Raw genomic sequence first — 72,089 nt, forward strand, 5'->3', positions numbered from 1 at the left:
CTATTTCTTCCTGGCTGAGTCTAGGGAGAGGGTGTGATTCCAAATATTGATCCATCTCTTTCACATTGTCAAATTTCTGGGCATAGAGTTTCTGGTAGTATTCAGAGATGATCTCTTGTATCTCTGTGGGATCAGTTGTTATTTCCCCTTTATCATTTCTGATTGAGGTTACTAGAGATTTGACTTTTCTATTCCTCGTTAGTCTGGCCAATGGTTTATCTATTTTATTTATTTTTTCAAAAAACCAACTCCTTGTTTCATTAATTTTCTGAATGATTCTTTTGTTTTCAATTTCATTGATCTCTGATTTGATTTTGGATATTTCTTTTCTTCTACTGAGTTTAGGCTTAGATTGTTCTTCTTTTTCCAATTCCATAAGATCTCTTGTGAGATTGTTGATGTGCTCTCTTTCTGTTTTTCGAATGTAGGCATCTAAAGCCATGAATTTTCCTCTCAAAACTGCTTTTGCAGTATCCCACAGGTTTTGGTAGCTTGTGTCTTCATTGTTGTTATGCTCAAGGAAGTTAATGATTTCCTGTTTTATTTCTTCCTGCACCCATCTGTTATTCAACAGAAGATTGTTTACTTTCCATGCCTTTGGGTGGGGTCGAACATTTTTGTTAGAGTTGAGATCCACCTTTAGTGCCTTATGGTCTGAGAAGATACAAGGTAAAATTTCAATTGTTTTGATTCTGTTGATATTTGTTTTGTGTCCCAGGATATGATCAATTTTGGAGAATGTTCCATGGGGTGATGAGAAGAATGTATATTCTTTATCTTTGGGATGGAGTGTTCTATATGTGTCTATCAAGCACAGTTGTTCTAGGGTCTCATTTAAGTCTCTTATATCCTTGTTTAATTTCTGTTTAGAGGATCTGTCCAGCTCTGTAAGAGGAGTGTTAAGGTCCCCTGTTATTATGGTATTATCAGATATCATATTGCTCAGACTGAGTAAGGTCTGTTTCAAGAATCTGGGAGCATTTAAATTGGGTGCATAAATATTTAGAATTGAAATGTCTTCTTTTTGTATTTTTCCCTTGACCAATATAAAGTGACCATCTTTGTCTTTTTTGACTTTAGTTGCTTTAAATCCACATGTATCTGAAAATAAGATTGCAACTCCTCTTTTCTTCTGAATTCCATTTGCCTGAAAAATTGTCTTCCAACCCTTGACTCGGAGCTTTAATTTGTCTTTTGAAGCTAGGTGTGTTTCTTGCAGACAGCAAATGGATGGCTTGTGTTTTTTAATCCAGTCAGCCAATCTATGTCTCTTCAGTGGGGAATTCAAGCCATTAACATTTATTGAGATAATTGATAAGTGTGGTAGTATTCTATTCGTCTTATTTGGTGAGAATCCATTGCTTAGTTTTATCTTTTGCATCAGTGTGGAGGTTAGGTTCTGTCCGTTGATTTCTGAGTTCTTACTTTGCTGCTGATCCATTGTGGTTGTCAGTGTGCAGAACAGATTGAAGTATTTCCTGTAGAGCCGGTCTTGTTGTGGCGAATTTCCTCAATGTTTGTATATCCGTAAATGATTTGATTTCTCCGTCAATTTTGAAGCTTAGCTTAGCAGGGTACAGAATTCTGGGCTGAAAATTGTTCTGCTTAAGTAGATTAAAGGTAGATGACCATTGTCTTCTTGCTTGGAAAGTTTCATTAGAGAAGTCTGCAGTCACTCTGATGGATTTGCCCCTGTACGTCAACTGGCGCTTACTCCTGGCAGCTTGCAGAATCTTTTCTTTTGTCTTGACTTTGGACAGGTTCATCACAATGTGTCTTGGAGAAGCTCGGTTAGAGTTGAGGCAACCTGGGGTCCGATAGCCCTCTGAAAGCAGTGTGTCAGAATCTTTGGTGATATTTGGGAAATTTTCTTTTATAATATTCTCTAGTATGGCTTCCATTTCTCTGGGGCATTCTTCTTCCCCTTCTGGAATTCCTATAACTCGTATGTTGGAACGCTTCATAAAGTCCCATAATTCTGACAATGAACGTTCTGCTTTCTCTCTCTTCTTTTTTGCCTCTTTTACTATCTGAGTTATCTCAAAAACTTTGTCTTCTACCTCTGAAATTCTTTCTTCTGCGTGGTCTAACCTGTTGCTGATACTTTCCATTGCATCTTTAAACATTCAGTTAGACCCTAATTGACTGTTTCAGTTCCTTCAGCTCTGCTATATCCTTTTTATATTCTTCATATCATTCATCTCTTATTTGATTCTGTTTTTGAATTTCCTTTTGGTTATTTTCCACTTTATTAGCAGTTTCCTTCATTGTTTCCATCATTTCTTTCATTGTTTTCAACATGTGTATTCTAAATTCCCTTTCTGTCATTCCTAACATTTCTTTATACGTGGAATCCTCTGCAGCAGCTATCTCATGGTTCCTTGGTGGGGTTGTTCTGGACTGGTTCTTCATGTTGCCTGGAGTTTTCTGCTGATTCTTCCTCATGGGTGATTTCTTTTATCTGTTTCCTTGCCCTAATTTTCCTTTCACTTCCTCTTGCTCTCGTGCCTGTGGACTAAGGGTTACAGGACCAGAAGGGTGAGAAAGTTGAAGAGCAAAAAAGGAATGAAAGAAAGGAGGACCGTGTATTAAGAGAAAAAAGAAAAATAGAGAAAGGAGAGGGGGTGGGTAAAAGGAATATTGACAAAAAGAAGAGAGGCACAGAAAGAGGGAGACAGGGCAATATAGGTGTACAGTAGGGTACTTTGACACAACCTTAAAAAAAAAACCACCTTCTGGGGGTGCCCAGTTGGGTGGTTCCCTTGAGGTCAGCAGCTCTTTGCTAACCTGATCAGACACAGTACCCCACCTCCACCAAGTAGAGAGGAAAGACAAAAACGCTATAAATCAAACCAAAACAAGCAAACAGAAAACTTTATGGGATAAAATTGGGTGGAAAACCAAATAATAGCGGTAGAAACACTAACAAAAATGAAGTTCTAATTATTGAAATAGGCAGCAATGGGAAATTATAATTAAACTAGAAAAATTGAGAAAGAAAAAGGATCTGTATGGAAAAGGTTGAACTTAAAAAACAAAACAACAATCCACAACATCAAAATAAACAAAAAAAAAAACAAACCAAAAAAAAAAAAAAACACAACCGAAAACAAAGCAGTATGTATATGTTATTGAATATTGTCTGGGCAACACGTGGTCTTCTGGGGTATGAGATGTTAATCACAGTTCCGATATGACTGGAGGCTGCTAGTTTCTCAAACCCCAGCAGGTAGACACCCTAAATCTCTCTTCAGCCCACTTAAAAGGCACTTTGAACTTGTTCACTTGCTGAGCAGAAGCTTTCCCAGGGAAGTGCTTGTCGCTGGAATCACTGCTGAAGTGGCTATCCACTTACCCAGTGTGCCAAAACTGGTCTCCCTCTGCCCCCGAGGGTTAGGGCTGCAAGGCGGCTCAGACCCCGCCCTTAGGCTACTTGGTCTCTAGGTTACCAGCTCCCACCCAATTCTAGCTCTGCGACCCTGAGGGCGGAGCTTGCCGGGGCAGATCGCTCACAATGGCTGCCTGTGACCCAGAGCCAAACACTATTAGCTCCGTCTGGCTCAGCGGCTCAGACTGGGGCCCTAGACAAAGGCCAAAGTTCTCCGCACTCCTGCTCAGGCTCTCCCCAAGGCAGTTCAGCTGAGTGCCAAGTCCAAAGACACCAAAACAGTTCACAGGTAAGGCCTTTCTGGTTTGCAGTCTCGCTGCTACTGAACTTACAGTTGCGGGTGGGTTTAGACGGATTGAACACACGTGACCACTTGCCGGTTTTCCACTGTTTTAGTCCTCCTCTTGGGGTCCAGAAGTCTCTCGCTGACTCCCTGTATCCTCTCAGGGGTGATGATAGGCAGATCCCACCATCCAGAGATGCCTGGAGTCCTATCTCCCCAGACTCATGGTGCCCAGATGCAAGGAAGCTGTTACTCGGCTGCCATCTTGCTCCGCCTCGCAAGGGTACATTTCAAAACAACTAAGAGTACATTATAAATGTCTTACCACAAAAATAATTAAGTGAGGTGATAATTACATTAATTAGTTTAAGCATTCCACATTGTATATCAAATCATCATATTGTACCCCATAAATGTATAAAGTTATGATTTAATAAAAATTAAGTTAAAAAATGATTGAAAGGGAAATATGACATCTCAAAGAATGAGTGTGCCAATTGTTTTTATTTTTTTGGAGAAAAATTATTCTTCATTGAAAAATACCAATAATACTGGCAGACTTCTAAAGCAATTCATGCTTCCAGAATACAAAGTACTTAATATATTTTTTAAACCTGTTTGCATCTCAAGGTTAGAATTTTTGTAAATCAAATTTGATAACCTGACTAAAAATATTTTCCAGCTTTATTATTTAAGGAGCTGCACAACCTTTAAGGTGGAGACCATGAGGCAGGCAGGAGCAGAGGGACAGAATGCACCTGGGACTGCACAGTAGTCTATAGCAACATTTCCCACTACTTTGGTGCTGGAAACAAAAATACTGCACAAGATAGCTTCCCTCCAGTGTCAGAATCTTGTGAAACAGCATATAAAAAGATAGCCAGTTTTTAAAATTTATACACTTTCATTTAAGATTGCTTTTTTGAAAAAAATCATTAAGAATGCCACTGTAATTTAATATCATCCAATAACTCTGACTTTAAAGAAACTATAATGAAAGAAATGAACTGTTACCATCAAAATGGTCTTTGCTGAGCTGTGATTTTTTTTTTGGATGCAAAAACATTAATACATATGCATGTTTAATTTGAAACCACACAAATTATGTATGTAGGCTCAGATAGTAGCAATGTTCATTTTTATTACTAATAGCTTAACTAAAACAGCCATCTATTCATTCCACCAGCAGGAACAGCAGCACCAAGGTCTTCTAAAATTCTTTATGTATAAAGCTTAAGTCATTACCCAAGTCCCATTATTTGCATGCTCCAATTCTTGTTATCTTATTTAACATAAAAGCAATAGGATTTGGAGAACTACTATTTGGTGTATTAAAACAATTACACAGCATCTTGTACTGTCAAAAAGGAAAATACTGTGAATGCAGCCCATCTTCACAGCTCTAAACTGGAAGCTGCCAAACATTCGCTGCTCCTGCCAGAGTAACATTGCAGAAACTGAATCATGGCACAATGGATTTCTGAATTCTTTTATCTACTATTGATTCTGGGGCTTAGTGCCTTCCCCTTGCAGACTATATGCGCTGATCATTCCAGAATGGTCTTTAATGAAGGAAAGGCATCAGGTCATATAGCGGGTAATGGCTCTCACAGCATAAAGGAATTCTGCTTGCATCCTAGCTTCTATAAGAAGCAGATTAACATGAACCGTCTCAGAATGCTTGAACTGCCTCCAGAAGCTATCATACATTCTTTTGGTAACTTTTTCAGGAGTGCAAACAACAGTTTTGATATAAGCTTTAAAGGTATGATCCAATAGCTGGTTAATTTCACCATAATTATAGTCATGATATCTTATTCCAAACATGCAGTGAATATAGATCCAAATAGCCCATCTAAGCATTGAGGTATCAACATCTTTGTGCATTGCCATTGTAGCAAAGTAAGATTATAAGAATATGAAATTTTTCGGGCAGCACCTGTGGCTCAAAGGGGTTGGGCACCGGCCCCATATGCCGGAGGTGGCAGGTTCAAACCCAGTCCTGGCTAAAAACTGCAAAAAAAAAAAAAAAAAATCAAGAAATATGAAATTTTTCATCAATCAACTGTCCCAAATCCAGATAAAAGCAATTTGCCAAAGAATACAGATGGTCTTCCCAGCAATAATCCTGGACACGAAATGTTGGAACGTGCATCCCATGTCTGCAGAAATCTTTATAGCCGTAACTAGTATCCCCAAAGTGACAAGTTACATCTCTTGCTTGTGTAACTTCTTCATCATCTGAAGAGAAGACAAACATTCTCTGTTCTATTTCAAAAGGTGAAGCCATTTCTTCCTGACTCGCCTCTTCTTCATCTCTACCAGATTCCTGTAACTGTCTCCTTTTTTGCATGAGGGCCTCAACCTCAAAGAAGGAATCACTTACACCAACATTTCCTGCATCTCATCCACCCTGTGATTGCCATTGCAATGTCACAGATGCAGTAGTTACTAACAGAAGGAGGTCTGAATGTGTGGCCACCATCACAATGAATTTCTGGACTGATTCCATAGCCAAATGTGAATGAGGCAAGAGAATGATAGAGAGCGAGTAAAACTACTGAATGTACCAATTCTGCAAGGGACCAGCTGTGCTCTTCAGCTTTTAAAAGTCCCTCAATGTGTTCTTTGGTAATAAGCCAAGGTCTGTGTGCTAACACTTTATTGAGTTCTCCTAATCTGTACTTTTTGAGGGGCATTCTCTAAACCATTGAGCCACTTGGAGTCCCCACCAACAGTAAGGAAATCATTTACATGCAAGTTTACTAAATAGGAGCATTGATGTCATGTTGCAGCCATTATTCCAATGTAGTGTGGATAATGTAGGGGTAATGGCCCATCGATTTGCAGTAAATAGTGTTGAGTTTTTGTTTTTGTTTTTGTTTTTTGAGACAGAGTCTCATTATGTCGCCCTTGGTCGCATGCCCTGTCGTCAGTAGAGTGCTGTGGCATCGCAGCTCACAACAACCTCCAACTCTTGGGCTTACGTGATTCTCTTGCCTCAGCCTCCCAAGTAGCTGAGACTACAGGCACCTGCCACAATGCCCAGCTTTTTTATTTTTATTTATTTATTTTGCAGTTTCTGGCCAGGGCTGGGTTTGAATCTGCCACCTCCGGGGGCCGGTGCCCTACTCCTTTGAGCCACAGGTGCCGCCCTATTTTTGTTGTTGTTGTTGTTGTTACAGTTATCATTGCTGTTTAACAGGCCGGGCTGGATTCGAACCTGCCAGCTTCAGTATATGTGGCCAAAGTCCTACCCACTGAGCTATGGGTGCCGCCAATAGTGTTGAGTTTTTTTAAAAACTTTATAAATATTGTGGATGGAAAACCAGCACTAACGTAATGTTATCCAAAGGACCCAAAGCAGCAAAAGAATCTGCAAATAAAGCATGCTTGGACAATCTCCTTCTCTGCGATGAATCTTCTCGGTCCGTGTCCTAGTGATTGAGGAATTCTAATTCCAAGATCCTCGTCGGGGCCACGGGGCCACAGTCCCCGCTGCACTGCTTGCAGCCCAGCAGCTCAGAGATCGCCAGCAAAGCCGTGTGTGGGTGGTTGGTGGCGGTGGCCAGTCGCACATCCGGCGTCGGAGGTGCAGTGGAGGCGAGGGCGGGGCAGTGCCTAGTGTGCCAAATGTATTGACTTACATATTTGTGAACATTCAGCTTGTATCCTAACACCCTATCTGCATGATTTATCTGTGTACGATAAATTCTTATGAGTGGCATTTCTTTTCTTTCTTTTCTTTCATTCTTTTTTCTTCCTTTCTTTCCTTCCTTCCCTTTTTTTTTAAGATAGAGTCTCACTCAGTCACCCTGGAGTTAAGTGTTGTGATGTCCTAGCTCACAGCAACTTCAAACTCTGGAGCTGAAGTGATCTCCTTGCCTCAGCCTCCAGAGTAGCTGGGCCTACAGGGGCCCATCACAACGCTTGGCTAGTTTTTCTACTTTTAGTAGAGAAGGGGTTTTGCTCTTGCTCAGGCTGGTCTGGAACTCCTGAGGCTCAAGTTATCCACCCATCTCAGCCACGTGCTAGGATTACAGGCATGAGCCACCATGCCTAGCCTGAGCGGCATTTCTTTTCCCTTTTCTTTCCTTCCTTCCTTCTTTTTTTTTTTTTTGAGACAAAGTTTCACCTCGCCATCCTTGGTAGAATGCCATAGCATCATAGCTCACAGTAACCTCAAAATCTTGTGCTCATCTTGCCCAAGTAGCTACCCTGTTTCCCCGAAAATAAGATATCCTCCGAAAGTAAGACCTACTTACAGGAAAGATAAGACGTCCCCTGAAAACAAGACATAGCGCATCTTTGGGAGCACACCTTAAAATAAGACACTGTCTTATTTTCGGGGAAACAGGGTAGGACTACAGGCATCTGCCACAATGCCCAGCTATCTTTAGAGACTGGCTTAGGCTAGTCTCCAACCTGTGAGCTCAGGCATGCCACCTGCCTCAGCTTCCCAGAGTGCTAGGATTACAGGCATGAGCTACCACACCATATGAGTGGCATTTCTTGTACAAAGATTTCTGATGAAAACAAGCCATTGAGGCTCAGTGCCCATAGCACAGTGGTTATGGCGCCAGCCACATACACCGAGGGTGGTGGGTTCGAACCCAGCCATGGCCAGCTAAACAACAATAACAGCTGCAACAAAAAATAGCCGGGTGTTGTGGCAAGCACCTGTAGTCCCACCTACTTGGGAGGCTAAGGCAAGAGACTCACTTAAGCCCAAGAGTTTGAGGTTGCTGTGAGCTGTGACTCCATGACAATCTACCCTGGGCAACATAGTGAGACTCTGTCTCAAAGAAAGAAAGAAAAGAGAGGAAAGAAAAGAAGCCATTGAGTTGTAAATCACTTTTCTCGATCTTTAAAAATAGAATAATCATTATTATTCATTTCTCAATTGTTGCCTTTCCAGCTGCCAATACCAATCTCATGTTTATTTCCTCCTCATTTACTGTCATAGAGGAATGAACACCAATCTCCCATCTATGTATCTTCTACCATTTGGGTCAATATCCAAGTGGCTGATCTGTGGCATTAACTGACCTCTTTCTGTTCCATGACTCTACAGTAGCTCCCAGCTATACCACAGACTACACAAACTTTCCACCAATTGATGTTTCATGTCAAATTCCCAGTCTTCCAGTTGTTTCTTTTTCCTTGCAAATACTATTGAACACAGTAGGCTGTGCATCCAGATTCACATGCTGGTGAAAATGTATGCTAGAGGTGACATTTCAACACAGTAGGGGAAAAGTGGAGTACCCAATTAACGGTAATGGACAACTGGGTAGCCATTAGTGGAACAAGATATGGATTCTGTCAGTATGCACACCTAAATCAATTCCAGGCAGACTGAATGCTTAGATGTAAATAAGTAATAACTTTTATAGGAAAAGCTAAGTGAATACTTTTGTGGATTATGAATGAACTGAAATAAGCCTCTCTAAGAATGCTTACTGAACCTAAAAGCCACAGGGAAAAGATAGATACATTTATAGTATATGAAAATTAAAGATTATACACAATACAACAAAATCAAAAGTCAGTATTGTGGAAATAACTATGAAACTCTTATATACTAATTTTCCTAATATAATTTTAATTTTCCTAACATACAAATAGCTATAATGTCCCTAATACATAAATAGCTCTAAGAAAATAAAAGTTGCTATAGTTTCATTAAGACTTAAGAAAATTCCAAATAAAATTATCTTCACTTCTAAAATGAACAAAGATCTCACAATGATCACATTCCCATCCTTGCCAATACTGGCAAATAGGCAGTTTTACAGCCTGCTGCTGAGAGTAACAGGTAGTAAAATATAGCTAGAGGATAATTTGATAATACCCATCAAAATGGCAAATATCTGGACTGTGGTGATGTTTACATTACTCTGTAAATCTACCAAGAAGTTATCGAATTATACTATTAAAATGGGAAAACTTTATGGTATGTAAATTATACTTCAATAAAGCTAGTTTTTAAAGTTTAAAATGCACATTGTTTGAGATAGCAATTCTACATATATGAATGTATATACAGAAAGTATTTTGTTAACTTGAAAAAAGGAAGTTGTAGGATTATATAGAGTCCAATAATTGTTGCTCTTAACTGTACTGTTTAAATACAAGGGGAACAGACAGGCAATTTTTACTCTTTTTTTTTAGACAGTCTCACTCTATTGCTGGGGGTAGAGTGCCGTGGCATCATAGCTCACAGCAACCTCCAACTCTTAAGCTGAAGCAATTCTCTTGCCTCAGCCTCTTGAGTAGCTGGGACTGGGACAGATATCTGCCACAAAACCCAGCTAGTTTTAGAGACCAGGTCTCTCTCTTGTCTAGGCTGGTCTGAAACTCCTGAGCTCAAGCAATCCACTTGCCTCAGCCTCCCATAGGGCTAGGACTACAAGCAGGAGCCACTGCACCCGGCCAAGACTTTTTACTCTTGAAAACACAAATCATTACAAAAATTAGAACAAAACAACATGCACAGTCAGGGGGATAGGACTTCAAATTCTATGTCACATCTACTCTGCATCAGAAAAGCTGGATTAATAGAAGAAATGCAAAACTTAAAGCCCCCTAGGATAAGACACTGTCCCCAAACTCATGCTAATCTTACTTAGATTGCTTTCAATCCATGAGATGGTTTACCTTCTTCCACAACCACAGGAACTTTTTGTGCAACCTTCAGAGACACATTGGCAGCCAGAAGATCACAACTGAAGTAGATCAACTCATTAATCAAGGCATAATCACTACAGAAGCTTGTCACAATTCTCTGTACAGTTTTCAATTTGGTGTTATCTATGGAATTGATAAACAACAGATTACATTAATTAATATTTTTTATGAGGTAGAGTCTTATTCTATTGCCCTGGGGTTGAGTGCTGTGGCATCATCATAGCTCACAGCAAATGCAAACTCTTGTGCTTAAGCAATCCTTTTGCCTCAGCCTCCTGAGTAGCTGGGACTACAGGTGCATGCCACATTGCCTGGCTAATTTTTCTATTTTTAGTAGAGATGGGTTCAGCTCTTGCTCAAGCTGGTCTCAAAGTCCTGAGATCAAGCAATCCACCCTCCTTGGCCTCTCAGAGGGCTAGGATTACAGGCATGACCCACTGCACCCAGCCTACATTAGTTAATCTTAAAAACAAACAAGGAGGGGGAGAAGGAGACAAGATGGCTGACTGAAGCCAGCTTTCCACAGAGGCTCCCACCCAGTAGGAGAGTTAAAGGACAAAAATTCAGCAAGTAACCTGGTGGATTTGAGCTGCACTAAGAGAGAAGGTTGAAGAACGCACGTCAACCCCGCTGAGGCAAGCTGCAACCACAAGGATACAAACAAAAGGTACAAAATCCATCACCAAGCGGATGGGAGTCCCTCCCTCATGAGAATGGCTCAGAGTGCCCCACAAACAACCAGGCAGAGTTCAAAGGTCCTCCCACTACACTCCACGGGAGAGACCCTCTAAAAACTGGACCTACCTCCCCTACTAGGGTGCCACAGCATCCTCTTGCCAGGCATAAAACTGTATAAACTGTATATAGTCTCTACCTGGAATTCTGAGCTCCCAGCGCTCCCCTTCACTCACACTGAGGTCTGGAGGCCAGTCCCGGTCAGTGGAGAGGGGACCGCACCGGAGTGGCAATTCCCTGAGGCACAGTATGACAGCCGTATTTTGGTGACAATACGGCCAGGCATAAAACTGTGTAAAGCTGTGTGTGTTCTCTGCCCGCAACCCCAGGCTCCCAGTGCTCCCCACGCTCCCCTCTGCTCTCGCTCCAAGGTCTGGAGGCCTGTCCCACAGGGGTCCAGACTCTTGGGCGATTGCTCGAGGGGTGTAGACAGTGCTGGGCTACAGCCAGTCGGTGCAGACTCTGGGGTATGGGAGCGGAGAGAGGACGGTTAGCCGGAAGGAAGCTACACCGGAGCAGCAGTTGCCTGAGCCACAAAACAGCAGCCCTCTTTTGCTAGCAATACGGCTCACTACCGAATATTCTGAAGCCACACCCCCTGTCTCCCTGGGCAACCAGAGACTCTGAGTATAGGATTTGCCTGAGGCAACTCCAACTTGCAAACCAGGGAAACTCCCAGGGCGGGGCTGACCCAGAGGTCCACTTTACTAAACCTAAGACGCACCTGGCCCTCAGGGGATCGTCAGCCTATAGACAATACAAGAGCAAAGACAAGCTGATTTGGAGCTCAATTCAGCTTCTCTTCTGCAGGGGAACTGCAGAGTTGTTCTGTTCTGTTCTGTCAGTAACATTAATCAGGGGTGAGACTGGACCTGAGTGAAAACCCCCCAACCTTCATCAAGCACCCGAGGTTTTCAGGCCTCACCTCCTCCTGCTAGAGAGAGGCAGAGCGCAGCGGCCTGGCAGACTTCCTTGTGATTCAGGCAGGTACAAACTCCTGGAGTACCGATTCACTACAGGCAACTGGGTCAGCCAACTGCAGGGCTATCAGTGACTGGGTGTGACAGTGGTGCAAGGTGGGGAAGGAGGCAGCAACCTTCCCAGACTGATCTATTGGCTGGATGGCTCCTCCTGACTCCACGCAGCACTGGAGCAAGCCACACCAGAGTAGACACCAGACCCCTGTGATCCAGTTCCCAGAGACCTCTTAAACTCTCTCACCCGAGACAGGTGCAGACTGAGACAATTGATTTGGACTTTTTGAACTGAAGCAATCGCCTGAGGACAAATCAGGTGGTGCCCTGGGTGCACGGTGGTAGGAAGGTTTGATTTTTCTTTTCCAATTGTTCACCAGTGGGGGGTGGGGTGACTTAATTGCTAATATTTCTCCACAGCTGAGACTTCAATCCAGAGTATCTGTTTCACTAGGGTAGAACAGAAACCAGCTGAAAACAAGACAGAACCACTTAGCCCCACCACACCAGACAGGGCCCCAATTTCTCAGGCCACAACACTGTACAGGCCCTCGACAAAGCCCCAGGGGAAAAAATCAAAGGGAGCAAAACAACCATGGGGCAGAATCAGCAGAAAAACCCTGGTAACATGAATAACCAGAATAGATCAACCCCCCCCCAAGGAAAGATATGGCAGATGTAATTGAAGATCCTATTCATAAACAACTGGCTGAGATTTCAGAAATCAAATTCAGAATTTGGATTGCAGACAAGATTAACAAAGTGGAATTAGGAATTTGAGGAGAAATTCAAAAGTTGTCTCAAGAATTTAACGAATTTAAAGACAAAACCACCAAAGACTTAGACACACTGAAGCAAGAATTTGCAGCCCTCAAAGATATGAAAAATACAGTAGAATCCCTCAGCAACACAATGGAGCAAGCAGAAGAAATATTTTCTGACATTGAAAATAAAGCCTTTGAACGCTCCCAAACTCTCAAAGAGGAAGAGAAATGGAGAGAAAAATGGATCATTCTCTCTGAGAGCTCTGGGATAATTTGAAGAAGGTGAATATCTGAATCATAGGAGTTCCAGAAACAGATGAAGTGGCCTCGCTGGGCACAGAGGCCCTTCTGCATGAAATTATGAAAGAGAATTTTCCAGACATGCCTAGAGATTCCGAAATTCAGATAGCAGACAGCTTCAGAACCCCAGCATGACTCAACCCCAATAAGACATCCCCCTGGCATATCATAATTAACTTCACTAAAGTTAATATGAAGGAGAAAAATCCTCAAAGCTGCCAGGAGAAAGAAAACCATTACCTTCAAAGGCAAGAATATTAGAATGACTGCAGATCTCTCTGCTGAAACTTTTCAAGCCAGAAGAGGGTGGTCACTGACTTTTAATCTCCTAAAGCAAATACAACTTTCAACCCCAGATCTTGTATCCAGCTAAACTGAGTTTCATTTATGATGAAGAAATTAAATACTTTAATGACATTCATATGTTGAAGAAATTTGCCATAACCATACAAGCTCTTCAGGATATTCTCAGACCTATCCTCCATAATGACCAACCCAATTCTATACCACAAAAGTAAACTCACTCAGAAACTTCGGATCAAACTCCAATTTCCACACTGGCGAAAGGATTAAAAATGCCCACTGGACTTTTGAAAAACTCAATACCCAAAACTTCACCAGACTTATCAATATTCTCCATTAATGTGAACGGCTTAAACTGTCCTCTAAAGAGGCATAGGTTAGCTGACTGTATACAAAAACTCAGGCCAGATATTTGTTGCATACAAGAGTCACATCTTAACTTAAAAGACAAATACAGACTCAGGGTGAAAGGATGGTCATCCATATTTCAGGCAAATGGTAATCAGAAAAAAAAAGCAGGTGTTGCTATTCTAGTTGCAGATACAATAGGCTTTAAACCAACAAAAGTAAGGAAGGACAAGAATGGTCACTTCATATTTGTTAAGGGTAATACTCAATATGATGAGATCTCAATTATTAATATCTATGCACCCAACCAGAATGCACCGCAATTTATAAGAGAAACTCTAACAGACATGAGCAACTTGATTTCCTCCAGCTCCGTAATAGTCGGAGATTTCAACACTCCTTTGGATCGATCCTCCAACAAGAAGCTGAGCAAAGAAATCTTAGATTTAAACCTAACCATCCAACATTTGCATTTAGCAGACATCTACAGAACATTTCATCCCAACAAAACTTCTCATCAGCCCATGGAACTTACTCCAAAATCGACCACATCTTAGGTCACAAGTATAACCTCAGACCACCATGGAATAAAACTTGAGCTGAGTAACAACAGGAATCTGCATACTCATACAAAAACATGGAAGTTAAATAACCTTGTGCTGAATGATAGCTGGGTCAGAGATGAGATTAAGAAAGAAATCGCCAACTTTTTGGAACAAAACAACAATGAAGACACGAACTATCAGAACCTCTGGGACACCGCAAAGGCAGTTCTAAGAGGGAAATTTATAGCACTGCAAGCCTTCCTCAAGAGAACGGAAAGAAAGGAAGTTAACAACTTAATGGGACATCTCAAGCAACTGGAAATGGAAGAACATTCCAACACCAAACCCAGTAGAAGAAAAGAAATAACCAAAATTAGAGCAGAATTAAATGAAATTGAAAACAAAAGAATAATACAACAGATCAATAAATCAAAAAGCTGGTTTTTCGAAAAGGTCAATAAAATAGATAAACCTTTGGCCAACCTAATCAGGAAAAAAAGAGTAAAATCTCTAATCTTATCAATCAGAAACAACAACGACAAAATAACAACAGACTCCTCAGAAATCGAAAAAATCCTTAATGAATATTACAAGAAACTGTATTCTCAGAAATATGAAAATCTGAAGGAAATTGACCGATACTTGGAAGCACGTCACCTTCCAAGACTTAGCCAGAATCAAGTGGAAATGTTGAACAGGCCCATATCAAGTTCGGAAATAGCATCAACCATACAAAACCTCCCTAAAAAGAAAAGCCCGGTACCAGATGGTTTCACGTCAGAATTCTACCAAACTTTTAAAGAGGAATTAGTACCTATATTACTCAACCTGTTCCAAAAGGTAGAAAAAGAAGGAAGACTACCTAACACGTACTATGAAGCAAACATCACCCTGATCCCCAAACCAGGAAAAGACCCAACAAGAAAAGAAAATTATAGACCAATATCACTAATGAATATAGATGCAAAAATATTCAACAAGGTCCTAACAAACAGAATCCAGCAACACATCAAACAAATTATACATCATGACCAAGTCGGTTTTATCCCAGGGTCTCAAGGCTGGTTCAATATATGTAAATCTATAAATGTAATCCATCACATAAACAAATTAAAAAACAAAGACCATATGATTCTCTCAATCGATGCAGAAAAAGCTTTTGATAATATCCAGCATCCCTCCATGATCAGAACACTTAAGAAAATCGGTATAGAAGGGACATTTCTTAAACTGATAGAGACCATCTACAGCAAACCCACAGCCAATATCATATTGAATGGAGTTAAATTGGAATCATTTCCACTCAGATCAGCCAGACAAGACTGCCCATTGTCTCCATTGCTTTTTAAGATTGTAATGGAAGTTTTAGCCACCACAATTAGGGAAGAAAAGGCAATCAAGGGTATCCATATAGGGTCAGAAGAGATCAAACTTTCGCTCTTCACAGATGATATGATAGTATATCTGGAAAACACTAGGGACTCTACTACAAAACTCTTAGAAGTGATCAAGGAATACAGCAGCGTCTCAGGTTACAAAATCAACATTCATAAATCAGTAGCCTTTATGTATACCAACAATAGTCAAGTTGAAAAAACAGTTAAGGACTCTATCCCATTCACAGTAGTGCCAAAGAAGATGAAATATTTGGGAATTTATCTAACAAAGGACGTGAAAGATCTCTTTAAAGAGAACTATGAAACTCTAAGAAAAGAAATAGCTGAAAATATTAACAAATGGAAAAACATACCATGCTCATGGCTGGGAAGAATCAACATTGTTAAAATGTCTATAGTACCCAAAGCAATATATAATTTCAATGCAATCCCTATTAAAGCTCCACTGTCATACTTTAAAGATCTTGAAAAAACAATACTTCATTTTATACGGAATCAGAAAAAACCTCGAATAGCCAAGACATTATTCAGAAATAAAAACAAAGCAGGAGGAATTATGCTACCAGACCTCAGACTATACTACAAAATCGATAGTGATCAAAACAGCATGGTATTGGCACAAAAACAGAGAAGTAGATGTCTGGAACAGAATAGAGAACCAAGAGATGAATCCAGCTACTTACCGTTATTTAATCTTTGACAAGCCAATTAAAAACATTCAGTGGGGAAAAGATTCCCTATTTAACCAATGGTGCTGGGTGAACTGGCTGGCAACCTGTAGAAGACTGAAAGTGGACCCACACCTTTCACCATTAACTAAGATAGACTCTCACTGGATCAAAGATTTAAACTTAAGTCATGAAACTATAAAAATACTAGAGGAGAGTGCAGGGAAAACCCTTGAAGAAATCGGTCTGGGCGAGTATTTTAGGAGGACCCCCTGGGCAATTGAAGCAGCTTCAAAAATACACTACTGGGACTTGATCAAACTAAAAAGCTTCTGCACAGCCAGGAACACAGTAAGTAAAGCAAGCAAACAGCCTCAGAATGGGAGAAGATATTTGCAGGTTATGTCTCCGATACAGGTTTAATAACCAGAATCCACAGAGAACTCAAACGCATTAGCAAGAATAGAACAAGGGATCCCATCGCAGGCTGGGCAAGGGATTTGAAGAGAAACTTCTCTGAAGAAGACAGGCGCACGGCCTTCAGACATATGAAAAAATGCTCATCATCTTTAATCATCAGAGAAATGCAAATCAAAACTACTTTGAGATACCATCTAACTCCAGTGAGACTAGCCTATATCACAAAATCCCAAGACCAGAGATGTTGGCGCAGATGTGGAGAAAAGGGAACACTTTTGCACTGCTGGTCAGAATGCAAATTAATACATTCCTTTTGGAAAGAGATATGGAGAACACTTAGTGATCTAAAAATAGATCTGCCATTCAATCCTGTAATCCCTCTACTGGGCATATACCCAGAAGACCAAAAATCACATCATAACAAAGATATTTGTATCAGAATGTTTATTGCAGCCCAATTCATAATTGCTAAGTCATGGAAGAAGCCCAAGTGCCCATCAATCCACGAATGGATTAATAAATTGTGGTATATGTACACCATGGAATATTATGCAGCCTTAAAAAAAGATGGAGACTTTACCTCTTTCATGTTTACATGGATGGAGCTGGAACATATTCTTCTTAGTAAAGTATCTCAAGAATGGAAGAAAAAGTACCCAATGTACTCAGCCCTACTATAAAACTAATTTAGGGTTTTCACGTGAAAGCTATAACCCAGTTACAACCTAAGAATAGGGGGAAGGGGGAAAGGGAGGGGAGGGAGGGGGAGGGGTAGAGGGAAGGGGATTGGTTGGATTACACCAGCGGTGCATCTTACAAGGGTATATGTGAAACTTGGTAAACGGTCTGTGAAGCTAGTGAATGATGCCCCATGATTATATCAATGTACACAGCTATGATTTAATTAAAAAAAAGGCAACCACTAAAAATAAGTCCTGCCAGAGGAAGATATGGAAGGTAATTAGCTACTTCTAGAAGCAGAATAGCCTAGATTTGAGATACAGATGACAACAGAGCATAATGATTACCTGTGTATGATTCTGGCGGCAGAATGTCCAGGTTCACATCCTGGATCCACTATTTGTCTATATGGCATGGTGGCTAAACACAAGAGGCACTGGAGGGTCATAGTTAAGAGTTCTGAGGCCAGAGCCAGATGAGGCCTGCCTAGGGGAAGGCAGCATCAGGTAGACTCTGATGGTCTAAGACTCCAAGCCCACCACTGAACCAGGCCATAGTGTACCTTCAGTTGTAGTCATCAGGCTGAAACATGCAAGTACAGGCTCCAGGTCTTCCCAGCACCAGGCCAGCCCTGCAGGGTTACACTTCCAGCCAGTACCTACACAATGAGCCTTTAAGCCTTCCCATTGTCAGGTAAGATTCTGCAGGCTCTGGGATTTCCCAGTTGACTCACTTAGCCCCGCACCAGCACCACGAGGGAGCTGGGACACTAGGTCACCAGCCCTGGCCCATGAAACTGCCAGGATGCGAACCGCTGTACAAGCTTGCTCGAGGTATGTCTCACCATAAGTGCAGGGGAGCCCGTTATCTCAGTCAGGTAAGGCTCCCCATCAGGAGAAACCAGTTGTCTCAGTCAGGTCAGAGGTGCCGGAGTGCCTCAATGGTGCAGCAGTCAGTATTAGTAGGAACAGGAGCCCCAACTAACTTCTCCCATGGCTATTTAAAGAAGTCTCATGGCCATTTACACCACAGGTGTGGAGACTGCCACGCAATGATGTGCTATTGTGCTCTCATGCTTTTTAACGAGAGACCATTCCCTTATTACCAAGGTCTTTCTTTTCAGGTGTCTCCTACACACCAGGCTAGCACCAGGCCAACCTCAGAGACCCCAGACCCCATACTGGCCCTAGTGCCAAGCAGGCTCCTGCAGCCATAGGCTTTAGGCCCACCTGAGTGTCAGACCTGATCTCACAGAATCAGGCTCCAGGACCAACTTAGGACCAGGCTGGCACCAGCAACACTGGGCTGTGGACCACCCCAGCACCAAGCTGGTTCCCATGGGTCTAGGCTTTAGGCCCTCCCCATCATTAGTCTGGTTCCCCCACCCCTAATCATCAGCCTCCACTCCCAGACCTAGCCTTCAGGCCCAGCCACTGCAGATAACAAGATCCAAACTTATCCAGTGGTTGGATTTCATTGCTTACTCAAGCCAGGCCCTGTGATTCTAGGCTTCAGGCCTGTCCCAGTGCCAAGTTATCACCCCTGGTCTCAAACACCTGGGCATCTGTGAACACAGAGTTCAGGCCTATTCAGTTTCAGGGTCAGTCTCCACAGCACCACCCTGCAGACCAGCTCCTGTGGTACAACACTCCAGCAGACCCAGGACCTAGACTTGTCCCAGTAGACCTCAACACTGAATCAGACCTCATGAACCCTGGCTCCAGGACTTGCCAGGACTTGTATACCCAAGTTCAAAGCCATTCGCTGAGGTCTCAGAACCCAGGCCAGCCCTTGCAGACCTAGCTCTTTATGTAGCACCTGCTACTCACTTTCAAGCAGGCATCAGGTGAGACATGCTCCAGGCTTGCTCCATGGCCCCAAGCTTTAGACCAGCCACAATGGCTCCAGGCACCAAGCCAGCAGTGAAAATCCTGGGCTATAGAACCAGCCCTTAAAGACCAGGGTCAAGGCCATTAATAGGGCCCTAGGTTACAGAGGACCTGGCTGTACTCCAGCCAACCCAAGGTTCAGGCCATCCCAGTATACCCTGGGACCAAGCTAGATCCACCCCATGGACTGAGGTTCCAAGATCACAACCGCAGACCCAGGTTCCAGGCCAGCTTCTGTGGACTCAGACTATAGGCTCATACTGGTAGTCCCAAGCACTGAACTTGCTCCAACACGAGGCCATTCCCCACAGACTAAGGCTCCAAGCCCATCCCAGTAGACTCAGGCATCATACCCATCCCAGCACCTAGCCATCCCCTGTAGATTCAGGCTCAAGGCCTACCCCAAAGCCATTCGGCCCCTGTGGACACAGGCTTCAAGCCAACCCCCACAGATGCAAGATCCAGGCCAGTCCTTTTGAACCCAGGATCCAGGCCTATCCCTGAAGAGCCAATAAATAGGTCTACCCCAGTGGATCCAAGCTTAAGTCCCAACTCCATGGACATAGACACCAGGCTCACCTGCTGACCCACCCACCTGGCCAGCCTTCCAAAGGACTCCTGCAGCAAGCCCCCCCTTGGATCACACCAGATGTTCTGCCCAGAAGTGATAAAGGAGAATTTGCTGCCAACAAAGAATGCAGTAATCTCTAAGATTGTGTAGGGGATTGGTTCCAGGACCCCCATGTACAGCCAAATCCATGCATACTGAAGTCCTGCTGTGGGCCTTGCAGAACCTACATACCGGAAAATTTGCCCTCCATAAATGTGAGTTTTGCATCCAGTGATAACAGTATTTTTGATCTATTTTTGTTTCAAAAGAATTTATATATAAGTGGACCCACACAGTTCAAACTTGATTTTTTTCATGGATCAACTGTACTGTACCCAGCAAAGCTGTCCTTCATAAATAAAGGAGAGATAAAGACTTTCCCAAACAAAAGCCAAGTTTATCACCACCAACCTTGTCTTATACCACTAAATGCTAAAAGGAATTCTTCAAGCTGAAAGAAAAGAATGTTAATTTATAACACAAAAAACATCTGAAACTACATTGTGTGCTGGCTCACACCCATAATCCTAGCACTTTGGGAGGCCAAGATGGGAGAATTGCTTTAGGCCAGAAGTTCAGGACCAGCCCAAACAACAGCGAGACCCTATCTCTACAAAAAAAAAATAGAAAAATTTAGGCAGATGTAGTAGTAGACACCTGTAGTCCCAGCTACTTAGGATGCTGAGACAGGAGAATTACTTGAGCTCAAGAGTTTGAGGTTGCAGTGAGTTATGATGATGCTATGGTGACTCTAACCTGGGTGACAGGGCAGAACTCTGTCTCAAAGAAAAAAAACCTCATAAAAACTGTAAAACTTCCTGGTAAAAGTAAGTATCCAGTTAAATTCAGAATACACTAATACTGCGATGGTGGTATGTAAATCACTCATGTTTTTAGTATAAAAGTTAAGAGACAAAAATGTAAAATGTGGAGGAATGAAGTAAAAGTGTAGAGTTTTTTATGCAATCAAAGGTAGTTGTTATCAGCTTAAAATAGCTTGTTATAGCTGGGTACAGTGGCCTAATCCTAGCACTCTGGGAGGCCGAGGAGGGTGGATTGCTTAAGGCCATTAATAGGGCCCCAGAGTTCGAGACCAGCCTGAACAAGAGCAAGACCCTATCTCTACCAAAAAATAGAAAAACTAGCCAGGCATTGTGGCAGGTGCCTATAGTACCAGCTACTTGGGAAGCTGAGGCAAGAGAATCACTTGAGCTCAAGAGTCTGAGTTTGTTGTAAATTATGACGCCTTAGCACTCAACTGAGGGCAACAAAGTGAGACTCTCTCTCTCTCTCTCTTTTTTTTTTTTTTCTGCAGTTTCTGGCCGGGGCTGGGTTTGAACCCACCACCTCCAACATATGGGGTCGGCACCCTACTCCTTTGAGCCACAGGCGCTGCCCACAAAGTGAGACTCTCTCTCAAAAAACAAAACAAAACACACGAAAACACTAGCCAGGCATTGTGGCAGGTTCCTGTAGTCTAAATTACTAGGGGCTTGGTGCCTGTGGCTCAGGGCTAGGGCACCAGCCCCATACACTAGAGATGGCGGATTCAACCCCAGCCTGGGCCTGCCAAACAACAATGACAACTACAACCAAAATGTAGCCGGGGGTTGTGGCAGCTGCCTGTAGTCCCAGCTAGTTGGGAGGCTGAGGCAAGAGAATCTCTTAAGCCCAAGAGTTTGAGGTTGCTGTGAGCTGTGACACCATGGCACTCTACCCAGAGTGACAGCTTGAGACTCTGTCTCAAAACAAAACTACTAGGGAGGCTGAGGCAGGAAGATCACTTGAGCCCAGGAGTTTGAGGTTGCTTTGAGTTATGACGCCATAGTACTCTACCGAGGGTGACAAAGTAGTCAAAAAATAAATAAATAGCCTATTATAACTACAAGATTTTTTTTTTTTGTGAGAGTCATGGTAGCCATTAACCTAAAATGTACAGTGGATATACAAAAGATAAAAAGAAAGAAATAAGAGCATACTGTTAGAGAAAATCACTTAGTCACAAAGGAAGACCACAAGAGTGAAAGAAAGGAACAAAAGATCTATAGATCAACCAGAACACAATTACCAAAATGGAAGTAGCAAAGCCTTATATATCAATAATTGCCTTAAACATAAATGGTTTAAATACTCCAATCAGAAAACAGAGTAGCTGCATTGACTAAAGGACAAAAAACCCAACTATGCACTCCCTACGAGAGATTCATTTCATCTATAAGGACCTGAAAGTTAAGAGATGAAAAAATATACTCTATGTGATGTTTTTGATATTTGTCTCCTCCAAATCTCACATTGAAATTTTATCCCCAGTGTTGGAGGTGGGGCTTGGCACCTCCCTCCTCTTTCTCTCTTGCTTCTGCACTCTCGCCGTGTGATCTCTACATGCCAGCTCCCTTTAGCCTCCCTTTCATGTTCCACCATGAGTAAAGCAGCCTGAAGGTGGCGATACACAGACACACAACCCGCTCTACCCCCTGGGGTTCATGCCTCAAAGTAGTGTCCAGGGCATCATTCATACACTCTCAGAGAGTTTATGAGGGTCTAGCTGAGGTCAAAGCAGGGACAGAAAATGCCCTCTTGTCCTCCTCGACCTACCTAATTATGCATGGCAGGGTACTCACATGTATTTTTCTCAACTTGAAGACAAGAGAGCATTCATCACATGATTCGTGACCCAAAACCTGTGATGGTAACAAGACAATTAAATGAATATTCAGAAACAAAATAGATCGCAGGTTTCTAATGTCAACTCTAGATAAGAATAGAAGGAGATACTTTTTTTTTATTAAATCACAGCTGCGTACAATAATGCAATCATGAGGTACAATGTACTGGTTCCATATTCGGTCTGAAATATTTTCACCGAACTGGTTAACATAGCCTTCATGGCATTTTCTTAATTATTGGGTTCAAACCCTTATACTCTACCCTTAGTAAACTTCACCTGCACCCTTCTAAGATGCACCCTAGATGTGGACCCACCAAACACCCTCCCTTCACCCTTCCTCACCCTCCTTTCCCCTCCCTTGCCTCAGAAGGAGATACGTTATACTGTTAAGCTCTTGTCCAGAGCAAGTGGACAGCAATCCTCTCCTGCTCAGGAGTAAGAGCAGCAGGAGGACACAGAAGGTTCCAGCCAGGTCTCTATCTTTGAAGGTACTACCATTATAGAGAATAATAAATAGGGCATGTATAGAGCAGAAAATTTTTTTTTTTTTGAGACAGTCTCACTCTGTCGCCCTTGGTAGAGTGCCATAGTGTCACAGTTCACAGCAACCTCAAACTCTTGGGCTCAAGTGACTCTCTTGCCTCAGCCTCCCAAGTAGCTGGGACTACAGGGGCCTGCCACAGCACCCAGTAGTTTTTACAGATGAGCTCTCACTCTGGCTCAGGCTAGTCTAGAACTCCTGAGCTCAAGCAACCCACCCACCTTGGCCTCCCAGAGTACTAGGATTACAGGAGTGAGCCACAGCACCTATCCTTAAAGCAGAGAATTGTTACTCATCTTTGATGTGCTATTAAGTTCAACAACAAGAGCAGATGTCAATCTCTGTATCTTGATTTTTCTCAGCACTCCTGACAGATGCATCCTTTTTATACAGCTAGTTTGAATAGACACAAAACTCTCCAGAAGCTACCCTGATGGTGAGTTTTGGCTTTGGGCCAGGAATTTTCTTTCTTTAGAGAGTACTTTCGGATGTATATTTTGCTTTACCATCGGGCCTCTCCCATACATGAACTTCTCTCCTGGCCTTTCATTCAATCCCCTACAGCCCTTGCTCTGCCCCTCTGATATTAAAAGCTCACAAAAGTAGCCCCGCCCCATAGGCGGCGCCTGTGGCTCAGTGAGTAGGGCGCCGGCCCCATATGCCGAGGGTGGCGGGTTCAAACCCAGCCCCAGCCAAACTGCAACAACAAGAACAACAAAAAAAAAAATAGCCGGGCGTTGCGGCGGGCGCCTGTAGTCCCAGCTGCTCGGGAGGCTGAGGCAAGAGAATCGCGTAAGCCCAAGAGTTAGAGGTTGCTGTGAGCCGTGTGACGCCACGGCACTCTACCCAAGGGCGGTACAGTGAGACTCTGTCTGTACAAAAAAAAAAAAAAAGTAGCCCCGTCCCATTAGCTCCCAAGTAATCTCAGCACTAGGGTCTTTCCCCATTAGAGCATCTCAGACAGAGAGTGGGGATCTCTAGTGAATGACCATGTCCTTAGAACCAGTCCGGCTACATCCCCACCTGCCTGCACATGGAGAACAGCACAGACTTCCTGACTGTCCTTGCTGCCCGCACATTACAGGAAGAGCACAGTGCTCCTCCCACCCGGCAGGCTTGCCCACATTGCCCTTGGGCTGGGCTCCCGCTCTGACCCTGGGGCCTTCTCCTTGCACATAGATGTCCTGGTTTTGTAAGTACATTGGATGCTGGCCACTTGTGAATGCCTGCTCCCTCTGGACCCAACCCTACATCATCTCACGTGCTCAGTTCCTGCCAGAAAGAGGATTGGAGGGGCAAGCAGAACTCCAGGCAGTGGAGAGCAGCTACCTTGACATAAGCTCTGAGTATCATCCTGAGGGAGAGCAGATGTTGAGTCCCTCCAGCAGGGTGACCAGATCCTCAGAGATTCAGGGGGACCAGCCAGCTGGAACTTCCAAAGGCTTTCACCCCAAGCCCTGAGACTGGGAGACCGTCTAACTGTAGCCTGTATCTGATCAGCTGGCCTGCTGCTGCCAAGCGACAGTGGCACACACACTGGTTACTGTTGCCATCTGTCCCGACTCAGACACCTGGAACCAGGCTCAACCTTGAGCCCTTCCTCTCCCAGTTCTGTAGAGCAGTTCCCAAGGCCCCTGAGTCCAGATTGACCCATGCTTTAGCACCAGCCATTTCCCAGGAGGCTCTCTCTCTGGCCACCAGAGCCCTCCTTTACAATCAAGGCTGCTCTTTCCCTAACAACCTCGCCCACAGAATCAGGAGTGAGGTGTCCCCATTCACTGAACATTCCTTTCCCACACACCCATTCATACCACCTGCCCCCAGTGCTTGCAAAGTCGGAGGGGCTTCGTGCTCCAGGAATGGCCTTCAGGACACCCTGAGAATGGACTCATGACCTGTTCCCTGCCCCTCTCCATGTCTGACCCTACAGTAGGTTCTGGGCACAGATTCCTACATGGGCAGGTAGAGGAGGCACTCACAGGGCACACCTGAGTGCAGAGCAGGTGACCGGGTGTGTGTGAGGGCTCCCCCAACAGGAATTCACCCCCTGCCTTACCAAGGAACTAGTCTGGCTATGGACACCATCGCTATCTCCAGGTCAAGGTTAAGTCAGAAAAGCCAGATTGCGCAGATCAGCAGAGCTGCAAGATGGCCTTCCCAGTTCCCAGAGAGCAGTACCCAAAGATTTCTTTTTTCAAATCATGCATGTCAAAAAAAAAGTGTCAGGGCACACGCAACAACAATCCCGGGGGCTGCACTCGACACAGCTGGAAGGCAATTCCCCTGTGATGTTCTGCAAGTGCATTCTGGACAACCTTTTCTGGAATGTCTTTCTAAAGGCCTTTCCAGGGGAAGACATGGCTAATCCAAGCTCTGGTTAAAGCAGTTTTTATTCAGATGTAATGTGAAGCCTTTCCCCAGGCCCTCTGTAGTGTTTCCTGTGTGTCTTATCCTACTTCCCACTTCTACAGGCTTTAGCCTATGGGAGTGCAGAGGGCAGAGGCCTGCCTGTGGGCTCAACAGATGGCTTGGAAGTTCAGTCTCTGGGCTCACCAGCTCCAGAAATGTGGGAATGTCCCTGCGCCCCTCCCCACCTATCTCCCCTTCTGCCCCATGGGCACAGCAGTGTGTGGGGAGGAAGCAACGGTGACAGTGCCTGGCCGTGTTTGAGCCCTTTGAACCTGGCAGGTTCATCTCTCTTCCATTTCCTACTTTCTTTCTCTGACTTTTCAAGGCGATGGCAAGTCTCCACACCCATCACCTGGGAATGACTGCAGTTCCAGGTTGCACCGCTGGTTCACTTTTTCCTGATGTCAAATTTAGGAAAATGTCAGACCACATCCCCCTGGGAGTCACAGCAAAACAGCTAAAGCTGAGGCCCTACAGTCTCCCCCTGACACCCGCTTACACCCTTCCTGTGCCCCATGACCTCGTGGTCTTTTTTCTCTTCCCCTTATTAAAACCTGCCTTGCAAGCCAGGCGCGGTGGCTTACGCCTGTAATTCCAGCACTTGGGAGGCCGAGGCAGGTGGATTGCCTGAGCTCACCAGTTGGAGACCAGCCTGAGCCAGAGCGAGACCGCAGCTCTAAAAAAAAATATCTGGGCATTGTGACCGGAGCCTGTAGTCCCAACTACTTGGGAGGCTGAAGCAAGAGAATCACTTGAGCCCAAGTGTTTGAGGTTGCCGTTAGCCATGACACCACCAGCACTGTACCGAGAGTGACAAAGTGAGACGGACAACAAACAGACAAAACCAAAACAAAACTTTGCAGCAGTGACTGTCTCTCTTGCTAAAGGCTTCAGCAACCTCCTCCCCAAGGGCCTTTGGGTGTAATTCAAAAGAGTTGCCAAGAGATGGCGCTATTCTCATTAGCAAGCCAGACTTAAGCTGGCAAAAGGAGTATTTCAACACATGACTTTGACAAAATCAGCTTTCTGCAAATGAATAAACCATAAGGACGAGATAAATAGGCTTCGAAAGTTGTACGAGGTGCGAGATCATAAACAAATAAGAACCTATGCGTTGGTTATGTACTTTTGAGTCCTACACACTCTGTGACAATGATTTGTAAACAGAACTGGAACAGCCTGCTACCCAGATAAGTCACAGGGGGCTTTTCAGAACACATCAAGTACTGGGAGGGGGTCAACGATGTTTTAAACTAGGCGCAGTGTGTTCGAGCAGGCTTTACAGGTGGGTCTGAATCTTGGCCCTTCAGCTTATGAGCTGGGCGACTTTGGCCAGGTCCCTCACGCTCTCTGGGCTTCCCTTTCTTCATTTGTAAAATGATTAGTAATTCATTAAATCATCAGTAAAGTTCTGTGAGGCATCCACGAAATAATTCACGTGAAGAAATAAACATTTAGCATGAGAGAGGTCAGTAAATGAGAACTAGTCTTTATTAGCTCTTAGCTTGATTTGTGGCTAGTCACACTGAGTCTCAGGGATGCCTAAAAGATAGAGCTGTGTCAGTGATCAAGAGCACAAGCTTTGTTGTTCAGTTCCTCTACTTAACAAAGGATTGTGGGACTATCACTCAACCTTTCTGGGCCTCAAGTTCATGACTGGAGGAAATTAGAATGTTTAACACCCATCCTGCAGGCTGCTGTGGGGATTAAACATGGCTATGTACGTGTAAGTGCCTTTCCCGTACCTGGAGGCTGCTGTAGAAGAGCAGAACAACAGCATGACACACGCTCTTGTCCGGAAAACAACTAACATTCATGCTGCCTTGTCTGAGCCTGGTTCACCTATTTCTCCCCCGCCAGCCCTCATTTGCAGACAGAAGTAGCAGACACTGAAGATTTCAGAAAAAGAAAGGGAGAGAAAAAGAATACATAAAATAGGGAGAGTTCTACCATCTACATTTTTTTCTGGTTTGGAAAAGACAGACATTCTCTTGACTTTGGTGGTTGTACTACAACTTACATAAATCAACAGTGAGCCTCCCAGCCGACCGTGATCCCCAGCCTCCCAGCCCACCTGTAATCCCAGCACTCTGGGAGGTCGAGGCAGAATGGTTGCTTGAGCTCAGGAGTTTGAGAACAGCCTTAGCAAGAGTGAGACCCTATCTCTACTAAAAATGGAAAAACTAGCTGAGTGTTGGGGGGAGCTGTAGTCCCAGCTACTTGGGAGGCTGAGGCAAGAGGATCACTTGAGCCTAAGAGTTTGAGATTGCTGTGAGCTATGGTGACAATGTCACGGCATGCTACCCAGGGTGACAGAGTAAGTAAGACTCTGTCTCAATGACTTAAATAAATAAATAAATAGTGAGCCTCCCTGAAGCTCAGTCTTCCTCTGCCGGTCCCGCCTCTCTGGAAATGTCCAAGTTCTTGTGTGCCTGAACCTTTGGTTTCCTGCAAGCCTCTTAACATTGTCTCTCTCACAAGTTCCTCTAGGGCAGTGGTTCTCAACCTTCCTTTAATACAGTTCCTCATGTTGTGGTGACCCCCAACCATAAAATTATTTTCATTGCTATATGGTTGGGGGTCACCACAACATGAGGAACTGTATTAAAGGGTCGCAGCATTAGGAAGGTTGAGAACCACTGCTCTAAACGTAATTACAATGTGTTGGCTGATTTAACAGTCCCATGGCACCATCCACCCTTATCTACTCTGGTCAGCTCAAATTCCCATGGCCTTTTTCCTATGAACTGTTGTCAAACTATGTCTCCATCATCTGCTCTGTCCACAACTAAGTACTTGAAAAAATGTGCACATCAGACAAAAAAAAGAAAGAAAGAAAGAAAAGGAAGCCAGGCGGGGCAGTGACTCATGCCTGTAATCCCAGCACTCTGGGAAGCTGACATGGGTGGATCACCTAAGCTCAGTAGTTCAAGACTAGGCTGAGCAAGAGGGAGACCCCGTCTCTAAAAAATAGCCAGGCTTTGTGGCAGGCACCTGTAGTCCCAGCTACTCAGGAGGGTGAGGCAACAGAATCGCTTGAGTCTAAGAGTTTGAGGTTGCTATGAGCTGTGACACCACAGCACTCTACCAAGGGTGGTAAAGTGAGACTCTGTCTGGAAGGAAGGAAAGAAAGAGGAAAGGAAAAATATGCACATCACTTTGTGCATGTCCAACTTTCAAAGTTCTGCTGAAGCTGTGGAGGGCATGGTGATTGCTGGCCTTCACCATGAGAACCCCTGAGCCACTTCAGTGGTCCCATGGTTGCTACTCAAAGAGTGGTCCAGGGACAAGCAGCATACTAACTAAATCAGGACAGACTTCTGTTTTAACAAGAACCTCCAGTGATTCAAGTGTCTGGTGGAGTTTGAGAGGCATGGCTCTATGGTAGCTTTGGGCTCCCAGAGGCTAAAATCCACTGACATGAGGAAACGTTATTCTATCAAGGAACTAAGTAAGGTTCATCATGATGTGTACAAAGCCATATAGCTATTGAGTAGGAGACCCAAGGTTAATAGCCAGGTTACTTGACTCTTAGTTCATGGATTTCTGCCCTGTTCTTGTCAATTGCATCCTGTGACAGATCCCCCTCTTTCCCAGAGGCCAGGCACGTGCTTTTATTTCTGGGACTAAGCCACAGGCTTATGCCTAATTCTTGTAACAGGGCCCCTGTCTCAGGTTCCCCGCATCTAAATCCATGACTTAGTTCCTTACTGCTTTAGCTCAGGCTGCCATAACAAGCCACAGTCTGAGTGGCTTAAACAAAAACATTCATTTCTCATGGTTCTGGAGGCTGGAAGTACTAGATCAGGGTACCAGCATAGTGCGCCTCTGGTGATGGCTGCCTTCTTGCTGTATTCTTACATGGTGGAGAAAGAAAAAAAGACAGCTCTACCATGTCTTTTCTCTCTCACTCTTTCTTTTGAGACAGGGTCTTGCCATGTCACCCAGGCTGGAGTGTGGTGACACATTCATAGCTTACTATAACCTTGAACTCCTTGGCTGAAGTGATCCTCCTGCCTCAGCATCTAGAGTAGCTAGGACTATAGGCAGGTGCCACCATGCCTGGCCAATTTTAAGTTTTGTTGTTGTTGTTTTTAGAGATAGGGTCTTGCTATATTGCCCAGGCTGGGATGGAACTCTTGGCTGCAAGTGATCCTTCCACTTTAGCGTCAACAGTGCTGAGATTACAGGTGTGAGCCCTATGTCTTTTCTTATATGGGCACTAACCCTATTCATGAGGGTTCTGCCCTTGTAACTCAATCATCTCCTAAAGGCCTCATCTATTATCATTACATTAGGGGTTAGGATTTCAGCATATGAATTTAGGAGGGGGTGAAAACATTTACCTAACAGCAAGTTCCTCCAGAACTGGAGTGAAGCCTGTCCCCACCACTTATTCCCTGACCCCCAACACATTCCTCATCCTAGTCCTGGTGGGGAACCTGTGGCCTTAGGGCCACATGTGGCTTTCTGGATCCTTGAGTGAGGCCTTTTGACTGGATCCAAATTTTACAGAACTAAACCTTTTAATAAAGCAGCAGAATGGCCGAAAACATTTAATCGGGGCCCATGCACATCTGAAATGCAAGTCAAATGGCAGATGGAGGTGAGGAGGGAAGGAAACAAATCCCAGACCTTCTTCCCTTCTCTTGGGTTTCATTCTATGAAATCTAAACTTGTGAGTCATGACAGCTTTGCCTCAGGACTCTCAGACCCTACTGAGCAGGAGAGGTGGGGGAGGGGCCTCTGGCTAGTACCAGGTATTTTTCTCAGCATGAATGAGATTGAAGTATGTGTCAGGGGAGCAGCAGTCTACAAGTAAAATAACTTGCAGCTTTTTGAGGCTTGGTTTGGTTTTCTGGAGATGAGTGATTCATGATGAAGAACTGCTATCAGCGTTTTCAAAGTTCCAGTCCCTGTATATCTCCAGTTGTGGAAGTAAAAAGGAAGGCTGGTAAAATTTGAATGTTCATGAGCTATATAGACATATACACACATATATATGTATATCTATATATATACATAGATACATAGATAGATACAGATATGGATAAAGATGCCACGAATAGGTAGGTGTGCCTTTAATGGCCAGAATGATATATAATCCTTGAATGCGAGCTGCATCACTCTGCTGGGAGAGAAGGCAGTGCTTCTTGTGCCTGTGACATCAGCTGGGATAGGTTATTACTAGCTACCTATTGCTGTTGATCAGAAAGAAAGAAAGCCTTCACCTGTCTGGTGAGGTTTTAAGAATTAGAGATCAATCTCAAGCAATCTCCGGTGCACATTCTAGATTTCCATACACAGAGCAGAGTGCAATGTGGGACATGGATTGCTTAAGTTGTTTGTGTCCCTTGATGTCTGCATCAGGTTATTAGAATAACATGGAAGTAGCTGCTGAAATCTCTACAGCCCATGAGTAAAGATGAGGAACAATGATTCCTAACAAGAATAATTATCCAGGCCTACCAGTGGTGATGAAATCTCAGGGGCAGAGCCTCAGTGCCTGTCAGCAGTAGGCAAACCTAGAACCAGGGTTCTGGGCCCCAGTGGCAGCACTTGAGCCTCAGGGGCAGGTTGCTGGGCCTGATGGCAGTGGGAGAAGGAGCACCAGAATCAGGGCTGTAGGGCTAGGCAGCAGTGCAGGAACCATGCAGGCAGAGCCACAGGACCAGGTGGAGGTCATGGGGTTAGAGGTACATGGCCAGGCTGCTGAATAACCAGGGCTGTCCCCATCACCAGGTTCTACAGAGACAATTGCTTCAGGGTGTCTCACGTGACATCTGTGGAGCCTGTTCTGCTCAGATCTCCTATGGGGGAAGGGGTGCTTGGGTCCCTGTCATGGGGCACAGTAGAGTGTCTACTCCCTCCCTGCCCTGGCTGGGACCACACACAGGCAACCAAGCAAAGCCAAGTGTAGGGGTAGACCTGGCACTCTAGACCTGAGAGCTCGGGAATGGCATCAGTTGTAGCAACCTGAACACAGGAGCTACCAATTTCCTGCTGTTCCCCCTCTCCAGTGTAATGGTGTTGCATAGACTCCAGGTATCTCCCTGATGGGTCTGGAGAGTCTGCAGTGGTGGTGAGCCCCTCCTAGCTCAGGCCTCAGTGCCTGCGGGACAGTATGGAGCCCCAGAGTTCTCTCTCCCCATCCTTCCCCAGGTGTGGATGCCTCCTGCAGATACCTTCTGATCTTGCCGAGTAGATCACCTCATCACCTTCTGCTTCACTCTGAATGGCCCTCATTACTTCTCCAATGATTCACAGTGCTCTTTCCAAGAAGGTTTATTTATTAAGTGAGCATACACCTGTAACATTTTTTTTTCTTTTTGGAGACAGAATCTCAACTCTGTTGCCCAATCTAGAGTGCCATGGGGTCAGACTAGCTCACAGCAACCTCAAACTCCTGGGCTCAAGCACTCCTCCTGCCTCAACCTCCAGAGTAGCTACGACCACAGGTGCCTGCCATAATGCCTGGCTTATTTTTCTATTTTTAGTAGAGACAGAGTCTCACTCTTGCTCAGGCTTGTCGCAAAGTCCTGAGCTCAAGTGATCCTCCTGCCTCAGCCTCCCAGAGTTCTGGGATTACAGGCGTGAGCCACTGCATCCGGCTGGCCTTTCAATTCTTTATATTATACTATTAGATTAAAAATGTCTTCAAATAGAAGCTATCTTAAAATATTTTTGTTGTGGGCAGCGCCTGTGGCTCAAAGGAGTAGGGCACTGGCCCCATATGCTGGAGGTGGTGGGTTCAAACCCAGCCCCAGCCAAAAACTGCAAAAATATATATATTTTTTTGTTGTAAAGAATACATAAAAATTACCATCTTAACCAATTTTAAGTGTACAACTCAGTAATGTTAAGTATATTACCATTGCAGTGAAACAGATATCCAGAATGTTTTCATCTTGAAGTTCTGAAACTCTACAACCGTTAAATGACAACTCTCCTTTCCCCCATCCTCCAAGCCCCTGTTAACCACTACTCTTTTTTTTTGAGACCGAGTCTTACTTTGTCGCCCTTGGCAGAGTGCCGTGGCGGTGGTGTCACAGCTCACAGCAACCTCAAACTCTTGGGCTCAAGTGTTCCTCTTGTCTCAGCCTCCCTTGTAGGTGGGACTACAGGTGCCCACCACAATGCCCGGCTATATTTTAGAGATGGGGGTCTCACTCTGGCTCAGGCTGGTCTCAAACTCGGCCTCCCAAGTGCTGGGATTACAGGCGTGAGCCACCGTGCCTGGCCCTATTTTCTTTCTTTTTAAATTTATTAACAGCGGAGCCGCGCAGCCGAGGCAGGCATAGTCATGGATGCCTGGGTCCACTTCAGTGCTCAGAATCAGGCCTGGGGGCGGCTGTGTAGGGCTGCTCAGTATGCTTGCACTATTCTTTCCCATGCCCTGCAGAGACAGGGGCCAGTCCTGAGTTACAGAAACAAATTCAACAACTGGAGGGTCATCTGAGCCTTGGAAGAAGGCTTCTATGCCTGAGTAACTCTGTGGATGCCCTTAAGTCAGCCAAAAATGCTTTGCACATCTCAGATGTTGTCCTGAGATTCTGCATCACTGTTAGTCACCTCAGTCAAGCCTTGTACTTTGCCCGTGACAATGTCCTGTGGGCTGGAAAGTCTGGGCTGGCTCCCTGTGTGGATCAGGAGAAGTGGGCCCAGCGTCCATTCAGGTATTATCTGTTCTCCCTCATCATGAATTTGAGTCGTGATGCTTATGAGATTTGCCCATTGATGGAACAAGAGTCTTTAGTTTATAGATGGCGACTGAAGAGTTCTGGAGGAGGAATCCCAGGAGGAATTGAAACTGGTGGATTTGGGGGATCAGGGACACCAGGAGGAGGTCAACCACAATGGGCTGTTAAGTTTCTGCCCCAAGTCCTGCTCCTGGCTCGAGTCCTTCAAGGTCATTCCCCACTTCTGCTGGATGTGGTCAGAAATGCCTGTAATCTCTTCATTCTGCTGGACAAACGAGGCCTCTGGCTGTGTGGCCCTGGGATTGTGGGGCTTTGTGGCCTCATGTCTTCCATCCTGTCTATTCTCACCCTAATATGTCCCTGGCTACGACTGAAACCCTGACATTCTGGTACAGGAAAAGGAGGGGACCTGAATTGGTGAGATGGAATCTTGGATTGTCCTCCATGTACCAGCTTTGTTTTAATTCCACTCCTTGCTTAAAGCTAAATTTCAGAGATTTAGGGATAGAGGAAGAAGCTTTGGGAAAGATGAGGTAATAATAGGTTACTCATGAGGTCAGTAGGATGATTCTAATATCCAGATATGTCTACGCATTTGTTTTCTTCTTTCATTGGCTGTGTCTCTCTTGACTTTTTTTTATTGTTAAATCATAGCTGTGTACATTAGTTCAATTGCCTGTACCCATTCTAAGATGCACCATAGATGTGGCCCCACCCATTACCCTCCCTCCACCAAAACCTCCCCCCTCCCTTCCCCTTCCTTGGCCCTTTCCCCATAGTCTTGTGCTATAGTTGGGTTATAGTCTTCATGTGAAAGCTATAATTTAGCTTCATAGTAGGGCTGAGTACATTGGATACTTTTTCTTCCATTCCTGAGATACTTTGCTAAGAAGAATATGTTCCAGCTCCATCCATGTAAACATGAAAGAGGTAAAGTCTCCATCTTTCTTTAAGGCTGCATAGTATTCCATGGTATACATGTACCACAATTTGCTAGTCCATTCATGGGTCAATGGGCACTTGGGTGTCTTCCATGATTTAGCAGTTATGAATTGGGCTGCAATAAACATTCTGGTACAGATGTCTTTGTTATATTGTGACTTTTGGTCTTCTGGGTATAAACCTAGTAAAGGAATTATAGGATCGAATGGCAGGTCTATTTTTAGGTCTCTAAGTGTTCTCCAAACATCCTTCCAGAAGGAACGTATTAGTGGGCATTCCCACCAGCAGTGTAGAAGTGTGCCCTTTCCTCCACATCCATGCCAACATTTCTGCTTTGGGGATTTTGTTATGTGGGCTACTCTTACTGGGGTTAGGTGATATCTCAAAGTAGTTTTGATTTGCATTTCTCTGATGATTAAGGATGATGAGCTTTTTTTCATGTGTTTGTAGATTGTGCGTCGGTCTTCTTTAGAGTAGTTTCTCTTCAAGTCCCTTGCCCTGAGATGGGGTCACGTGTTCTTTTCTTGTTAATACGTTTGAGTTCTCTGTGGATTCTGGTTATTAGACCTTTATCGGAGGTATAACCTGCAAATATTTTCTCCCATTCTGAGGGCTGTCTGCTTGCTTTACTCACTATGTTCTTGGCTGTGCAGAAGCTTTTTAATTTGATCAGGTCCCAGTAGTGTATTTTTGATACTGCTTCAATTGCCTGGGGAGTCCTCCTCATAAAATATTCACCCAGGCCGATTCCTTCAAGAGTTTTCCCTGCACTTTCTTCAAGTATTTTTATAGTTTCATGTCTTAAGTTTAATCTTTTATCCAATGAAAGTCTATCTTAGTTTATGGTGAAAGGTGTGGGTCCAGTTTCAATCTTCTACAGGTTGCCAGCCAGTTTACCCAGCACCATTTGTTAAATAGGGAATCTTTTTCCCCACTGAATGTTTTCAATTGGCTTGTCAAAGATCAAATAACGGTAAGTAGCTGGATCCATCTCTTGGTTCTCTATTCTGTTCCAGACATCTACTTCTCTGTTTTTGTGCCAGTACCATGCTGTTTTGATCACTATGGATTTATAGTACAGTTTCAGGTCTGGTAGCGTGATTCCTCCTGCTTTGTTTTTATTGTTCAGTAATGTTTTGGCTATTCGAGGTTTTTTCTGATTCCATATAAAACGAAGTATTATTTTTTCAAGATCTTTAAAGTATGACAATGGAGCTTTGATAGGAATTGCATTAAAATTATATATTGCTTTGGGCAGTATGGTCATTTTAACAATGTTGACTCTTCCCAGCCATGAGCATGGTATGTTTTTCCATCTGTTAACATCTTCAGCTATCTCTTTTCTTAGAGTTTCATAGTTCTCTTTGTAGAGATCTTTCATGTCCTTTGTTAGGTATACTCCCAAATATTTCATCTTCTTTGGCACTACTGTGAAAGGAATAGAGTCCTTGACTGTTTGTTCGGCTTGGTTATTGTTGGTATATATAAAGGCTACAGATTTATGGGTGTCAATTTTGTAGTCTGAGACATTGCTATATTCCTTGATCAATTCTAAAAGTTTTATAGTAGAATCCCTAGTGTCTTCCAGATATATGATCATATCATCTGCGAAGAGTGAAAGTTTGATCTCTTCTGACCCTATGTGGATACCCTTGATTGCCTTTTCTTCCCTAATTGCAATGGCTAAAACTTCCATTACAATGTTAAAGAGCAATGGAGACAATGGGCAACCTTGCCTGGTTCCTGATCTAAGTGGAAATGATTTCAATTTAACTCCATTCAATACGACATTGGCTGTGGGTTTGCTGTAGATGGCCTCTATTAGTTTAAGAAATGTCCCTTCTATACCAATTTTCTTAAGTGTTCTGATCATGAAGCGATGCTGGATATTATCAAAAGCTTTTTCTGCGTCAATTGAAAGAATCATATGGTCTTTATTTTTAAGTTTGTTTATGTGTTGAATTACATTTATAGATTTATGTATATTGAACCAGCCTTGAGACCCTGGGATAAATCCAACTTGGTCATGGTGTATAATTTTTTTGATGTGTTGTTGGATTCTGTTTGTTAGGATCTTATTGAGTATTTTAGCATCTATATTCATTAGTGATATTGGTCTATAATTTGTCTCTCTTGACTTTTTACTTTGTGTCTCTTAAGTCTATTTTAAGGATCTAAGTCTATGTGTCCCTCTTATTTACATTCTGAGTCCCCTGTCCAGGAATTTAATCAGCAGAATTGCTTTTTGGTAGGGAACTTGTGGAGTTTTGTCTAACTGCCTTCTTTGTTCTCACAGAGGTGGCTTGTGGCAGATTTTTCCTTTTTAAGACTCCTAATCATTATTTTTAGACTTTATGTCCCAGTGGACTCTTCCCTGTGTCTGCACCACAGGTGGTTTGATGCTTCCTCTTCCTCCCTCATGTCTACCTTACCAACCTTGTGATTTGGCCCTTACTCTTCCCTATCTCCACCCCTTGAGATTTCTGCTTATATTTGATTTCAGAGCTTTGTTCTCCAGCCTGTTTTTACCCCTTCTTTGCCTATCCAGAATGATGCTGTGTCTAGCATCTTGCTGTAAATACTGTATAATGATCCCATGTAAATAGTTGTGGCTCATGCCCACAATGGAGATCAAGCCTTCTAGGTCAGCAAATTAAAGATGATTTTGCTCACTATAAAAAAAAAAAAAAAAAGATCCTGAGGGAGTTGGTTAACGGCCCCCACCCCCCACCCCATCACCACCATCCCTTCTGCTACATGAGATCATGGCATTTGTTGCCTCCAGAGGATTGAGCAACAAGGTGTCATCTGAGAAGTGAGGACCAGAACCTCAACAGACTTCAAATGCTGGTAACTTGATCTTGGACTTCTCAGCTTCCAGAACTGTGAAAAATAAATTTCTGTTCTTTATAAATTACTAGTCTCAGGTATTTTATTTTAGCAGCACAAATGGCCTAAAACACCCTGATTTCAGTTCTTTTGAATATCTATCTAGAAGTGGGATTATTGGATCATATGGTGACTCTATTTTTTAATTATTTTCAAGAATCTTCATATTATTTTCCATAATAGTTTCACAATCTTTTATTCCTACCAGTAGTACATAAGAGTTTCAATTTCTCCTTGTCAACGCTTGTTATTAAATGTTTTTTGTATAGTAGCCATCTTAATGGGTGTGAGTCTAGTAATTCATTTTTGAGGTATTTTACAGAGCTAGTTGTACTTACTGGATTGGAAATTGAAAAGGCTTGGGCCAGGTATAGTGAGTGTCTCATGCCTGTAATCCAAGTACTTTGGGAGGCAGAAGTTAGAGGAGTTGTTGAGGCCAGGAGTTTGAGACCAGCTTGGGCAACATAACAAAACACCCATATCTACACAATTTTGTTTTAAATTAGCCAGGCACATACCTATAGTCCCAGTTACTCAGGAGTGTGAAACAGGAGGATTTCTTGAGCCTAGCTGTTTAAGGTTACAGTGAGCTATGAGTGGGCCACTGCACTCCAGCCTGGGTGACAGAGCAAAACCCTGTCTCTGAAAGAAGAATAAAAAATTAAAAAGCAGAATTCTTTGTCACCCATAGTTTGGAGAAGCACTGCTATCAAGCAAGTCTAGTACGGTGGAGTCTGGGAACAGAAACTGAAATTTTAGGCTCAGAAGAATTTAGCCAAAGGCAGGATTGAATCTTTCATGAGTTCCAGTACTTTAGTGTTTCTTTCCAACCTAGTTAATTTTGTGTTACCACCTTTAGATGACTAAATTTCTTAAAATAATGAACTTCGAATCTAGTCCTGTTTCATGTACCTTCCTGGGCACAAACATTACGTTCTTGATCTTCCCTGGCTGTCAGAATTGTTCATATTGTCATTCCATTGTCTATGGAAGATTGTGTATCCCTGTAACTCGTCTGTGAATAACATGAATGCCACAAATACCTAAGACTTCTCACCATGCCTTTGCTGTGCCTGTGCAATACTGTCCTCTCCTTATGCCCCAGAGTAGCAAATTCCTAAGATATTTAGAAAGTCAGGCAGAAAACCCTGTCAATCCTAAAGATTAACCATCTTCCACATTTGTACTTAATAATAGGGTCCTCACATTTGTACTGTGAGATCAATGACAGAATTGGATACTGTCTTCAGCTATGGGCAGTATGCTAATGACCACTACAGTCCTGAGAGACTATGCCCCTGACACAGTCTTTGGTATAGCAGCCATCGTTGTTGGCACCAAGATACCACAGTGAATGGGAACTGAGCTGGGAAAAAAAACTGTGGTCACAGATGAATGACCACAGTGAGTGGGAACTGAGCTGAAAAAAAAAACAAAAAAAAAAAACTGGTGTTGGGTGGCACCTGTGGCTCAAGGAGTAGGGCGCCGGCCCCATGTACTGGGGGTGGCGGGTTCAAGCCTGGCCCATGCAAAAAACACAAAACAAACAAACAAAAACTATTTTTCAGAGCACATGCAAGAAATCCCTGAGGTAGGCTCCGATGTCCTCAGGGGGCACTGGGGCGGGGATCTGAGGCATCATCAAAGTAGTGGAGGTTCAGTCAGAGAAGTACTGATTTGAGTTTATTATTTCTATGACCCTATTTTTACCTCCATGCCAGTGTCTTTGGCAACAGGGGTTACCTTTTAGGAGCCTAATTGAGTTGAAATATTTTAAGAAAGTAATTTTTCTTTCTTTCTTCTTTTTTTTCCACACAAACTGCTTTTATTGAAAGAAAAAAAGCAACAACTCAGAATAGATAAAAGACAAATATAAGACCAGAAATTCTAAAAATACTAGAGGAAAATGGGGGGGAAGTATATGACATTGGTCTAGGTAATCATTTATTGGATTTACCTCAAAAGCACAGACAACAAAAATACAGACAAGTGGGAATACATCAAACTAAAAAACTTCTGCAAAGCAAAGGATACAATTAACAGAGTACAGACAACCTACAGATTGGGAGAAAATATTTGCGAGCTATACATCAGATAAGGAGTTAATATCCAACAGATATGAAGAGTGCAAATAATTCAGTAGTAAGAAAATTTAAAAACCAATTAGAAATTAGAACTTGCAGTATAGTACACATAGTGAATTTTTAAAAAATCGTTTTTAGACAGGCATCATAGTGCACCCCCATAGTCTTAGATACTTGGAAAGCTGAAGCAGGAGGATCACATGAGCCCAGGAGTTTGAGATTACAATGTCCTACGATTGTGCCACTGCATTCCAGCCTGGGCAACAGAGTGAGACCCTGTCTCAAAAAAAAATTGTTTTTTAAATTTAAAACATTAATTTTTTAAATCTAAGATTAATATGAGGGTACAAACGATTAGGTTAAATTATTTGCGTTTGTTAGGTAAAGTCTAACTTGCAGTTGAACCCCCTCACCCAGGAGATGTGCCATATACCCTTACATTGTGCCCGTTAGGGGAGAGCACACCAATCCCCTTTCCTCCTCCCATCTCCCTCCTCCCACCTCACCCCTACCCCAACTTGAATTAGAGTTTTTCTCTTGTATAAATTAATTCATCTACTGGCTTCACATTAGTATTGAGTACATTGGATACTTGATTTTCCATTCTTGTAATACTTTATTAAAGAGAATGTTCTCCAATTCCTTCCAGGTTAATACAAAAGAAGTAGTGGCTCTTTTTATGGCTGAGTAGTGTTCCATGGTATACATACACCACAGTTTATTAATCTGTTCATGGGTTGATGGGCACTTGGGTTGACTCCACATCTTGGTGATAGTAAAGTGAACTGAGCTGCAATAAACATTCAAGTGCAAGTATCTTGGACTAAAGAAATTTTTTTCTTCTGGCTAGATACCTACTAGTGGGACTGTGGGATCAAATGGATGGTCTATTTAGAGTTCTTTGGGGATTCTCCATGCTTCTTTCCAGAAAGGCTGTATTAGTTTGCAATCCCACCAAAAGTGTAAAACTGTTACTTTACAAAAAATGTAAAGTCTCCATCTATATTTTTTATTGCTAAATAGTATTCCATGGTACACAAATACCACGGTTTATCCATGGTATCCACCAACACAATCTATCCATGTGTTGATGGGTACTAGGCTGATTCCACATCTTGGCAATTGTAGAATTTTTTTTTAATGGGTAAGATCAAGAGAGAAGCAAAGAAGAAAAACAAATTACTAGGGAACATGAATAGATATCTCCACTCAAGTTTTTAAAGCCACAAACATGATTTGGAATAAATATTGTATCATATACAATCATTTTTAATAAATGATTTCTTGATTTTTTAAAAAGCCATGAAATATATGTTGAGTAATTTTTTTCTCTTAGACAAGGTAGCATAAGGGAAAAAAAGAAGAGTGATTTTTTTTCACTTGAGTATGTGACAGGAAAATATTTAAATCAATACACAGATCAAATCATGTATCCTCTGGTGAATGGCTTAAAAAACAACAATAAATCATCTGTCCTGGTATTATTAATCTGGAAGAAAGTGGTTGCATAGATCTACGTTTAACTATTAAAAAAAAAAGAAAGTGGTAAACAGTTGCACAGAAAACAGAAAGAGCAAAGATACTTAGTCTATGGAGCTTAATTATTTGATGCCTTAAAAAAATGGGGGAAGTATCTCACTTTGTCACCCAGATTGTAGCTGGAGTGCAGTGTCACAATCGTCCCTCACTGTAGCCTCCAACTCCTGGACTCATGTGATCCTCCTGCCTTGGTCTTCCCAAATGCTGGGATTATAGGCATGAGGTGGGTTGATCATTTAAAACAAAATTATTTATTGCAGAATTTCCTACCAAGTTAATATAGATTATATGCTATTTGATAAAAGATAGCAACAATAAAGTTAATAGACTCAAAAATAGGACTATCTTCTGATTCCTAGGGTTGTTAAAAAAAAAAATAGGAGAACACAAACTCACAAACCAACCCAAAAGATTTAGCAGCATTCTTGGTTTGTTTTTTCTTCCTCTTTTCTTTTTTCTTTTTTTCTTTTTCTTTTTTTTTTTTATTGTTGGGAATTCATTGAGGGTACAATAAGCCAGTTACACTGATTGCAATTGTTAGGTAAAGTCCCTCTTGCAATCATGTCTTGCCCCCCAGAAGGTGTGGCACACACCAAGGCCCCACCCCTCTCCCTCCTTCCTTCTCTCTGCTTTTCCTTCCCCCCCATGACCTTAATAGTCATTAATTGTCCTGATATAAAAATTGAGTACATAGGATTCATGCTTCTACATTCTTGTGATGCTTTACTAAGAATAATGTCTTCCACTTCCATCCAGGTTAATACGAAGGATGTAAAGTCTCCATTTTTTTTTTTAATAGCTGAATAGTATTCTATGGTATACATATACCACAGCTTGTTAATCCATTCCTGGGTCGGTGGGCATTTAGGCTGTTTCCACATTTTGGCGATTGTAAATTGAGCTGCAATAAACAGTCTAGTACAAGTGTCCTTATGATAAAAGGATTTTTTTCCTTCTGGGTAGATGCCCAGTAATGGGATTGCAGGATCAAATGGGAGGTCTAGCTTGAGTGCTTTGACATTTCTCCATATTTCCTTCCAGAAAGGTTGGACTAGTTTGCAGTCCCACCAGCAGTGTAAAAGTGTTCCCTTCTCTCCACATCCATGCCAGCATCTGCAGTTTTGAGATTTTGTGATGTGGGCCATTCTCACTGGGGTTAGATGATATCTCAGGGTTGTTTTGATTTGCATTTCTCTAATATATAGAGATGATGAACATTTTTTCATGTGTTTATTAGCCATTCGTCTGTCATCTTTAGAGAAAGTTCTATTCATGTCTCTTGCCCATTGATATATGGAATTGTTGGCTTTTTTCATGTGGATTAATTTGAGTTCTCTATAGATCCTAGTTATCAAGCTTTTGTCTGATTGAAAATATGCAAATATCCTTTCCCATTGTGTAGGTTGTCTCTTTGCTTTGGTTATTGTCTCCTTAGCTGTACAGAAGCTTTTCAGTTTAATGAAGTCCCATTTGTTTATTTTTGTTGTTGTTGCAATTGCCATGGCAGTCTTCTTCATGAAGTCTTCCCCCAGGCCAATATCTTCCAGTGTTTTTCCTATGCTTTCTTGGAGGATTTTTATTGTTTCATGCCTTAAATTTAAGTCCTTTATCCATCTTGAATCAATTTTTGTGAGTGGGGAAAGGTGTGGATCCAGTTTCAGTCTTTTACATGTAGACATCCAGTTCTCCCAACACCATTTATTGAATAGGGAGTCTTTCCCCCAAGGTATGTTCTTGTTTGGTTTATCAAAGATTAGGCGGTTGTAAAATGTTAGTTTGATTTCTTGGTTTTCAATTCGATTCCAAGGGTCTATGTCTCTGTTTTTGTGCCAGTACCATGCTGTCTTGAGCACTATGGCTTTGTAGTACAGACTAAAATCTGGTATGCTGATGCCCCCAGCTTTATTTTTATTACTAAGAACTGCCTTAGCTATACGGGGTTTTTTCCGGTTCCATACAAAACGCAGAATCATTTTTTCCAAATCTTGAAAGTACGATGTAGGTACTTTGATAGGAATGGCATTGAATAGGTAGATTGCTTTGGGAAGTATAGACATTTTAACAATGTTGATTCTTCCCATCCATGAGCATGGTATGTTCTTCCATTTGTTAATATCCTCTGCTATTTCCTTTCTGAGGAGTTCATAGTTTTCTTTATAGAGGTCCTTCACCTCCTTTGTTAGGTATATTCCTAGGTATTTCATTTTCTTTGAAACTATGTTGAAGGGAGTTGTGTCCTTAATTAGCTTCTCATCTTGACTGTTATTGGTGTATACAAAGGCTACTGACTTGTGGACATTGATTTTATATCCTGAAACATTACTGTATTTTTTGATGACTTCTAGGAGTCTTGTGGTTGAGTCTTTGGGGTTCTCTAAGTATAAGATCATGTCGTCAGCAAAGAGGGAGAGTTTGACCTCCTCTGCTCCCATTTGGATTCCCTTTATTTCCTTGTCTTGCCTAATTGTATTGGCTAGAACTTCCAGCACTACGTTGAATAGTAAAGGTGACAGAGGACAACCTTGTCTGGTTCCAGTTCTAAGAGGAAAAACTTTCAGTTTTACTCCATTCAGTAAAATATTGGCTGTGGGTTTGTCATAGATAGCTTCAATCAGTTTTAGAAATGTGCCACCTATGCCTATACTCTTCAGTGTTCTAATTAGAAAAGGATACTGGATTTTATCAAATGCTTTTTCTGCATCTATTGAGAGGATCATGTGATCTTTATTTTTGCCTCTGTTAATATGGTGGATAACGTTTATGGACTTGCGTATGTTAAACCAGCCTTCCATCCCTGGGATGAAGCCTACTTGATCATGATGAATGACTTTTTTGATGATAAGCTGTAATCTATTGGCTAGGATTTTGTTGAGAATTTTTGCATCGATATTCATGAGTGAGATTGGTCTGAAATTCTCCTTTTTTGGGGGGTCTTTTCCTGGTTTTGGTATCAGGGTGATGTTTGCTTCATAGAATGTGTTGGGGAAGATTCCTTCTTCCTCAATTTTTTGGAATAATTTCTGCAGTACAGGAATAAGCTCTTCCTTGAAGGTTTGATAGAATTCTGGAGTGAAGCCATCTGGACCAGGGCATTTTTTGGTTGGAAGCTTTTTTATTGTTTCTTTATCTCAGTGCTTGAAATTGGTCTGTTCAGGAGCTCTATTTCTTCCTGGCTGAGTCTAGGGAGAGGGTGTGATTCCAAATATTGATCCATTTCTGTCACATTGTCAAATTTCTGGGCATAGAGTTTCTGGTAGTATTCAGAGATGATCTCTTGTATCTCTGTGGGATCAGTTGTTATTTCCCCTTTATCGTTTCTGATTGAGGTTACTAGCGATTTTACTTTTCTATTCCTCGTTAGTCTGGCCAATGGTTTATCTATTTTATTTATTTTTTCAAAAAACCAACTCCTTGTTTCATTAATTTTCTGAATGATTCTTTTGTTTTCAATTTCATTGATCTCTGATTTGATTTTGGATATTTCTTTTCTTCTACCGAGTTTAGGCTTAGATTGTTTTTCTTTTTCCAAGTCCATAAGATCTCTTGTGAGATTGTTGATGTGCTCTCTTTCTGTTTTTCGAATGTAGGCATCTAAAGCGATGAATTTTCCTCTCAAAACTGCTTTTGCAGTATCCCACAGGTTTTGGTAGCTTGTGTCTTCATTGTTGTTATGCTCAAGGAAGTTAATGATTTCCTGTTTTATTTCTTCCTGCACCCATCTGTTATTCAACAGAAGATTGTTTAATTTCCATGCCTTTGGGTGGCGTTGAGCATTTTTGTTAGAGTTGAGTTCCACCTTTAGTGCCTTATGGTCTGAAAAGATACAAGGTAAAATTTCAATTCTTTTGATTCTGTTGATATTTGTTTTGTGTCCCAGGATATGATCAATTTTAGAGAATGTTCCATGGGGTGATGAGAAGAATGTATATTCTTTATCTTTGGGGTGGAGTGTTCTATATGTGTCTATCAAGCACAGTTTTTCTAGGGTCTCATGTTAATCTCTTATATCTTTGTTTAATTTCTGTTTAGAGGACCTGTCCAGCTCTGTAAGAGGAGTGTTAAAGTCCCCTGTTATGATGGTATTATCAGATATCATATTGCTCAGACTGAGTAAGGTCTGCTTCAAGAATCTGGGAGCATTTAAATTGGGTGCATAAATATTTAGAATTGAAATGTCTTCTTGTTGTAGTTTTCCCTTGACCAATATAAAGTGACCATCTTTGTCTTTTTTTACTTTAGTTGCTTTAAATCCACATGTATCTGAAAATATGATTGCAACTCCTCTTTTCTTCTGAATTCCATTTGCCTGAAAAATTGTCTTCCAACCCTTGACTCGGAGCTTTAATTTGTCTTTTGAAGCCAGGTGTGTTTCTTGCAGACAGCAAATGGATGGCTTGTGTTTTTTAATCCAGTCAGCCAATCTATGTGTCTTCAGTGGGGAATTCAAGCCGTTAACATTTATTGAGATAATTGATAAGTGTGGTGGTATTCTATTGGTCTTATTTGGTGAGAGTTCATTGCTTAGTTTTATCTTTTGCATCAGTGTGGAGGTTAGGTTCTTTCCTTTGATTTCTGAGTTCTTACTTTGCTGCTGATCCATTGTGGTGGTCAGTGTGCAGAACAGGTTGAAGTATTTCCTGTAGCGCTGGTCTTGTTGTGGTGAATTTCCTCAATGTTTGTGTATCCGTAAATGATTTGATTTCTCCATCAATTTTTAAGCTTAGCTTAGCAGGGTACAGAATTCTGGGTTGAAAATTGTTCTGTTTAAGTAGATTAAAGGTAGATGACCATTGTCTTCTTGCTTGGAAAGTTTCATTAGAGAAGTCTGCGGTCACTCTGATGGATTTGCCCCTGTAGGTCAATTGGAGCTTACTCCTGGCAGCTTGCAGAATCTTTTCTTTTGTCTTGACTTTGGACAGGTTCATCACAATGTGTCTTGGAGAAGCTCGGTTAGAGTTGAGGCGACCTGGGGTTCAATAGCCCTCTGAAAGCAGTGTGTCAGAATCTTTGGTGATGTTTGGGAAATTTTCTTTTATAATATTCTCTAGTATGGCTTCCATTCCTCTAGGGCATTCTTCTTCCCCTTCTCGAAATCCTATAACTCGTATGTTGGAACACTTCATAAAGTCCCATAATTCTGACAGTGAACATTCTGCTTTCTCTCTCTTCTTTTCTGCCTCTTTTACTGTCTGAGTTATCTCAAGAACTTTGTCTTCTACCTCTGAAATTCTTTCTTCTGCATGGTCTAACCTGTTGCTGATACTTTCCATTGCATCTTTAAGTTCCCTAATTGACTGCTTCAGTTCCTTCAGCTGTGCTATATCCTTTTAATATTCTTCATATCGTTCATCTCTTATTTGATTCTGTTTTTGGATTTCCTTTTGGTTATTTTCCACTTTATTAGCAATTTCCTTCATTGTTTCCATCATTTCTTTCATTGTTTTCAGCATGTGTATTCTAAATTCCCTTTCTGTCATTCCTAACATTTCTTTACAGGTGGAATCCTCTGCAGTAGCTACCTATGGTCCCTTGGTGGGGTTGTTCTAGACTGGTTCTTCATGTTGCCTGGAGTTTTCTGCTGATTCTTCTTCATGAGTGATTTCTTTTATCTGTTTCCTTGCCCTAATTTTCCTTTCACTTCCTCTTGCTCTTTAAGTTCTTGTGCCTGTGGACTAAGGGTTACAGGACCAGAAGGGTGAGAAGGTTGAAGAGCAAAAAAGGGATGAAAGAAAGGAGGACCGAGTGATAAGAAAAAAAGAAAGATAGAGAAAAGTGAGGGGGTGGGGATAAGGAATATTGACAAAAAGAAGAGAGGCACAGAAAGAGGGAGACAGGGCAATATAGGTGTACAGTAGGGTACTTTGACACAACCTTAAAAAACCCCACCTTCTGGGGGTGCCCAGTTGGGTGGTTCCCTTGAGGTCAGCAGCTCTTTGCTAACCTGATCAGACACAGTACCCCACCTCCACCAAGTAGAGAGGAAAGACAAAAATGCTATAAATCAAACCAAAACAAGCAAACAGAAAACTTTACGGGGATAAAATTGGGTGAAAAACCAAATGATAGCGGTAGAAACACTAGCAAAAATGAAGTTCTAGTTATTAAAAAAGGTAGCAATGGCAAATTATAATTAAACTAGAAAAATTCAGAAAGAAAAAGGGATCTGTATGGAAAAAATTGAAATTAAAAAACAAAAGAACATGAACAACGTCAAAATAAACAAAAAAAACAACCAAACAAAAAAAAAAGAAAAAAATACGCAACCAAAAACAAAGCAGTTTGTATATGTTATTGAATATTGTCTGGGCAACACGTGGTCTTCTGGGGTATGAGATGTTAATCACAGTTCTGATACGACTGGAGGCTGCTGATTTCTCAAACCCCAGCAGGTAGACACCCTAAATCTCTCTTCAGCCCACTTAAAAGGCACTTTGAACTTGTAAACTTGCTGAGCAGAAGCTTTCCCAGCTTTCTCTCTGGAATCACTGCTGAAGTGGCTATCCACTTACCCAGTGTGCCAAAACCGGTCTCACTCTGCCCCTGAGGATTAGGGCTGCAAGGCGGCTCAGACCCCACCCTTAGGCTACTTGGTTGCTAGGTTACCAGCTCCCACCCGTTTCTAGCTCTGCTACCCTGAGGGCCAAGCTTGCTGGGGCAGATCACTGACAATGGTTCCGTGTGACCCACCGTCAAACACTATTAGCTCTGTCTGGCTCAGCGGCTCAGACTGGGCCCTAGACAACGGCCAAAGTTCTCCGCACTCCCGCTCAGGCCCTCAGCAATTCAACTCAGTGCCAAGTCCACGGACACCAAAACAGTTCACAGGTAAGGCCTTTCTGGTTTGCAGTCTCGCTGCTACTGAACTTACAGTTGCGGGCGGGTATAGACGGATTGAACACACGCGACCACTTGCCGGTTTTCCACTGTTTTAGTCCTCCTCTTGGGGTCCAGAAGTCTCTCGCTGACTCCCTGTATCCTCACAGGAGTGATGATAGGCAGATCCCACCAGCCAGAGATGCCTGGAGTCCTATCTCCCCAGACTCACGGTGCCCAGATGCAAGGAAGCTGTTACTCGGCTGCCATCTTGGTCTGCCTTCTCTTCCTCTTTTCTTATTCTTGATCTTCTCTGTTTCTCTCCTCTCTCCTCGCTCTCTTTCTTTTTTTTTTTTTTTTTTGTGACACAGTCTCACTCTGTTGCCCTGGGTAGAGTGCCAAGGCATCATCACTCACAGCAACCTCAAACGCTTGGGCTTGAGCAATCCTCTTGCCTCAGCCTATTAGGTAGTTGGGTCTACAGGCAAGTGCCACTACACTGGGCTAGTTTTTGATTTTTAGTAGAGATGGGGGGGGTTCCACTCTTGCTCAGGCTGGTCTCAAACTCCTGAGCTCAGGCGATCTAATCACCTTGGCGTCCCAGAGTGCTGGGATTACAGGTGTGAGCTGTGAAGCCCAGCCTCTGCTTTCTTAACAAGCAAAATCCAACAAAACAAAAAGACAACGTTAATTGGTTTTTCTTTTTCTCTTCATTATTTGCTTTAAGCAAAAATCCTGAATTCTAGTTCATGATGGGTAGCTTTAAAAACAAAAACAAAACTTTTCTAGGACTTGCTATAACAAAACAAAACAAAAAAGCCCAACAAAGAAAAACTTCTGGACTCTTCACAGGGAAAAAAAAACAAAACTCTGAATTCCTTCAGAGTAGAGGTGGAACAAAAAAGGAAAGAGAGAGGGAGAGAGAAGGAGAGGGAGGGGGGAGGGGAAGAGAGAGGAGAGAGATCCTGAAGCTCATAGGGATGGATTTCTGTTGCCAAGAAACTGAAATGTGAAAGTACGTTAGTAACCGGGGCTCGCTTAGCTCACGATGATTGGTATATGCATAGTTATAATTTGCATTCCAGTTATTTAAACTGAGATATTCTTGATCAGGTGGAAGATACGGTGAGCAGATCTCTTTCCCCAAGAAATAGGATGGAGAGAATCTTTGGAGAACGGCCTCACTGAATTGGTAGGTTAGCTTCTTCCGGATTTTAATGATCTCCCCTGTTCTTCCATAATTCCTAAGTGCCCTGGTCATTTTCTGATAAGTCATGGTCTTCCGGTAGCCTTTTCTCTTCCCCCAAAGTTGGGCAAGTTTTTCTTTGTTTTTCGATACAAACTGAAAGATGCCTTTGGTCTTATCTACGCACTGAATGCAAGATGCCATTTCAGGATTACACAGGGATTCGTGAAGGTATTCAAACAGTCGGAGCTTCTTCTTGCCTTTTTTTTCCCCCTCTGTGCTGGGAAAGAAGAGCAGGTTGTACCAGCTGGTTTTCAGTGATGTTGTGTAGAGATTGATGACAGTTGCCTTCACAACAGTGGTCTGCGGCACTGTTCATCACAGTTCTCCAATTACACACAGGGTCCTCTGCAGGCAACATTCCGCAGCAGTGGGAAGTGCCTCTGACGTGAGGATAAAGGTTGATGAAAGCCAGGTAATTTTTGTAATCTGGGGAATACTGAAGATCACCAGTTGAATGTTGCCTCAGTGTCTCAAAAGCATCTTCAAATGCTTGACCTAGTCTGTCCTGTTCAAGAGAAGTCATTCTTCATTAATAAATTGACGATTCTCCTTGTTAGTGTAGTGGTGAGTAAAAAACAAACAAATAACAAAGAAAAATAAATTGACAATTCTGTCCCTTGGCACTTGCTGCAGGAAAATATTCAACCCTTTACAAAGTTGTTTCATTAATGTCGGAATTGTTAATTCATCGGTAGGCTGTCCAGTACAGCATCCACTCGCATACAAGGTCATAATTTTTCTTTCTATACCTCCTCAGCTGCTAAACTACTAGAATGGTCCCTTGGGAAACAGATTTATCTCTTGCAGGCTGTTAGGGTCTCTGAGGCATCACTAAGAAGAATGTTTTTGAGATTACTTCGCTATGGATACTTGGCACTTGGAGAGGTGCCATGCTGGGTGTATATGAGAGGGAAATCAAGGATTTTCTATTGCTGCTCTTAAGAGAGCATACCAAAAATTCTGGAAGAGCTATTATATGGAAAAAATACATTCCAAAATGGTGTGGTAGGCAGAATAATGCCTTCCTCAAAGATGTCCATGTCCTAATCCTTAAAGCCTGTGAATAAGTTCTGACCTGGAAAAGAGGAATTAAGGCTGAAGATAGAATTATGGTTTCTAAAAAGCTGACTTTAAAATAGAGAGACTATCCTGGATAATCTGTGAAGGCCCAATGTAATTACAAGATTTATTTTTATTAATTTCAGATTAATATGGGGTACATATGATTAGGTTACTTAGTTTGCTTTTATAGAATTAAAGCCTGAGTTGTAAGTGTGCCCTTCACTCAGAAAGTGTGTAATATACCCGTGCAATGTACTTGTTGGGTAGGAATTTACCCACCCCCTCCCCACCATTTGAGTTGCATTGAGTTTTTTCTCTCTTGTGAGCATGTAGATGTTCCAATTTAGCACTGAGTACCTTTGGTGTTTGTTTTTTCATTTTTGTGATGCTTCACTTAGGAGAGTGGTCTCCAATTTCTTTGAAAATTTCAGATTGATATAGGGGTACATATGATTAGGTTATGTAGGAATCACAAGATTTCTTGAAAGTGGAAGAGGGAAGCAGAAGAGTCAATGTCAGAGTCAGGTGATATGAGAAAGACTCAACTGGCCATTGCTGGCTTTACAAGTGAAAGTGAGCCATAGAAATGTAGACAGCCTCCAAAAGCTGGAAAAGGCAAGAGAACAGATTCTTCTCTAGAGCCTCTAGAAAGGAACACAGTACAGCCAACACACTGATTTCAGCCCAGTGTGTTGCATCAGAGTTAACTACAGCACTGAAGGATAATTCACCTGCGTTATTTTAAGCCACTAAGTTTGTGGTAATTTGTTATAGAAGAAGTAAAAAACTAAATGGCTGTTCCTTTGATTTGAGTTGATTAGTTGCTTTATTTTTCCTGTTAATTTTTTTTTTGAAATTTCAAATCACATTAAAGGAGTACATGAGGTTTTTGGTTTATAAAAATTTATATCTGGGTATATATATAGATTTCTTTATAGATAGGGACATAGTTGAAAACACTACCCAACTTTGTGTGATTTGTCTAAGGTATAAGTGGATCATCTCTTGAGAAGCATCAGGAGAGCAAGCGCCTTCAAAGCTGGTCTGTAAGTTAGGATATAGAAACAGTGAATTTTTAAAAATATTTGGGCCTTCCCTTCAGTTGGATTGGAAGTCCATAGCAGGCCGTGTGGGTAAATTAAAAAAATTTAGGACTGGGTGTGGTTGTTCACACCTGTAATCCTAGCACTCTGGGAGGCTGAGGCAAGTAGATTGCCTGAGCAAGAGTAAAACCCTGTCTCAAAAAAGAAACAAAAAAGAATTTTAGCTTGGGTCCAACTACAATGAGCACAGTTCTCTAAGAATTGGGTTCACGATATTTGCGATGGTTTTCTTTTCTTTTCTTTTCTTTTCTTTTCTTTTCTTTTCTTTTCTTTTTGAGATAGTCTCACTATGTTACCCTCAGTAAAGTGCTGTGGCATCATAGCTCACAGCAACCTCAAACTCTTGGGCATGAGCCATTCTCTTGCCAACTAGCTGTGACTACAGGCACCCGCCACAAGGCCCGTCTATTTTTTTTTTTTTTTGTAGTTGTCATTGTTTAGCAGGCCCAGGCAGGGTACAAACCCACCAGCCCCAGTGTATGTGGAATGCCCTAACTGCTGAGCTACGGGCACCGAGCCTGCAATGGTTTTCTGATGTGTCAAATTGGCTGTGCCCCAGTTTCCAGTTATTTAATCAAATACTAATCTAGTTGTTACTGTAAAAGTAGTTTGTAAATATAATTAAAATCTATAATGATTTGATGCTAGATAAGATAGAGTACCCTGATTAATCTGAGTTGGCCTAATTTAATCTGTTGGAATGTCTGCCTTAAAAGTAGTGCGGAAGCTTCCCCAAGAAAGAGAAGAAATTCCACCTGTGAATTTCAGCTTTGGTCCATATCTGTGGATTCTAACTTACTCAAGATATTCCTTTCCTGACTGCCTGCCATACAGACTTGTTTAGCCAGGCCTCACAATTGCCAACTTCATGCAATAAAATTGATAGATAGATATGGTGATGGAGATGAAGATGAAGACATATATAGAGATATAGGTGCAGATATAGGATAGGTAGAGATATAAATATAGATATACTCTACTGATTCTACTTCTCTTACTGAGTCCTTTCTAATACACTCTGTGAAGGGTGAATGAACTGGAGTGTTTTCCATGATTATGATGCTAGGCCCTCAGAGAAGGATTTTGAATTGTTTTTAGACAACCCCCTGGTGGTATACAATTTCCTTGACCGAAGTTTACCACTTAAAGGCAGTTGAATGTCTGTTTACAAAAATGAAAGCTAGCAGGGATCTACTAGCTTGTGGCATTCTTAAACTTCTGGAAGGCAGGAGGAAAGAAAGCCTCAGCAAATATATTGATGTCATAGAGGTTGGAAAGAAGGCTCTGGCAAATGGAATAGCAAATCAGATTTGCTTAGTTCAAATGGAAGCAGGAAGTGCCCCAAATGGAATACAGTAGAACTTCTATAAGTTGACCACCCAAGTGACTGTAACAAACTGGTCAACATATGGAGGTGGTCACCATAAGGAAGTGGGCCTGCTGTACTGATACATACATGTAGTGCATGTCTGGTCTATGAAAACTGGGTCAACTTAAGGAAGTGGTCAATGTCAGGAGGTGGTCACCTATGGAGGTTCTGCTGTATTTCTGTGGAAACACAGCATCAGAATCCTGAAAAACTCCACAGATTCTCACTGTTATCAGAATTAGTTTGGGAGGAGGAGGAAGGGAAGCAGCATGAGAGGCTTGTGGCTGTGAAAGTGGCTAAGCATCATTCCACAAGCAGCTCCATTTAAGGGCAAACACCCAGGGCTGAGGTGAATACTGTTGGGCTGCTATTGAGGTAGGGAAGGTAGATACAAGTAGGTCAGCTGTAGCCACTGGGAAAACCACCTTATAGCACTTAAAAGAGCTACTGCAAATAAAGCTGTATCAGAAAAAGGCCACAAAATCTTCTGTGGTGAGGAACCTTAGCCCAGAGAATGATAGCTCAAAGGACAGGCTGACTTTGTGTCCCAACGTGGGCAACATGGAGGCCCAGATAGAATCGAGGCCGTGTTTTGAGGTGTTGGACAGTGGATGGCAGTGACTGTAATTGTCCAACATTTGCTATGAAGAGCCCTTGACCATCTCCCACAGCTACTTGGAAGCTGGGGGAGTTACTTTACCACCTCCAGAGTGTTTCCTCATCAATAAAATGGGAATAATGATAGGTTCTGTTTCCTAGAAATGCGGCACTGGTTCCATGAGAGGCTGCACGTGAAGTGCGTCAACCAACTGCTTACATTTTCTGAAGCATAAAAGATATTTTAGACTTCTGTGTCCTTACTGTTTGTTCCTTTTGCATGGTAGGAGGACTTGCCACATTTGGCTTCAGTCTTCTCAGACCCAGCTAGAAAATTCTTTGGCATGTGATAAGATGGAACTCTGTGAGCCCTTCCTTGATGGCCCTGTTAGGTAAAGCTGACCACACTCATTCTGTGAACAGTTGAACAAGCTTCTATCAATGTCTTGTCGGGATTCAGTGAAGAGCATAAGAAGCTCACACCAATCCAAGCTCTGAATTCCTCAACTCCCATCCCTGGCACTCTAATTCCCAATTGCTGCTGTTCTTTTTTTTTTTGCAGTTTTTGTCCGGGGCTGGGTTTGAACCCACCAACTCTGGCATATGGGACCAGTGCCCTACTCCTTGAGCCACAGGTGCCACCCTGCCGCTGTTCCTCTAGTGAACTATACTGGAACCGCAACCAGTCTAAGTTAAAAGGCTCATTTACAGACACATCCAGTTACAGAATAAACTAAATGTATCATTTAATTGTAGGCAAGAAAACCCCAGAAGGGCCCCCTGCGGGATCAGCTCGGAAGTGTGCCTCTATTTTGCCTGGCTTGGAACTTTTTCAGGGCTTCGGCAGCCTCCTGAGCACCCTTGGCTGAAATAATTTAAAGGCAAATATACTAGCCATAGCTGTCAAAGGCAAGGAGTAATAGACAAGGCAAGCAATAGACAGAACAGAAAGCCTGGCAAGTAAAAGCCTGGGGAAGGAGGTAGATGGTAGAATGTGGGTTTTATAAAGCTTCTGAGTATATAGAAGGATCCAGAAGGCCATGCACATGCCCAGGGACGGATGGATGCTCAAAGAAGACCTGAGAAGGCTCTGAACTTTCACCTATGTCTGATGTTCAAACACATAGTGAAGGCCAAGTCCAAGCTATAAACTGCCTGGCTAAGTGTTGAAGGCGGGACTAACAAAGAGCCAATTTATAAAGACCAGAAAGGTGTTTTTATTTTTGTCTCTAGGCATGTAAGGACGTTTCTGTCCAATTATTAGTGGACCAAAAAGCTAACAGAATGAATACTTCGGTGAATACACACAAAAAAGTCAAAAGGCTGAGTCTGCTGTGTCCCTCTCCCTCATGTGTCCAGTTAAGACAGACTCCACTTCCTGTGGTTTCAGAACTCCATCCTTCCTTTGTCCCCGTCAGCCTTTCTTTGGTTTAGATATATGTTATTTTCCCCTGAAGTAACTGTAAGTTTTTCTGTTTCTGTCCCTGTTTCCAAGTTTTCCCCTCTACCCCCACCAATGCTAAATTTATCTTCCTTATCCCAGGTAAGGTAATCCATGGAAAACATAAATATGACCACGTCACTCCTTCTCCAACTTCCTTCAACAAAAGTCTATTTTCTTTATGTTCAAGTTTGGATTTTGAAGCTCTTTAAGAGCTAGTGGCTGCCCTTAAACCTCTTATTCTTCCTGTCTTCCACCCAAGACTCTTACTAACCTGATCCATCCTCCCCTACTGGCAAAGTGATATATTCTCCACATGATCTGACCATATTTTTTCCTCGTCAATCTTTATGAATAGATCCTCATGTCACCTGCAGTCTTCAGGACAAATTTCAAACTCCTGGGCCAGGCATGGTGGCTCATGCCTGTAATCCTAGCATTGTGGGACGCCAAGGCAGGAGGCTTACTTGCAGTCAGGAGTTGGAGGTCAGCCTAAGTAACATAGCGAGACTCTGTCACTATTAAAAACAGAAAAACTAGCTGGGCATGGTATGCCTGTAGTCCCAGCTACTCGGAGTGTGACCCAGGCAGATTGCTTGAACTCAAGAATTTGAGGTTGCTGTGAGCTATGATGACACCACTGCTCTCATGTCTGGGCTGATTTCCATCACCTGATTTCCACACCACTACTCTCATGTCTGGGCTGCTCTCATCACCTGATTTCCACAAATAAGAAAGAAAGAAAGACACCTTCAAACTCTTTTATCCCTTTCATATTAGTGTTTACTATGCCTCCAACATGGGCAGATTGTAGATATGGTCACAAAACCAGATATAAAATGACACACTATGCAAACTCAGGCAATGAGCTAGTCATCAGCACAAGGCAGACGTTGACACTCAGGAAAGAAAAGATTATGAAATTAAACTGAAATCTGCATACTTCCCAGAGCAACCGTAGGTAAAACAAAGAAAGCAAATTCACAGCAGATGGAAGCTGACAGGCAGTAAGGTAAGGAAGCAGAAAAGTTATCAAACCATAGTCTGGAGCCATATACTGAAGGAATGAACCGTGTCCATTACCTTCATAACTCTAAAATCATAATACATCGAAATTAGTGACATAAAATAATTGATAAAATTCAGTATTATATATTGAATTAGTATAAATTAGTAACAGTATCATACAAATACTGAATATTTATAAGGATGATCTTTAGTCATCAGGAAAAGGGTATATTCTTTTCAGGGCACTTAGTTGAAGAAGCAGAGATCATGTGTAATTCTCTAAATTCCCATGAAGGAAGTATTAAAAATTTGGGTGCTCATAGGTGGCACTGACAACTACAACTCATTCCTGGAAGATGCTGGATCCTGCAGCTAAGAGACTTAAACTATTTGTTAGACACTTGATGTCTGCCATGCCCTGTACCAAAAGCTTCCTGTTCATGATAACCTTTGAACTTCACAAAGACAGGGTGTGGAGACTGAGGAGCTGGAGGATCAGGAAGATCTCTTATCTGCCAGTGATGATGTTTGCATAGAGCTGAATTTTTCAAATATCCCAGCTTATGCCCTACTTGTGTTTGAATTTATTTTATTTTAGCTTTCTCTTTAATCCACATTCCCAATCATATCTAATGCTGCATAAACATCATTACAGTAGCTTTTCTGTATGTTTAATGTAGGTCCTTAGATAATGATGTCCCTGATAAAATATGTTTTCTTATCTCAAGTTTAAAATTATAATAATATTATGCAATGTAAAACACAAACACATTTTTTAAAAAACCCCAAACTTCTGAACCTCAGCAAGAATAGTGGGTTTATGGCTTTTTAACTTGGACTATTCTCACCACCTTCTCCCTTACAGAAGACTTAAAATCCAGCACCCTCAAAATCATAGTAGCCATAAAAACCATCAGCCTAAAAAAAAAAAGATCCCTTTGCAAAAAGGACAAAATTAATAAAGTCCAAATGTCTTCCCATTACGAGTGGCTATCTCTGAGTGGGGAGTGAAAGTTGAGACTTCTGCTTTTTGCTTTATAACACTTCTATACAATTAAATTATTACAATAGTGTTACCTTTAAAATAAACACCGCTAATAAAAATAAAACTGGAAGAGAGATGGTAAAATCCTCCAATGATTAAGGGATGGTAGATGGAAATTGTACACAACTGTTTGAGACTATTTCTAATTTTAAAAGTATATAAAATACTGACATTCTTTTTATTTGGTGAGTAGTCTTTAACATTTCATTTTAGTGAAAGCCAAAAAAAGTTTCTAAGAGCTTTTACAATTTGGCCTTTTTGATTCCTCATTCTATAGGGTGTCCCAAAAGTCCCCCTTAAAATCGCAATACATAGGGAAAATGGGAAATGGTTTATTTATTTATCTTTTTATTGTTAAATCATAGCTGTGTACATTTCTGCAATCAAGGGGTACAATGTGCTGGTTTCATATACAATCTGAAATATTCTCATCAAACTGTTCAACGTAGCCTTCATGGCATTTTCTTAGTTACTGTATGTAGGCATTTGTATTCTGCATTTAGTAGGTTTCGCCTGTACCCATTCTAAGATGCACCGTAGATGTGGCCCCACCCATTACCCTCCCTCCACCCTGACTTCCCCCCTCCCTTCCCCTCCCTTGACCCTTTCCCCATAGTCTCGTGCTATAGTTGGGTTATAGCCTTCATGTGAAAGCTATAATTTAGCTTCATAGTAGGGCTGAGTACATTGGATACTTTTTCTTCCATTCTTGAGATACTTTGCTAAGAAGAATATGTTCCAGCTCCATCCATGTAAGCATGAGAGAGGTAAAGTCTCCATTTTTCTTTAAGGCTGCATAATATTCCATGGTATACATGTACCACAGTTTGCTAGTCCATTCGTGGGTTGATGGGCACTTGGGCTTCTTCCATGACTTAGCAATTATGAATTGGGCTGCAATAAACATTCTGGTACAGATGTCTTTGTTATATTGTGATTTTTGGTCTTCTGGGTATATACCTAGTAAAGGAATTATAGGATCAAATGGCAGGTCTATTTTTAGACCTCTAAGTATTCTCCAAACATCCTTCCAAAAGGAACGTATTAGTGTGCATTCCCACCAGCAGTGTAGAAGTGTGCCCTTTTCTCCACATCCACGCCAACATCTCTGGTTTTGGAATTTTCTTATGTTGGGTACTCTTACTGGAGTTAGGTGATATCTCAAAGTAGTTTTGATTTGCATTTCTCTGATGATTAAGGATGATGACCTTTTTGTTCATGTGTCTGTAGATCGTGCATCTCTCTTCTTTAGAGAAGTTTGTCTTCAAGTCCTTTGCCCACCCTGAGATGGGATCATTTGTTCTTTTCTTGCTTATATGTTTGAGTTCTCTGTGGATTCTGGTTATTAGACCTTTATCAGACATATAACCTGCAAATATTTTCTACCATTCTGAGGGCTGTCTGCTTGTTTTACTTACTATGTCCTTGGCTGTGCAGAAGCTTTTTAGTTTGATCAGGTCCCAGTAATGTATTTTTGATACTGTTTCAATTGCGTGGCGAGTCCTCCTCATAAAATATTCACCCAGGCCAATTCCTTCCCTGCACTTTCTTCAAGTATTTTTATAGTTTCATGTCTTAAGTTTAAATCTTTTATCCAGTGAGAGTCTATCTTAGTTAAGGGTGAAAGGTGTGGGTCCAGTTTCAGTCTTTTACAGATGGCCAGCCAGTTCACCCAGCACCATTTGTTAAATAGGGAATCTTTTCCCCACTGAATGTTTTTAATTGGCTTGTCAAAGATCAAATAACGATAAGTAGCTGGATTCATCTCTTGGTTCTCTATTCTGTTCCAGACATCTACTTCTCTGTTTTTGTGCCAGTACCATGCTGTTTTGATCAATATCGATTTATAGTACAGTCTCAGGTCTGGTAGCATGATTCCTCCTGCTTTGTTTTTATTTCTGAGTAATGTTTTGGCTATTTGAGTTTTTTTCTGATTTCATATAAAATGAAGTATTATTTTTTCAAGATCTTTAAAATATGACAATGGAGCTTTGATAGGAATTGCATTAAAATTATATATTGCTTTGGGTAGTATGGACATTTTAACAATGTTGACTCTTCCCAGCCATGAGCATGGTATGTTTTTCCATTTATTAACATCTTCAGCTATTTCTTTCCTTTTTCTTTTCTTTTTTTTTTTTTCTGTTTTTGGCCAGAGCTGGGTTTGAACCTGCCACCTCTGGCATATGGGGCTGGTGCCTTGCTCCTTTGAGCCACAGGCGCTGCCCAGCTATTTCTTTTCTTAAAGTTTCATAGTTATCTTTATAGAGATCTTTTACGTCCTTTGTTAGGTACACTCCCAAATATATCATCTTCTTTGGCACTATTGTGAAAGGAATAGAGTCCTTGACTGTTTTTTCGGCTTGGCTATTGTTGGTATATGTAAAGGGTACAGATTTATGGGTGTTGATTTTGTAGCCTGAAACATTGCTGTATTCCTTAATCACTTCTAAAAGGTTTGTAGTAGAATCCCTAGTGTTTTCCAGATATACGATCATGTCATCTGCAAAGAGTGAAAGTTTGATCTCTTCTGACCCTATGTGGATACCCTTGATCGCCTTTTCTTCCCTAATTGCAATGGCTAAAACTTCCATTACAATGTTAAAGAGCAATGGAGACAATGGGCAACCTTGCCTGGTTCCTGATCTAAGTGGAAATGATTTCAATTTAACTCCATTCAATACGATATTGGCTGTGGGTTTGCTGTAGATGGCCTCTATTAGTTTAAGAAATGTCCCTTCTATACCAATTTTCCTAAGTGTTCTGATCATGAAGGGATGCTGGATAATATCAAAAGCTTTTTCTCCATCAATTGAGAGAATCATATGGTCTTTATTTCTTAGTTTGTTTATGTGCTGAATTACATTTATAGATTTATGTATATTGAACCAGACTTGAGAGCCTGGGATAAATCCAACTTGGTCATGGTGCATAATTTTTTTGATGTGTTGTTGAATTCTGTTTGTTAGGGTCTTATTGAGTATTTTTGCATCAATATTCATTAGTGATATTGGTCTATAATTTTCTTTTCTTGTTGGGTCTTTCCCTGGTTTAGGGATCAAGGTGATGTTTGCTTCGTAGCATGTGTTGGGTAATATTCCTTCTTTTTCTATATTTTAGAAGAGGTTTAGTAATATAGGTACTAGTTCTTCTTTAAAGGTTTGGTAGAATTCTGACGTAAAGCCACCTGGTCCTGGGCTTTTATTTTTAGGGAGATTTTGTATAGTTGATGCTATTTCCGAACTTGATATAGGCCTGTTCAACATTTCCACTTCGTTCTGGCTAAGTCTTGGTAGGTGGTGTACTTCCAAGTATTGGAAATCTTTCAGATTTTCATATTTCTGAGAGTAAAGTTTCTTGTAATATTCGTTAAGGATTTTTTGAATTTCTGAGGGGTCTGTTGTTATTTCATCTTTACCATTTCTGATTGATGAAAATAGAGATTTTACTCTTTTTTTCTGGTTAGTTTGGCCAAAGGTTTATCTATTTTATTGATCTTTTTAAAAAACCAACTTTTGGATTTATTGATCTGTTGTATGATTCTTCTTTTGTTTTCAATTTCATTTAATTCTGCTCTGATTTTGGTTATTTCTTTTCCTCTGCTGGGTTTGGGGTTGGAATGTTCTTCCTTCTCCAGTTGCTTGAGATGTCCCATTAAGTTATTAACTTCCTCTCTTTCCGTTTTCTTGAGGAAGGCTTGCAGTGCTATAAATTTCCCTCTTAGGACTGCCTTTGCAGTATCCCAGAGGTTCTGATAATTTGTGTCTTCATTGTTGTTTTTTTCCAAAAATTTGGTGATTTCCTTCTTAATCTCGTCTATAACCCATCTATCATTCAGCATAAGGTTATTTGGCTTCCATGTTCTTGTATGGGTATGCAGATTCCTGTTGTTATTGAGTTCAACTTTTATTCCACGATGGTCTGAGAAGATGCAAGGAATAATTTCTATTTTTTCAATTTGCTGAGGTTAGTTTTGTGGCCCAGGATGTGGTCAATTTTGGAGTATGTTCCGTGGGCTGATGAGAAGAATGTATATTCAGTTTTGTCGGGATGAAATGTTCTGTAGATGTCTATTAAGTCCAGATGTTGAATGGTTAATTTTAAATCTAAAATTTCTTTGCTTATCTTCTTTTTGGAAGATCTATCTAGCACTGCTAAAGGGGTGTTAAAATCTCCAACTACTATGGAACTGGAGGAAATCAAGTTGCTCATGTCTGTTAGAGTTTCTCTTATAAATTGAGGTGCATTCTGGTTGGGTGCCTAAATATTAATAATTGAAATCTCATCATATTGAGTATTACCTTTAACAAATATGAAGTGTCCATCCTTATCCTTCCTTATTTTGGTTGGTTTAAAGCCTATTATGTCTGTGAATAGGATTGCAACACCTGCTTTTTTCTGCTTTCCATTTGCCTGGAGTATAAATGACCATCCCTTCACCTTGAGTCTATATTTGTCTTTTAATGTAAGATAAGATTTTTGTATGCAGCAGATATCTAGCTTGAGTTTTTGTATCCAGTCAGCCAACCTGTGCCTCTTTAGAGGACAATTTAAACCATTCACATTAATTGAGAATATTGATAAGCCTTTTGAGAGTCCGGTGGACTTTTTTAATCCTTTTGCGACTGTGGAAGTTGGAATTTGATCAAAATTTTCTGGGTGAGTTTACTTTTGTTGTGGAGGATTGTGCTGTTCTTTATGGAGCATAGGTCTGAGAATATCCTGGAGAGCTGGTTTAGTTGTGGCAAATTTCTTCAACATGTGAATGTCGTTAAAGTATTTAATTTCTCCATCATAAATGAAACTCAGTTTAGCTGGGTACAGGATCCTGGGTTGAAAGTTATTTTGTTTTAGGAGATTAAAAGTCGATGACCATCCTCTTCTACCCTGTTTCCCCAAAAATAAGACAGTGTCTTATTTTAAGGTGTGCTCCCAAAGATGCAGTAGGTCTTATTTTCCTGTGAGTAGGTCTTATTTTCGGAGGATGTCTTATTTTCGGGGAAACAGGGTAGCTTGAAAGGTTTCAGCAGAGAGATCTGCAGTTATTCTAATATTCTTCCCCTTGTAGGTGATGGTTTTCTTTCATCTGGCTGCTTTCAGAATTTTCTCCTTCATATTAACTTTAGTGAAATTGATTACTATATGTCTAGGAGATGTCTTATTCAGGTTGAGTCATACCGGAGTTCTGAAACTGTCTGCTATCTGAATTTGAGAATCTCTTGGCATGTCTGGAAAGTTCTCATTCATAATCTCATGGAGAAGAGACTCTGTGCCTTGTGAAGCCACTTCATTGCTTTCGGGGATCCCTATAAGACGAATATTAGTTTTCTTCGAATTTTCCCAGAGCTCTCTGAGAGAGTGATCTGTTTTTGCCCTCCATTTCCGTTCCTCTCTGAGAGTTTGGGCGTGTTCGAAAGCTTTGTCTTCAATGTCGGAAATCCTTTCTTCTGCTTGCTCCATTCTGTTACTGAGGGATTCTACTGTGTTTCTCAGATCTTTGAGGGCTGCAACTTCTTGTCTCAATGTGTCAAAATCTTTGGTCATTTGGTCTTTGAATTCATTGAATTCTTGAAACATCTTTTGGGTTACTTCTTGGAATTCTAATTTGATCTTATTTGCTATCCAGATTCTGAATTCGATTTTTTTACATATCAGCTATTTGTTTGTGCATGGGATCTTGTGCTGTGTCTGCCCCATTGATCCTTGGGGGAGTTGATCTACTCTGATCATTCATATTGCCAGAGAATTTCCTTTGATTTCGTCTCACGATTGTTTTTCACCATTGCCTCTGGCCATCCTCAGAGTTGGGGTGGTGTTTCTCTGAGATTAGACCCAGGGGGATCACTCTATTGTTGCTGGATCTTTGTAGGGAGTGACCCTGTGTAGGTCTTCTGGGGCTGCCCCAGCCATGGAGTTCTAGTTGTGGGAGCAGCTCCAGAGTGTGATACCCTCTGATCCAGCAACAGGGTGGGGGGTGTTGCACCTGGTTCTGGGAGTGCCTGGTGCCCAGTGACTTTTGCACAGGGGGCCCAAGGCTTCAGCAGTGTCTGGCCAGGAGAAGGGCTCCATACAGAGGCAGGGAGGGCTCCAGAGGGCACTCGGCTACCAGAGTCCCTGGCCAGACCAGCGGGCGGTGTGGAGGCAGGGAGGGTACAGGAGGGAGGACGTGGGGTTGCATGGCTTCCAGAGTTCCTGGTCAGGGTGTGGGGAGGCCCAGTGGGCGGGGTAGTGGGTCCCTGCACAGCTCTTACCAGGTCTGGGAGGGTGCAGCTCTTACTGGGATCCGGGAGGGTGCCGATCATGGTCCCAGCATAGCTCTTCCGGAGGTCTGAGAGGGTGCTGATCACGGGTCCTGGCACAGTTCTTCCAGAGGTGGGAGGGTGCCAATCACGGTCCTGGTGCAGCTATTCTGGAGGTCCGGGAGGGTGCCGATCACGGGTCCCAACGTAGCTCTGACAATGCTATTTTTTTAGCAGCTTTTGCAGCTTTTGTGCATGATTGACAATTCTTTACAGCACATTCCTTTGAGGTGCCTGATAGTTTTAAAACAGCTTTAATAAACTTAGAAGAAACACATACAGATCTGAACATACAGTGTGGTGATGATCTGGGCCTGTTTCCCACAGGCAGAGTATCTCAGTCGCCCACACTGAGCAGCATCTGGCAGTCTCCTCCTCAGCTCCTCAGGAAGTGCCAATGTTTCTTATTTACAAAATATTCATTATAAAATTTTATTTTTTCCCAATTCTTCATTTTTTTATTAAGTCATATACACACAGATCATGAATACATTTATGCATATGTGGGGTACAATGTGTTTTTTTTTATACAATCTGACATGCTTACATCAAACCAATCAACATAGCTTTTTCCTCATTTACTTGATTATTGTGTTAAGACATTTATGTTCTACACTTGACAGATTTGACTTTTACCCTTGCAATATGCTCCATAGGTGTAGTCCCACCTTTTGCCCTCCTTCTATCAAACCTCACCCCACCCCTCCCTTCCCCCTCCATTTCTCTCCTTCATCCTGGGCTATAGTCATGTTCTATCTTTCATAAGAAAGTGTGAGTAAATATAAGTTGGTTTCATAAAAGCTATAACCCAGTTATAACCTAAGAATATGGGGAAGGGGGAAGAGGGGAGGGAGGGAGGAGGATGTGCAGAGGGAGGGTGATTGGTGGGATTACACCTGTGATGCATCTTAGAAAGGTACATGTGAAACTTAGTGAATGCAGAATATGATTGTCTTAACACAATAACTAAGAAAATGCCAGGAAGGCTTTGTGAACCAGTACGATGAAAATGTGTCAAACTGTATAAAACAAGTGTATGGTTCCCCATGATTGCATTAATGTACATACCTATGATTTAATAATAAAAAAAAGTTGGTTTCATAGAAGTACTGCATACATTGGATACTTTTTCCTCCATTCTTGAGACACTTTACTCAGGAGAATATGTTCCAGGTCCCTCCATGTAAACATAAAAGAGGTAAAGTCTCCATTTTTTAAGGCTGCATAGTATTCCATGGTATACATATACCACAATTTATTAATCCATTCATGGGTCAATGGGCACTTGGGCTTCTTCCATGACTTGGCTATTACGAATTGAGCTGTAATGAATAATCTGGTGCAAATATCTTTTTTGCAAAGTGATTTTTGGTCTTTTGGATATACTCCTAGTAGAGGAATTTCAGGATCCAATGGCAGGTCAGTTTTTAAATCCCTGAGTGTTCTCCAAACTTCCTTCCAAAAGGAACGTATTAGTTTGCATACCCACCAGCAGTGGGAAAATGTTCCCTTTTATCCACATCCATTCCAACATCTGTAGTTTTGGGATTTTGTTATGTGGGCTACTCTTACTGGAGTTAGATGGTATCTCAAAGTGGTTTTGATTTTCATTTCTCTGATGATTAAAGATGATGAGCATTTTTTCATGTGTCTGTAGATCATGCGCCTGTCTTCTTCGGAGAAGCTTCTGTTCAGGTCTCTTGCCCATAGTGCAATGGTATCACTTGTTCTTTTCTTATTATTATAAAGTTTGAGTTTTCTATGGATTCTAGTTATCAGACTTTTGTCCAAAACGTAACCTGCAAATATCCCCATTCTGAGGGCAATCTACTTGCTTTACTTACTGTGTTCTTGACAATGCAGAAGCTTTTTAGTTTGATCAGATCCCAGTAATGTATTTTTGGCATTGCTTCAATTGCCCTGGGGTCATTATAAAATTTTTAAAAATATTTGCAAAATATTCTCTAGCACTTCTTGGGAAAATTTTGTAATGAATATTTTGCATAGTGATAGAATTTGGGCTTCCGCTTCAGGCATTAGCTGGGTAGTGTGCATTGTATCACACAGGTAATTTTCCATCCCTCACCCCCTCCCACACTTTCCCCTTGTGAGTATCCAATGTCTATTATACCACCCTGTGTGCTCTTGTATAGCATTGTTTAGCTCCCACTTATATGTGAAAATATGCAACATTTATTTTTCTGTTCTTGGGATTTTTTTCCCTAAATTAAAGCTCCTGGGATTGTTGCAAGTCTTTAGTTAATTTCCAGAGTTCTGAAAAGGTTGATTTTGATCATTGCTGCCAGTGTTTTTGTTGCCTTTTTTTTTTTCTTTTTTTTTTTTTGTAGAGACAGAGTCTCACTTTATGGCCCTCGGTAGAGTGCCGTGGCCTCACACAGCTCACAGCAACCTCCAACTCCTGGGCTTAAGCGATTCTCTTGCCTCAGCCTCCCAAGTAGCTGGGACTACAGGCGCCCGCCACAACGCCCGGCTATTTTTTGGTTGCAGTTTGGCCGGGGCCGGGTTTGAACCCGCCACCCTCGGTATATGGGGCTGGCGCCTTACCGACTGAGCCACAGGCGCCGCCCGCCTTTTTTTTTTTCTTTGAGGCAGAGTCTCACTATGTCACCTTGGTAGAGTGCCATAGTGTCACAGCTCACAGTAACCTCAAACTCTTGGACTTAAGCAATTCTCTTGCCTCAGCCTCCTTAGTAGCTGGGACTACAGCCCGCCACAACACCCAGCTATGTTTTTGCTGCTTTTAAGGAGGAACTTTATAAGGAGGATCTCACCCTGTAACATTCTAAGTTCATCAACCATAAATTCTCTTACCATGATGGTTTTCAAGGACTTAACCATGACAAGTGGAGAGACACTACAGTATAAGACCTTGTTGGCAGGCTTGCTCTGGTACTCTTGGCAAACATAACTGTGTTAACTCAGCCATAATCTTTTTTTTTTAATTTTAGCTTAATATGACGTTATAGATGATTAGGTTACATTGTCTGCATTTGTTAGGTAGAGTACAGGTTCTAGTCATGCCCCTCCCCAGAAGGTGTGTCATATACCCCTACACTGTGCCTATTAGGTGAGAGCACACCAATCCCCCTCCCTCTCCCCTCTCCTCTCTTCTTCCTCCCCCATCACCCTCACTTGAGTTTAACTGTGTTTATCTCTTGTGTGAGCCTGTATTTGTTCATCTACTGGTTTTATATTAGTATTGAGTACATTGGATACTTCACTGTAATCTTAAAGGCTAACTAGAAGCCATCATAAACAGCTTTTTGTTCCCAATGTTATAACCCAACCTGGAGCCTGAAACTATTTTTGACAGTGCAGAACAATCCTTCCTGTGCCCCAGAGATACATCCAGAAAGACTTCAGGTAGCTGCCTACTGTGATAACATCCTCTCTATTATTCAGAAAGACTAGGAAGTGTGGATGAGCCTAGGAAAAACACTGCTATGAAAAAACAAAATCCCCCTCACTCCCATTTCACACACAATAATTACCCATGTTTTGTGTGAGACAAGGAAGTAAACTGCAGTGTTCAAATTCTCCCCATAATTATTGGAAAGTGCCTCTGTTTAAATAAGTAACCATTGTGATCAAATCTCTCATAATTTTCTATTGACCATGGCTGGGATTCAGATGGTCTTTAAAGGCCACGAAATTACAGCTCTAATTTTGTGCAAATGTGAATTTGGGAGAGAGTCCATCACTTCCATCAGTTTCTTCTTCTTCTCCTCCTCCGTCTTGTCAAAGACTCACTCTTGTCACCATGGGTAGAGTACTGTGGTGTCTTATAGCTCACAGCAACCTCAAGCTCTTAGGCTCAAGCGATCCTCTTGCCTTGACCTCCTAATTAGCTGGAACTATAGCCACCCACCATAACGCCCAGCTAACCTTTTCTATTTTTAGTAGGGATGGGCTCTTGCTCTTGCTCAAGCTTGTCCCCAACTCCTGAGCTCAGGTGGTTCACTGACCTCGGCCTCCCAGAGTGCCAGGATTACAGGCATGAACCACTTTGCCTGCCTCATCAGTTTCCTAGTGGGGTCTATGGCCGAAAGAAATATAAAATCTACTGATCCCAGAGTTTCCAGAGTTAGGAAGGAAGTAGGAAGTAACAGAATAGTAAAAGACATTCTTTCTCTTTCACTTCCCCTGGGGTCCTCCAAGACAGCTCTGAGTCTGGGGTCATCTTTGGATTGATCTGCAGTTTCTTTGACATTTTATCCAAGCAGAGGCTAGAAGTACTGAGGGGAGAGCTGAAGGCAGAAACAAAAAAAAAGAGACAAAACGGAGAAGTGATTTCAAGCTCCTAATCTGAAAGGTTTTCAGGAAGAAAGATCTGGCCCAGCTTTGAGTGTAACTTTAGTTTTAACCAGGCTGTGGAACCTATAGGAGTAGATGGCTGGATGTTTTTAGAAGTGAGGACCAGACAATGAGCAACTGCCATGTTAGAAGCCACCATAGATCCAGTTTCTGGTTAGATTCAGGGAAATTGTCCCTGGAGCCCAGTCAGCACAAGACCAAGAGCCTGGGCTGAAGGAGTCCATATTCCCAGCATAGAGTAAAGCAGGCTGAAACAAGGCAGTAGCATAATGTTTAGGGAGAACTGAGTGACATCCTGAGTCCAGAAACTCGGTTTTAGTCTTAGCTCCTTGCCAAGCTGTGTGTGCTTGGGCAATACTCTTAACCTTTTGGGATCTCATTTCTTTCTCAGCAGACTGTGAGTTTTAGACTAGTGACCTATACAAGCATGTATCATTTAGAGTTTCCGATCTAAAATCTTTGTGTAAGTTTCCAAAATTCAGAAAATTCTGATTTAGGAGCTCATTTGAGCTCATAAATAAACAAAAGACCAGGCATGGTGACTCAGGCCTATAATCCTATCATTCATGGAGGATCTCTTGAGCTCAGGAGTTAGACACCACCAGCCTGAGGAAGAACAAGACCAAGTCTCTACTCAAAATAGAAAAAATTAGCCAGGTGTCACATCATGGCAGGAGGCTGAGGCAGGAGGATCACTTGAAACTAGGAGTTTGAGGTTGCTGTGAACTAGGCTGACACCACAGCACTCTAGCCTGGGGAACAGAGTGAGTCTGTATAGGGAAAAAAGCATAAATTGACAAGTAAAAATTGTGTATATTTGTGGTACACAAGATGATGTTTTGAAATATGTACACATTTTGGAATGGCTAAATAAAGCTAATTAACCTGTATTACTTCACATACTTACCTTTTTTCCTTTTTGTAGTGAGAATACTTAAAATCTACTCTCTTAGCAATTCTCAAGTCTACCATAGAATGTTATTAACTGGGACCCTGAGATGTCTCATAGTATGGTACAGTAGACTTTGATGTCTTAATTGCTATCTGAGGGTGTTCAAATGTGATCTGAAATGCCAAGGACGAAAGCCTGGATGTGGGATAATGCTCAGGACTGCACCCAGAAAACCATTGTTCTAAGACAGTGGTTCTCAACCTTCCTAATGTCACAACCCTTAATACAGTTCCTCATGTTGTAGTGACCCCCAACCATAAAATTATTTTCGTTGCTACTTCATAACTGTAATTTTGCTACTGTTATGAATCGTAATGTAAATATCTGATAGGCAGGATGTATTTAAGTGACCCCTGTGAAAGGGTCATTCAACCCCCAAAGGGGTTGTGACCCATAGGTTGAGAACCACTGTCCTAAGAGGAGAAATAAATGTGTTAATCTCTCTAATGGAGGCAGCAGAACTGACCAGAAATAAACTTAGAGAGACTTTTGTTGGGGGGAGGGGTACAGCTTTATCTTATGGATCAAGAAAACCTTTTGGGACTGGGCATGGTGGTTCATGCCTGTAATCCTAGCACTCTGGGAGGCTAAGTTGGGAGGATTATTTGAGGCCAGGATTTTAAGATCATTCTGAGCAACATAGTGAGACCTCGTCTCTAAAAAATGAAGAATGCACACCATGGAGAACAATGAAGCCTTTCAGTAAGTGTGATGAAGTTCTTCCAGATAGGGAAGAGTGAAGGGTAAGAGGCTACCAGAAAATGATGAGATGTGCAAGAAAGCAATTAAAGAGTGGAACCTTTGGGGGTCCATGCTGGATAAGAAATCACAGACTAGAAAGAGAACTTTGAGGGTGAGGGTAGAGAAAGGTGATGGTTGACAGTGTCCAATAGTATGGGATGACTAAACAGAAAAAGATTGAATCTTGTCAAGACTGATGTCAATCAAGCAACGAAAGTAGAAAGCAGATTGCAATAGCTGAGGAGTGGATGGGCGAGTAAGATACGGAGACAGCAAACAAACAATTCTTTTGAGAAGAATGATTTTGAAGAAAGAAGAAATAATAATAGCTAGAGAGGGACACAGAGTCAAGGGTGCTGTCCAAAAGCAAAAATAAACAAATGGGACTATATCAAATTAAAGAGCATTTGTACACAGCAAAAGAACCAAAAAATAAAATGTACAGGCAAACCATGTATCCAATAAGGGGTTACTATCTAAAATATACAACAACCTCCTATAACTCAATAGCAAAACAACAAAAGAAATAAGAGTAAATTATAAATGTCTTACTGCAAAAAATAAATAAGTCAGGTGATGGTTATGTTACTCAGTTTAATTTAAGCATTCCACATTGTATATCAAATCATCACATTGTACCCCATAAATGTATACAGTTATGATCTAATAATAAATTAAATTAAAAAAAGAAAATGGGCAAAGGACCTGAATAGACATTTTCCCAAAGAAGAAAAACACATGGCCAACACGTTCAACATCATAATCATCAAGGAAATGTAAATCAAAACCACAATGAGATATTACTTCACACCTGTTAGGATGGCCATTATCAAAAAGTCAAAGGGTAACAAGTGTTGGCAAGGATGTGAGAAAAGGGAATCCTTATACATAGTTGAGGAGAATGTACAGTCATTAGGGAAGTGTAGAGAGAGTTTCCTCAAAAAATTAAAAATAGAACTACCTTATTGCAGGACAATTTTCCCGGGGGGACTTGCGCTGACCCAGCTCTTCCCTCTTTGTTTCTTGTAATTCTCAAAAATAACTGTACAGTGTGCTGGGAGTGCTGTATGTCCTTGCTAGGGAATGTAGTATCTTGAGTTAGGGAAGAACTGCCCTGGACAGCCCAGGCTTTTTTCCTCTCTCTCCCGGAAGCAGATGTCCTTCAAAGCTTCGTCCTGTGAGTCACAAGGTCCCTGAAGTATATAACCCATGGCAGAATACCTTCCTTGATCTGTCAGCTGTGGTACAAAGTGAGGCATTCACAGTAAAAACTCCATCTGCCCTGGGCAGCTTTCTTGAACTTTAGGCGATTGACTCACAATGGATGGAAGACTTCTTCTGCCCTTGTTGCCTATCTGTAAGTAATAAGGCCACCTCACCTAATGTGTTGTTTATGTTTTCTGTCTTACTGGATTCAGAAAAATAGGTAGCCAGTGCATGATGAGCTCAAACAGTAGCCAAGGATGCAGTGGGCATAAAGTATATGGACTCCTGTTTCTGGTACTTGGCATAGTGATGATCTTCACTGTTCTTCACACAGTGAGAGTCCTCTCTTGAAATTGGTAATTAGTAAAACTGCTTCACACCTTGTGATCAAGCAATCCCACTTCTGAGTATATATCCAAAGAAAATAAAGTCACCATCTCAAAGAATTATCTGCACACCCATGTTTATTGCAGCATTATTCACAATAGCCATGATATGGAAGCAGGCTAAGTGCCCGTTGATGGATGAATGGATAAAGATAATGTGACATACATATACCGCAGAATATCATTCAGCCTTAAAACGGGAGTAATCCTGCTATTTGAAACAACATGGGTGAACCTGAAAAACATTATGCTGAGTGAAATAAAGCAGACACAGAAAGGCAAATACTGCATGATCTCACTTACATGTGGAATCTAAAAATGTCAAACTCATAAAAACATACAGTTGAATCCTTGAATAATTAATGTACTACAGGTCTAGTCTGGATCAGGAAGGAATTAAAGACAGATTAATTGACGGTGAGTCTGGGGAGATAAGACTCCAGACATCTCTGGATGGTGGGATCTGCCTATAATCATCCCTTTGAGGATACAGGGAGTCAGGAAGGGACTTCTGGACAAAAACAGTGGGAAACTGGCAAGTGGTTGCGTGTGTTTGATCGACCTAATTGCGCTGGCAACCATAAGTGCAAGCAGCAGTGAGACTGCAAACCGGAAAGGCCTTACCTGTGAACTGTTTCAGTGTTTTTGGACTTGGCACTCAGTTGAACTGCCTTGGGGAGAGCTTGAACAGGAGTGCGGAGAACTTTGGGCATTGTCTGGGGCAACAGAGAGAGCCACTGAACTGGGCTGCAGGGAGCCATTGTGTGAGAGAACATCCCCAGCAAGCTAGTCACTGAGCAGCCTAAAGTCGGGGACTGAGCTGCCTTACAGCCTTAACCCTTAGAGGCAAAGTGAGACGGTTTTGGCAAACTGGAGGCTTGGGCTGTTGCCCTGGGTAGAGTGCTGTGGTGTCACAGCTCATAGCAACCTCAAATTCCAGGGCTTGGTGCTGCCGGACCTCCATAAGATCTGTGCCGTGACCCTGCACCAACTGGGCCTCCGCATGCCCTGACCAGGAATTGCAGGAGCCGTGCAAACCTATGTCCTCCCTCCTGTGTCCTCCCAGCCTCCACACTGGCCAGCTCATCTGGCCAGGGATACTGCATGCCCTCTGGAGCCCTCCCTGCCCCTGCACAGAGCCCTTCCCCTGGCCAGAGACTGATGGAGCCTTGGGCTCTCTGTGCCAAACTCACTGGGCGCCAGGCACTCCCAGAACCGTGAGCACCACCTCCCACCCTGTTGCTGGATCTGGGTGTGTCACACTCCTGGAGCTGCTTCCACAACCAGAACTCCCTAGCTGGAGCAGCCCCAGAGGAACTACACAGGGTCACTCCCTACAAAGATCAAGCAACAATAGAGTGATCTCGCTGGAATCTATCTTGGAGAGACACCTCCCCAACTCTGAGGACAGCCAGAGGCAATGGTGAAAAACAATCATGAGGTGAAATCAACAGAAAAACTCTGGCAATATGAATAATCAGAGTAGATCAACTCCCCCAAGGATCAATGGGGCAGACACAAGACAAGATCCCATGCACAAACAAATAGCTGACATGTCAGAAATCGAATTCAGAATCTGGATAGCAAATAAGATCGAATTAGAACTCCAAGCAGTAACCCAAATGATGTCTCAAGAATTCAACAAATTCAAAGACCAAATGACCAAAGATTTTGACACATTGAGACAAGAAGTTGCAGCCCTCAAAGATCTGAGAA

The 72,089-nt window shown here is 42.0% G+C and overlaps 3 pseudogenes; 1 reads left to right on the forward strand and 2 right to left on the reverse strand.

The window, feature by feature from the left end:
• Positions 1 to 5,252: 5,252 nt before the first annotated feature.
• Positions 5,253 to 20,129, reverse strand: LOC128577071 (sestrin-1-like; annotated as a pseudogene).
• Positions 20,130 to 32,916: 12,787 nt separating this feature from the next.
• On the forward strand, positions 32,917 to 33,695 carry LOC128577149 (peroxisomal membrane protein 11B-like; annotated as a pseudogene).
• Positions 33,696 to 48,327: 14,632 nt separating this feature from the next.
• LOC128577072 (transcription factor Spi-C-like) lies at positions 48,328 to 49,494 on the reverse strand (annotated as a pseudogene).
• Positions 49,495 to 72,089: the final 22,595 nt, after the last annotated feature.

This window comes from Nycticebus coucang, chromosome X, assembly GCF_027406575.1.
Source record: "Nycticebus coucang isolate mNycCou1 chromosome X, mNycCou1.pri, whole genome shotgun sequence".
NCBI lineage: Eukaryota > Metazoa > Chordata > Mammalia > Primates > Lorisidae > Nycticebus > Nycticebus coucang.